This window comes from Telopea speciosissima, chromosome 11, assembly GCF_018873765.1.
Source record: "Telopea speciosissima isolate NSW1024214 ecotype Mountain lineage chromosome 11, Tspe_v1, whole genome shotgun sequence".
In the NCBI taxonomy this organism is placed as follows: domain Eukaryota; kingdom Viridiplantae; phylum Streptophyta; class Magnoliopsida; order Proteales; family Proteaceae; genus Telopea; species Telopea speciosissima.
The window spans coordinates 14,740,928-14,813,016 of record NC_057926.1 but is presented as its reverse complement, the minus strand read 5'-3'; the positions used below and the strand labels follow the sequence as shown (position 1 = coordinate 14,813,016).

General features: G+C 39.4%; 3 protein-coding genes, 1 long non-coding RNA gene and 1 other non-coding gene across 7 annotated transcripts; 2 read left to right on the top strand and 3 right to left on the bottom strand.

The window, feature by feature from the left end:
• Positions 1–32,939: 32,939 nt before the first annotated feature.
• On the bottom strand, positions 32,940–33,454 carry LOC122646661. Of its 2 annotated transcripts, none has more exons than XR_006330669.1 (3): positions 33,361–33,454; positions 33,233–33,283; positions 32,940–33,031 (listed from the first exon to the last, which is right to left on the bottom strand). It is a non-coding gene; the product is annotated as an uncharacterized LOC122646661 (long non-coding RNA). The 2 variants fall into 2 exon arrangements; XR_006330668.1 differs by having other exon boundaries at positions 32,970–33,059; positions 33,237–33,283; positions 33,361–33,450.
• Positions 33,455–36,963: 3,509 nt separating this feature from the next.
• Positions 36,964–41,429, top strand: LOC122644804. The gene is made up of 2 exons (XM_043838189.1): positions 36,964–37,058; positions 40,838–41,429. Exons 1-2 carry the CDS (start codon positions 36,964–36,966, stop codon positions 41,427–41,429), a joined length of 687 nt encoding a protein of 228 aa, XP_043694124.1.
• Positions 41,430–53,341: 11,912 nt separating this feature from the next.
• LOC122645518 (membrin-11-like) lies at positions 53,342–54,801 on the top strand. Its single transcript, XM_043838828.1, has 3 exons — positions 53,342–53,636; positions 54,278–54,398; positions 54,596–54,801. Exons 1-3 carry the CDS (start codon positions 53,455–53,457, stop codon positions 54,797–54,799), a joined length of 507 nt encoding a protein of 168 aa, XP_043694763.1. The 5' UTR covers positions 53,342–53,454; the 3' UTR covers positions 54,800–54,801.
• Positions 54,802–61,866: 7,065 nt separating this feature from the next.
• LOC122646447 (rRNA 2'-O-methyltransferase fibrillarin 2-like) lies at positions 61,867–66,206 on the bottom strand. Of its 2 annotated transcripts, XM_043840003.1 has the most exons (9): positions 66,166–66,201; positions 65,939–66,030; positions 65,732–65,908; positions 64,839–64,934; positions 64,587–64,664; positions 64,262–64,438; positions 62,454–62,522; positions 61,982–62,240; positions 61,867–61,938 (listed from the first exon to the last, which is right to left on the bottom strand). In XM_043840003.1, exons 1-8 carry the CDS (start codon positions 66,179–66,181, stop codon positions 62,064–62,066), a joined length of 882 nt encoding a protein of 293 aa, XP_043695938.1. In that variant the 5' UTR covers positions 66,182–66,201; the 3' UTR covers positions 61,867–61,938; positions 61,982–62,063. The 2 variants fall into 2 exon arrangements, with proteins under 2 accessions (XP_043695938.1, XP_043695937.1); XM_043840002.1 differs by having other exon boundaries at positions 65,732–66,030; positions 66,166–66,206.
• LOC122646964 lies at positions 63,193–63,263 on the bottom strand. Its single transcript, XR_006330763.1, has one exon. It is a non-coding gene; the product is annotated as a small nucleolar RNA snoR60 (small nucleolar RNA).
• Positions 66,207–72,089: the final 5,883 nt, after the last annotated feature.

The following is a 72,089-nucleotide window of genomic DNA, read 5'->3' as shown; positions in this document are numbered from 1 at the left end:
ATTCATATCCCTATGGACATATCTGTCATCTAGGTCAATCCACAAGAACCAAAAGTCCTCGGGTACGGTTTGCCATAACCACAAGGGGGGGGGGGGGGAAAGGCTCTACAAGGTTTCCTTGGGTGGATTTCTTACAAATCTCAAGCCTCAAAGTTCACTCATCACTTGATCAAGGTAAGATTTCTCTTCTCTTTCTCTTTTCCATTCTCTGTTTCTTCCCATTGTAAGATTTTGCTTATGTCTCTTCATCTTCTTTTTCCTTTCTTCTTGGATTTGTGATGAATCATTCCAAGTGTGTGATCATGTCTTGATTTTGTTTGCACTTTCATGGCCATGTACACCAAGCTCATGTCAAAATCGATTTAGACTAAGGTTTTTGGGTTTGAATCAAGTCCCAACAATTCACAACCCTATAGGGGTGGCTCCTTACTTGTTCATTGTATCTCTTGCTAATTTTAAAGTCTTTACAAGCATTTTAGAGATTGCTTACTATGTTTAGTTAATTTACTTGGATTGGTTCTAGGCTTTGATTGGATAAACTCTTCAATTCCTTCATGCTTTGAGAAGTTTAAATTCATTGCATGCGTCTAAACTTCACAAAATCATTTCCTTGATATATCTTCAAGTACATTTTCTTTTCATGTGATTGTTAGCAAGTTCCTTGTATTTACTCCCCTTTTTCCAATAAATGGTTCTTGTCTCTTGTTGGGGTACTTCATTCAATCACTTGCTTGTTTGACATTGGTTGGGATATAAAATAATCAAAAGCACACATTGTTTGCATCAACCTCACTCTTCACATCCACACACTAGGGATTTCATATAAACTTCATGTGTGAATTATCCTTGTCTCTTTTCCCTTTTTCCTAACACATCTCCAATGGTATCCATATCATACATTATATATATATTATATTTTTTTTCTTATCTTCATTATCATGTATAACCTTCTCTTCAACCATTTCCATATCACTTGTGCATTTTACTTCTCTAGTTCTATTTGCCAATCATATGCCATTATTTCAATTTGGCTTACCTTTGCTATTTCCTTTGGTGGTGCCTTGTATATAGGTAACTAGTCATGGTTCCCAAGAGAAAGAGGGACCTTGCCATTGTGCCTTCCATCCCCACTGCCTACAATGTGCATCGATTTACTTCAGAAAAGACTGAGGGGATTTTCCGAGAGCACCTATTTAACAGAAAGATTCTTGTGGAAAGGGATGTGACAGTGGGGGAACTACTGGCATTCAAGGTGGGTGCCAGGTTTGAGAGGTTAGAGTGGAGCAACATGTTGATTCCGCTCGAGCTTTATTACCCCACCTTGGTCAAGGAATTTTACTCTAACCTGTTACTGGTTAAGGGAGATGATGATGAGTTCAGGCTGACTTCCCTGGTGAAGGGAGTTGTCATTAGCTTTACTACAGTGGAGCTGGGAATTCTCCTCGATGTTTCATCAGAGGGTAAAAGGGTTTATTATCCTCTAGGCAGTCACCTAGACAAATGCCTGCATCCAGAGGAGAGCAGAAAGTTATTCAAGGTTCTGACAAATGACAAATATGAGGAGAATGAAGACCTCTCCAAATTTCCTCTTTCTCAGCGGGTTCTTATCGTCATTGCCAAGACCAATCTAGCTCCCTCTAAGGCACACAGCACACATCCTCCTTTGATGTCTGTAATTCTAGCTCATTCTTTGTACACTGGCCAGCATATTTGGCTACCTCATGTGGTCATGTAGCATATGGCTCGTGCAGTACTGAATCCTGCTCGTAACCACACTCTGCCCTATGGTCGGCTGCTCACTAGGATTTTCTTATTCTTTGGGGTTGATCTGAAGCGTGAACCCAAGGAATCAAGCACTGAGGGGCCTATTGGGTTCAATGTACTGCAGAAGATGAACTTGTACTATGATTGTGACAGTGCTGGAGAGCAGGTCAAGTATGGGGATGGCAGAAAGCCCAAAGATGATGATGAGGATAGTGATGATGACCTCGAGTTCATGGGTTCTGGACCATCTGCAACAGGGTCTTCAGGTGCACCAGGGGGAAGGAGTGACATCATGATGGCTCTCAGGCGGCTGAACCTGAGGGTGGTGGATGGCTTCGATGAGGTCAAGAGGCAACTCTCCACCCAGGCTTGGCGCCTTGAGGCCATAGAGCGAGGAGTGGACGACATCAATGCCTCCCTTGGTCGTGGTGGTGGCGACGGTGCAGATGACTAGCCCAGTTCTTCTCCAGCAATTCTCTGAAATTATTTTGGACCAGTTCTTTTGTTTTCTTGCCTTGGTGGATAGTTGTGGAACTATTTTTATTTTCTTTTCATTTAGTTTTCTTACATTTTCTCTTTTCTCTCTTTTGATCAGTTGGTTTGAACAATTTGGGAACTTCCTTGGAGTTTTCAATTATGGTGGACTTGTATATTCTGATCTTGGATCGATAGAATCAAGTGTTTTGAGTTGGAACAAGTGAAATCTGATATTTTGGGTTAGAAATGGCACAGTTATGCCCAAATAGGAATTTGGTACAATCATGGTTGGATTTGTATATTTTGGGTTAAGCAGGATAGAATCACAGATGTTGAATTGTGAAGTTGTGAAGGACATAGTTGCCTTCAGGAAGGATCTTGAACAAATGGGAAGCTGTATTTAGCTTTATATATATATATATATATATATATATATATGTGTGTGTGTGTGTGTGTGTGTTTTGTTGAATTCCCTTATTTAGATTATTGTTGGTAATTGTGGGTTGATTTTATTTGATTCATTATTTATCAGGGATAATCACTTATAACTACCCAATCTTTACCCAGTTAACACCCAATAAACAATTACATATTTATATTCAACAGCCTACGTTTCAAGTACTGATTTCCATGTTGCCTATTATCATCTAGGTTCTTGTTTTCATTCCAATCAGTCTTCTCCTAGGTCCACATACAACCATTTATGCTCTTGAGGTTTTTAATTTAGAACCTAATTTGTGGAGAGTAAATCAAGAGGTTACGCCAGATTGTGGTCAGTGTAGAGCATCATTGCTCTAATACCACTCTGGCACACCCCCATCCCGATGTAAGATATTTTGCCACATAGGGGGTGACTGGGACAACATACATCATCCCAATACCTACCAGGATCACAGATACAGTGTCCCGAGCCACAGTCCACCCTGTCATCACATTATGATAACAGAAAGGAACACACCCAAAATGGAATAAATCGTTCCAATCACAGAGTTAGCGGAAGCAAAAATTTAATTTAAAACATATGAAATTATAGAGCATCAGTTCTCTAATGATAACACATAGTACAATATCAATGTTTGTAACCATTCAATCTCTCTTATAATTAAACATATAGTTTATACATGACTGTGGAATGAATACAGAAATTAAATAATAAATAATTACCCCAAGGGAACCATTCTTGGGTTGACATCTACATCCAAGTCACTAACACTGGCTCCACTTGATTCGCATCCAACGGTGCTCTTCAAGAGTAGTACCTCCTACATATAAACTAAAAAGGGGTTGCGTAACGGGGTTAGCTACATTAGCTAGTGAGGGAGCAAAGGGGAATGCACATACATCATACAATTAATATCAGACAGAATGATGCATTCTAATGTTAGATTCATTTTTCACCTAGCACACAATTCTATCAGTCAAGTGTATGCTACTGTGATAACTCGAGAGACACTGAGGGTCACTTATCCTATCGCCCCAATGAAACCTCAATTATCATAAGGGGACCTATGCCGGTAGAAGCTATCATGACCACCCAATGGCAGACCCCGATAGCCATCACTACCCCTGACTTGGCCTCTCCGCCTCCACAAACATCAAGTGCTCAAACTATCCAACACATAAACCCCTGTTGGCAAGGGTCGTAGCATAAGGGAACAAGCATCCTAGCCACAGATATACTATATACAGGTCCTATTATCCCAAGAGGTATTCCGGGTGCATCAACGTCCCATTCCATCTAGTACCCGGGTACCAGTACGGCACAACACATACAGATTAGGATGGCATATATCAGATTTCATAAGTAAATAAATTGGGGTTCTGGTACCGGCACACCCAGCACCGTAGCCCGATATAATGGTGAGAATACTATCATATTTATAATAGTTCACATTTAAATAATAATGCAATGCGCATAATGCTTACAATTATATAATAGCATGCTTAAGATTATAAAAATAGATATATTCAAACCCAACAAAGTCACCCAGAACCCACTCACCTAACACGGGTGTCACTCGACGTGATTGACATGAATCTCCCCGAGCATCGGGTGCCATCCGGCGTGGTTGACATGAGTCTCACTGGTGCACCGGCCTAGACATACAAAAGAAATCATTAAAGCATGCATAGGAGGGTCCCATGCTAGGCCCCCAAGGTTAAAATCGAGTTTCAACCAAGACAGCACGAGCAGACTCACAGATAATTTCAGCAGAGGTGAGTCCATCCCTGACTCCGTTCAGGAAAAAAGGTAAAAATAGAGCAAGTGGACCCACGGACAGAACATCTTACTTGGATCCGGTCGTGCATTCATTCAACCTCTGAGACACACCTGAGAGCGAGCGGACCCATGGGTGGATGTGCTTCCTTAGTCTGCCCTGCATCCGATCGATCCCTGAGACATGCCCGAGAGTGAATTGCCCCCGAGCGGATGCAACAGACTTGAGTCCGTTCATTCATCCGTTCAGGTCATTTCACAAGGATTATACTGGGCGGACTCGCAGACGGTACCACGATTGGTGGATCCGGTTGTTCGTCTGCCGGCAGCCTCCTTTGAGATTTCGAAGGGTTTCATCTCCAGCTTGAAGCTTGGAGCTCCCTTAGCTCTCAGGGTTATGGAGGGGGTGTCCAAGTCTCCTTAGGGTCACTAGAACGTAGGCTCACCTCATGGATCCAAGATCCTACAAGGTTTGGTCTCAATTTGGTCCAAGAGTTGGGTTTCAAGGTTCAAACCAAAAGTTCACCAACCATGGCTGCAAATGTAGCACTTAGGGGCCATTTCTAGAGCTAGGTCAGCACCATTAGAGCTCCAATCAAAGTCCAAGCATCACCTTGGGTCCCAATTGGAACTTTAGGTTAGCTCAAGCTCAAGAAAATCTACAAAAGGAAATGAGAATGGAGAAGTACCAAGCTTGATGTCTTACCTTGGTGAGATCCTTCTTCCAACCATCCTCTCTATCTCTTCTCCTTCACCTTCTTCTTCTCCCTTCATCCTGACAGGAAGAGGAGGAGATGTGGGGCAGGCAGCCATTTTGGCATAGCTCCCATCTTCTTCCCTTTCCCTCCTATTTCTCTCCTACTTCCGCTTCTTCTTCTTCCTTCCTCCTTCTCCTCCTTTTCTTGTCTCTTCTCCTCCACGATTTTCTTGGGAGGGGAAGAGATAAGGGAATGATGGGATTTCCTTATCGTTTAAGGGGTAGAAGGGGCCTTAGGTTGTGTTTGGTTAGGGGTCCTTAAAATGTAGTTAACCCTTAGGCTTTAAATGGGATTTTGGGTTAGGTCTTAGGCCATGTTTGGTCCAAATCTTAGACTCTTAGGTCCATTTAATTAGTTAGGTCTTCTTTGGGTTGCATCCTAAGTCCATAGGACTTAATTGTCCACTAAGGCTTGTTTGGTTTAAGTTAGGGTAAATGAAACCCATTAATTCTTTAAGTTGGGCCTTGTGGGTCCTACTTTCATGACCCATATAGTCAATTGATGGTAATGGCAAGGGTCCACATGGTCCAAAGGTTCAATTAGGGTGTCCGGGACACGGAGTGTGGGTCCCACGGGAAAAATTACCAAAAGGGCAAGAAACAGCACGGGCGGATCCTCGAGCGGATTCAGTTCGAGTGAGTCCGTTCGTGACTCCGGTGCTGCTGTCAGGGCCCAAACTTTAAGAAAATTTACGGGGCTTTGATCCACACTTTCAGGACTTGGAGGGGTCTCTTATAATAATATTTTAAATCTGAGGCTACAGGTGTTGGCTAGTGCCACCGTGGCATTGACTTTGGTAAAAGTCTAAACTGCCCCGGGGTGTAGGTGTATATTTGGTGTGCGGGTGTAACATGAATAGTCCATTTAGGGACAAACACTTTGGGCTGGATTCTCTGCTCGTCCACAGGTGGGAGATTCGTCCCCTCACCTTCTCTTTGTTGTTTCTCTTTCTCTTCATTCTGCTTCTTCTCCCTCTCCTTCAAATTGGCGAAGATTGGAGGATTTTTCTGGGTCTCCAGAAGGGCCCCGTTGTGAGCATCTTCCTCTATAAGGTCCAAAATAGTTGACCCAGCATCATCCGTTTTATCCCCAGAATTATGTGGGGCCTTCCCCTTCTTCCTAATCAGATTATCCTTGGGGCCCTGCACCGAGGTACCTTCTGCTAATCTTCTCTTTCTAGAGCGAGAAGCGGAGGAAAATCCCAAATCCTTGCCAGAAAGTTTCACATTCCCAGTTTGGATATATGCCAGAGTCTCTAATAGATCCACTACAAAAGACATAATTGGGAAGAGAGACGAAATGAGTTAGTACGAGGCGTCAATATGGTCCAATGTGTAATGAACATAAAGTAAGAACAAATAGACCCTACCAAGCTCCAACATGTTAAAGGCTTCAATCACCTTATTTGTAACAGGATGGGTCTCCTTACTCTTCATGATCATGTCCAAGGTCTTTTCATCCTCGGAATCAAGGGGATCAGTCTCGTTTACCCTACTGGCCTTAGGATAACCCCACACATTGGGGAAACTGAGATCGGTGTAGGAAGCCCAGAAAAATCTCTGTTTCTAGGCATGGATTGAGGAGGTTGGAGTTTTAGTGATCGGAATGTTGGAAGTCCACTGACGGAGAATATAAATACCACGATGATGTTTGTGAGCACTAAGCATGTAACAATGGAGGAACAGATTCACTGACTTGGGTCTGCGCAACCCCATACATCTAAGTATGAATCCACAAATCATCCTCCAATAGTTGGGAACTAATTGGCAAGGGACCAATTCATAGTGGGTCAAAAGTTGAGAAACAAAATAAGGGAAGGGAAGGCGAAAGCCCGATGCAAAGGCGTCTACGATCACTGCAATCTCTCCAGGAAATTGAGAGTTGAGTCTATCATCAGGATTGGCAGCCCTGAGGTCGATAAAGTCAGGAATGGAGTAGACCTTTTGGTAATCAACTACCTCAGAAATCCCTATCACTGAGGGGATATCTGCGACGGGCTTCCCACTCGTGGGATCAGAGGGTGAATTGTTTCCATCATCAAGTTTCTTCTTAGAAGATTTCGATGGTTTTCTCTTATGAGAAGGACTATGAGAATGGGAAGACTTTTTCGGAATTCTCATCCTTGAAGAACTAGGGTTTGAGGAACTAGCACCAGCACCGGAATGTATCCGGGTTTGGTGAATAGGTCCCGTCGGACGATATTCCGGGAGATCTCTATCTATTGGAGGATTAGTTGGGGGATAATATAAACGTTCCCCCTCTTTCAACAGGGCTGCAACTTCGTCCTCTGTCTTGGACTTAGAAGAACTCGCCAAAGCAGACATTTTTTACAGAAAAGAAATCAATAGACAAAAGAGAAGAGAAAGGGACTTACTCGAATGAGTTTGGAAATCGCAGAAGGAGGTGGTGCTAAGTGAAAAAAAGAGTCTTTAGGTGACAGGAGATAAGCGGGAAGGGCTTGTGCACTTGAAAAGCTTGAAAAATAGTAGAGTTCCAAAAGACGATGAAGGAGAATGGAAAGGTAAAAGGGACACCCCAGATCAGTTTTGCGGATTCAAACTTGTGGTGGAGATCAAATGGCGAAAACCAAGGAAAAGAAATGATGAAAAGGTGCGTTGAATCGTTTGGAGAAAGCTTAAACGACAAGCAACTGCCTTGGAGAAGAAGAGTTCAAGTTTAAACTTTTTCAGTGCTTTTCAAAGAAAAGCGTGGATCCCCAAAATAGAAAGAAAACCAAAAGACCTTTTTGAGAAGGATGGAGAATAAGGTAACAATTGGCGGCAGAGAAATGATAACGCATTTAAGGGGTCCAAACATGATCTTGAAAGAAATAAATAATTTCGAGCATGCTTGGTGAAGGGGCATATCAATGCAACAGCCGAACATGCACATCAAGCCGATCATCGAAATCACATTTCCATTCATGACAATGATGGCATAGTCCCTAAAGTCATATTCCAAGGGAAAGCTTAAATACTCCTTATGTTCAGTCTCAGAAGCATAAGGACCGGGGGGCAAATGAAATGAACAATTTTTCATTGTCCACTCCCATGAGGACACGTGGCAAGAAGAGTACAGAAAGCAAATAGTGGATAGGGGGTCGAGGAAGATGATCCAGTGTAGCCCAATCTACGCGAGTCCAAGGACAGGAAGTCAAGATTCAGGAAGGGTATTGACTTACTGTAGCCCGACCTACGTAAACCCGGAGGTAGGAAATCAAGATTTTGGAGGGGAATTCTTGGAAAAGCAATGAAACGGCCGGGACCTATGGAAAAGCTATAAATAGGAGGTGCCGGATAAGAAAAGAGGACATTCTCTCACTAAAAAAACTCCCAAGTCTGAGACCAAACTAGATCTCACTTTTCTTCTTTCTCGCTTTCTTTCTTGTATCCTGGTTCAGATCTGAACCAGAAGAACCTGTTGAGATCTCCGGATCTCCGATTGACAAATTAAAGTGTTATCAAAGATTTCCAGCAAATTTCTTCGCATAACAATTGATAAAAGAGATTTTAGAGAGAGAGCGAGAATCTGAGCAAAGATTAGAAGATTAGAAATTGTTAGTAAGAAAGAAAAAAAATTAGGTTATGATAACAGATTTTAGGGGGAGGGGGGGGGAGAGACAGAGACAAACTTAATACTTATTGATCTCCTCTACCCAAGAAAAAACTATATATTCCCATTTTTGGTCTTTGATTGATAGAAGTGAAATTGTGTGGGCAATTTCCTTACCAAAAGTTTAAGAGGCCAACCACAGCCGGATCTAGGTTCTAGGGTATAGTAATTATAGGGATGAGAACTAGATTATTGTTATTCTTTTTTTATTTTCTATTTTTGGATTTGGAAGTCTTGAAGACCAAGTTATAAGTGAATAACAGTTGGGGTACTTAATTAACAAGATTCCAGGGGGGGATTTTGGTTAATTAGTTATTAGGGTAGTTACTAGTTACACAAGAGTTGAAATTGTTTGTTTTTGAAATAAGAACAAATGTTCCCTAATCATAGATTTGGTTTGGTGCCTACTGCCTAGTCATAGTTGACTACATTACTATTCTATCTCTTAATTATCTACATTTGTCATACAGAATCTATTATAGACATCCTTAATCTATGCAGGTTCAATGCCAAATTCGTTATAATAGATAAGATTTTGACAAATTAGAGATGCTCTTAGTTAAATTCTTACCCTCCAAATAAGCGGTTTTTTCTTGATTTCCTTAAGATCTGGGAAGTTCCTAGTCCCATTTGAAACCAGAATAAAATCTGGTTGGACTTAGAGAGTTGTAACACCTGCCCTCCTCAGGTTGGCGATTGTGCTGGGAATTTATCGGATGATGACACCTTCTCTCTGGATGATGATTTAGAGGATCGTATCGCTGCGGATTATGCGTACTGCTTGGTTGGTAAGATTATTGTTGATAAGCCATATCGCAAGCAATCAGTTTATGAAGGCCTTCTACGTGCTTGGAATTGTGTTAAAGATGTTCAGGTGCATCCATTATAGAATGATCATTTTTTATTTAAGTTTGAACATGAAATAGATATGAAGAATGTTCTTCAAGAAGGGCCGTGGACTGTAAATGGAAATTTGCTCATTCTTGAACAGTGGTGTGGGGTCCTGAATAATTCTTTTACACACTGTGACTTTTGGGTGCAATTCCTTGATGTTCCTTTTGATTTACGATCAACTGAAGTCCTATTAGGTCTTGCCAAAAAGTTTGGGACACCACTCATTTTAATGGAGGTTTGTTATCTTGTCAATGGTGTTCGAACTGTTCTTTATAGATGCAGGGTGCGTATGGATGTTCGGCGACCATTACGATCGGAGATTCACGTTAAGAGGCGTGGTGGTGTGAGGATCTCCATTCCGGTGGCATATGAACGACTTCCACATTACTGTTTCTACTGTGGATTGATCGGCCATGACTCACAAAAATGCATCCGTTTCTTTGAGGATAAATCTGCTCACCAACAGGGGCATGGCTGTTCACAAAATGATGATTGCCCTTCTGCGCCTCAGAATCAGTTTGGTGTCTCAATGCGTGGCATGCCGCTTACTGCTCGGCAAATGGAGACTGCGAAGAGGTTATGGTCGTTGGCTGGTCAGGGTGTTCCCTCCATGGCGACCCGACAGCAACCCATCGGAGAAGACGATGGTTATAACCGTCGTCCATTGTCATCTACATCACAACATCCAAATCAGCAGTTGGTTGGTTCGGTTGTACCAAGTCAGTTGGGAGTTAATTCCAGTGGATTAAATCGTGGCACTACAACTGTGAATTTTGGAACTTGAAGGTGGTTCACAAGGGCGACTCTCATCTCTGGCCCATGTTCCATGTGCTCCAATGCAAGCCGATTCTGCTTCTGGTTCTCTATCAGCAATGGATGTAACTAAGGTTCATGTTGGGAATGTTCAAAACACTGTATCGGCTGTTTCAACTGTTGAGTCTAATAAGCTCCAACGCTCATCTTCACCAGATCGCTCCTTATCTTCGGACCATGATATGGTTCCTCCCCCCGTGGTGGTTGATGTTGATCAGCGCCACGGGCAGCAATGAAATTGATGAATTGGAACTGTCAAGGAATTGGGAGGCCCTAGACAGTTTGCTATTTGTGTCAACTCTCCCATATAAATCGGCCAGATGTTGTTTTTCTCATGGAAACTAAATGTAAGCGTCCAAGACTTGGACTTATTCGGCGACGTTTACATATGGACCATCTTTATACTGTTGAATCGATTGGTTTATCGGGTGGACTTGCCCTTTATGGAGAAATCCAATTATTATTGATATTTTATCCTCCTCTGCACGTATTATTGATGTCTCAGTTACAGATGTGGCTAATTTTTCAATTTTTGTGAGCTGTGTTTATGGTGACCCCGTCAAAGCTATGAGACACCATGTTTTGAATTCTTTGATTACTATGGGAGTTAATCGATCTCAACCTTGGCTGTTATTTGGGGACTTTAATTCTCATTTAACTTGTCAGGAGAAGAGGGGAGGGCATGGGAATGATACTAGAGATATGTCTCTTTTTCAAAGTATGCTTGATGAATGTTCACTAATGGACTTGGGGTGTCATGGTCCCCAATTTACATGGTGTAACAGGCGTACGGGTAGGGCTAATGTTCAAGTTAGATTGGACCGTGCTCTTTGTAATCAGGCTTGGAGGCTGAAATTTGACAAAGTGTTTGTTATGGCTAAAACATAGATTGGGTCAGATCACTCACCACTCTTTATTAACACTGAGGGGCGACGTTTTGGGGGAAAACGGCCTTTTCGGTTTGAATCTATTTGGTTTAAGCACCCTGATTGTCCACTTGTTGCTAGTGCTGCTTGGTCCTCTTCTGTTTCAGGAACGCAGGAACGCCAGCCTCGGTCTTGGATCAGAAACTTAATGCTTGTAGGCAGGATTATATTCGGTGGAATAAGGAGGTTTTTGGATGTGTTCAAGATCGTATCCATACTCTCACTTCTGAAATCACAAGGCTACAATCTTTACCTTTAAGTGATGAAATTCATGCTAACCTTCAATCTCTCAAGTGGTCGCTTGATGAAGCCCTTGCAAATGAAGAAGAATTATGGAGGCAGAAATCAAGGATAACTTGGTTAAAGGAAGGAGATAGGAATACTAGTTTTTTCCATGCAGCCACTTTGCAAAGGAGGAATTATACTCGGATCTTACAACTTAAGATGCCGAACGGAGAATGGACTCAAAATGATCAAGAATTATATCAGCAAATCCTTGATCATTTTAATGCTACTTTTCATTAAGAGGGGATTGATTTCTCTATGCTGGAGATTGTTTTGGATTCAGTTGATACGTGTGTCTCACAAGATACAAATGAGATGCTTTGTGCAGCCCCCTCTTTAGCTGAGATGCGTGATGCACTTTTTGAGATGAGTCCTCTCAAATCACCTGGTATTGATGGCTTTCCACCTGCTTTTTTCCAGAAATATTGGGATAATATCAAAGATGATCTTTTTGTTTTTGTTTCATCTTTCTTTGCAACTGGTGTTATGTCTACTAAGTTGAGTGAAACCTTGGTGTGTCTTGTTCCAAAGACACCACATCCTGAGTTACCTGAACAATTCAGGCCTATTGCTTTGTGTACTGTTGTTTGTAAGGTTGTGACCAAAATTATGGCCACAAGGCTGAAGTCCATTTTGGATGATATTGTCTCCCCATATCAATCTGCTTTCATTCCCAATAGGGCAATTAGTGATAATGTTTTGATTGCCCATTAGCTCTTTCATTATATTTCAAAGATGAAGAAGGGTAAGAAGAAACTTATCGCTTTGAAGCTTGTTATGAAGAAAGCATATGACAGGCTGGAATGGTCTTTTATTCAGCAGATGCTCTTGAAATTGGGTTTCTCAGCTCATTGGGTTAGGATGGTTATGGCTTGTCTATCTTCTGTTTCCTATCAAATCCTTGTCAATGGGGCACCAAGGGGAACAGTCTTTCCTTCTCGGGGAATTCAACAAGGAGATCCTTTGTCACCAGCACTATTTATTCTGTGCTCTCATGCTTTAAGTTGCTTGCTTATGAAGGCTGAAACTGTAGGAAACATTAAGGGTATACGGGTTCGCAATCGAGCACCACCAATTACCCATCTTTTGTTTACTGATGGTAGTCTCCTATTTACAGAAAGTAAGTTGGATGAGATATATTCTTTGAGGGACTGTTTGGTTACTTATTGTAAGGCTTCTGGTCAGGACGTTAACTTGAAGAAATCCTGCATGACTTTCTCACCAAATACACATCCTCGTCTCAAAAGGTGGTTTTCAAGAATTTTGAAGGTGCCATATGGATCAGGACCAAAGAAGCACTTGGGGCTGCCTACTGATTTTGTTGTTTCTAAGGCCATTTTATTTCATGACCTCTCTGATAGGGTGCGACAAAGAGTAGAAGGGTGGAAATCTAAACTTCTATCACATGTTGGTAAGGAGGTTTTATTGAAGTCTATGGTCTTCTCTATGTCCAATTATGCCTGTTTGCATTTTAAACTTCCAGCCTCTTATCACAAGTCTTTGCGGCAAATGGCTTCTAATTTCTATTGGGGTGATACTAATGGGCGACCTAAAATGCATTGGATTTCTTGGGAGCGTCTGTGTCTTTCAAAGGAGAATAGTGGATTAGGCTTTTGTGATCCTTCTCGACATAACAGTGCCTTACTTGCAAAGGTGGCTTGGAGGTTGTGGTCTGATCCGAATAGCCTATTGTTCAGTTTTTTAAAGGCTATTTATTTCCCACATCATGATTTCTTGGCAGCTACTAGTGGACAGCGTCCTAGTTGGGGTTGGAGGAGTATTATGGAAGGTAAAAGGGTATTACGTGATGGGTTATGTTGGACTATTGGAAATGGTACTCAAGTAAGTATTTGGGATGATGCCTGGATTCCTACTGCTTGTGAGTATAAGATCACCTCTCCAAATCCACATTTATCTTGGCTAAGTAAGGTTTCAGACCTTATTGATCAATCCACTCATACCTGACGTTGTGATGTTTTATCGGCCTATTTTAATGAGGCTGATATTAGAGGAATACTTAATATCAACCTTTCCATCTTTGATCGACCTGATAGATTGGAGTGGGTTGCAAGTAAGAATGGTTCTTTCTCGGTACGTAGTGCCTATCATTTGCTTTCAAATAAAGATGCATCTAGGCGTTTGTCTCTTGCTACCTCATCTAGAGTACATTCCTAGAGCATTGTTCCTTCGGCTGTATGGAAGTCTATTTGGAAGTGTCAAACTTTGCCCAAGGTCTAGCGTTTCTTATGGTAGGCTTGTGCTTCTGGACTTGCCACTAGTGATGCCCTCTTGCGATGCAATGTTCATGCAAATCCTCTCTGTGTTCGATGTTGTGAGTGTGAGACTATTACTCATGTTCTCTTGGGATATTCATTTGCAAGGGTAGTGTGGTTTGGTAGCCCTTTTGGCTCAAACTATTTATTGAATGCAAATCTGGAATTATCGGACTGGTTATCTACTTGGAGAACTTTCTCCTCTTTGGGTAAGAAGGAATCCAGATCATTGGTAACTTTGTGTAGCTTTTTTTGTTGGCACATATGGTTATCTAGAAATGATGCAGTGTTTGGGCGCAAGTTATGGCAACCTAGTGAAGTCATCTCTACAGTGTGGAAGGCCTATCATGTGTACAGTGATATCCTTAATGCGGTTCAACATTGTCTGCAGTGCCTCTTGTTGTTCCCCCCTAGTAGGAAGCGCCTCACGTTGGTATGGTGAAGTGCAACTGTGATGCAAGTTTATCAGCGCCCTTGAATAAGGCTGGTGTTGGTTTTGTTTGTAGAGATCATGAAGGTATGGTGCTTAAAGCAGTCTCATGTCCAATTTCGTTTTCAGATATCTTGGTTGGCGAAACACTTGCTGTTCGGTTAGCAATGGTGGAGATGATTGCAACAAGCTATGAGAAAGTAGTGATTGAGTCTGATAATAGATGTCTGGTTGCCTATATTAAGAATGGTGGGCATGATTCACCCCTACTCATTCGGGCTCTTGTGGATGACATTATCCACCTTTGTTCATCCTTTGTTTGTTGTAATTTTGTTTGTATTCCACTGGAGATTAACAGCTTTGCTGACTCCTTGGCAAGGAGGGCTTTGTCGGTTACATGCACGACTAAATGGCCCCTATCCACTCCATGGATGAGTGAGTTGTATTCCTCACCTCCTCCATGAGCTTTTGCATGTCTATTCAATAAAGACTTGTTTACCAAAAAAAAGTTGGCCATTGTAAAAAGTAAATTACTTTTGTATAGAAACGTTACAATGCAAATTCAAACCAAATAGTAAATTTTTTTTTTTTTTTCTTAAGCCACTATAAATGGGAATCCATTAGAGCCTAGGAGGAGGGTGGACTTCAATTCAAACGTATGTGCGGGAGGGTATTGGGAGGTTATTTTTGCGTATTAAAACTCAATAGGGTTTGTGCACCCTAGGATCCGTCATTAGAGATTACTACTTTTATAGATTCACTCAAAATGGCGGAGTAAATTATAAGATTTATGAAAGAGATTAGTATTCTTCATTCTTCATACTTCATTCTTGTTCCCATTTTTTACCTTTTGTGTTTTGTTCTTTTATTGATTTGTGTTTGTGATGCAGGGTGAATTGGATTGGGAAGCGGTTAATTTGTATCGGAATCGGCTGAATCCGATTCTGATTTTTGTTGTTCTAGATTCATGCCAAGTTCCTTCTGAATCGGTGACTTATGGCCGATTCTAGTGTTATTGGGACTGATTCGAGTGGATTTGGATCTGATCTGAATCTGAATCGACATTCCATCACTAAATTACAGCGTGAAGATGCTCGCAATCATCCGGCCGGCGTATCCATGTGAACAGAGCAGATTCAAGTCGGGATATGGAGATTACTTACAGATTGAGTGACAATGGCGTAGCAATTTATAAGAGCAAAGAAGAAGAAGAAGAGATGATCATTCTTTCTATTTTTTTTTTAATGGATTTGGGTTTGTAGTCATTATTGTATACCTTTTTATAATCTCTATATTCAGTAACCAAACTATAACGTGGTGTGAGTTCGGGTTCACATGTACTGAGTCAATGGAAAGGAAGTGATTAAGAATTAACGTTTTTCTTACTAACATTGGATTGAATATTTAGATTCCAAATTCTCTGTTTCATAAGCATCAATTTATATTTCAGTCATTCACTTAAAGTTTGAGTCCCTTAAAGGGTTCTTCCTATTTTTTTTTGGTAGAAAAGGGTTCTTCCTATTTGTTTGCAAGGAAGTTCTTACATTAATCTTACCCAGGTAATTACAGGGATGAGTATTAGATTTTTTTTGTTTAGGAAGGGAGAAGGTATTGTAGATCGATCCTACGGTCCATGGGATCATAATGCTTCGAGTTCCCTGTTTTAGGGAACTCTAAGGTTATCCCTAAGGAGGGTTGCTCTAGGGCAACCTAGCTTCGGCATCCTATTTTCAATTTTAGGTTTTCCATGGTTGCCCATGGTGCCCTACTGGAACCCTATTAGGGTTTGGTATAACAAACCAATGTCCAGTCCGTCTCTTTGACATCCCATGAATTATTGGGATCCATGTCATAGAGAATAATCATCCCTATTCAATCTCATGGATAAAGGGGTCCATCCCACACCCGAATGCGCAACGGAAAATAATTGATTCGGGTTACTTTCACATCCCATGAATAATCAATATAATTAAATCGACATGAATTAACATAAAATTGCTAACCTGATGAGCCTCAAGTGTTGCTCCTCCAATAGACAATGGTTCTTCCCCTGATGAGCACTCCAAGCTAATAAATCTGAACCTCCAATGGTGCAACCAAGGTTCTTCAAGGCAATCCTAGATGCTCTTCAGTTCTTCAAGTATAAATCAAGGTTTCCAAAACCCTAACTCTCTAACAAAGTATAGAGGAAGAAGAAGCAGAAGAAGAGACCACAAGAGAGAGAGGGGAAACCAAAAACCATCCAAGAGGGGGGCAGCCAAAAACGTGGAGCAGTGCCCCCCTCCTGCATTTTTGGTTATTAAATGATACTAGGGTTTCCAAAAACCCTAGATGGGAAAAAGAAATCCCAGTGAGAGTCAGACTCTCTCTCTCATTGTTTAGCTGTCCTGTTTACACTCAAAGTGCTTCTAATTGGTGAAGAAGCAAAATCTAATAGGAAATGTTATGATTAATTAATTATTTTAATTTATGGATAATTACAATTAGTACCATATCCATTAATTAAATAAGGAACCAATTATTTTAGCAAATTTCAAATAACTCCCTACATGATAATAAATTATCATGTACAACCCCCCACTGATCAACACCATCATTATGGAATCTAGGGCATGTACACTTATACTGCCAAACCCCATTCCATAGTACATGTCCATATAAGAGTGTCTGTGTGTCTGATCGGGTCCCGCAAAACTCGATAAAACACTTTATTCAAATAACTACATATAATCTATTATTTTATGTAAAATAGGTTTTGCAAAAACCATTTCCAAAACGGCACTGGATCCAGATTTCGATCCGACCATACACAGATAACTTCAATCTTGGTGTTCCCCAATCGGGCAGTGGTGACCATATTGAGTAACTCCTTTACTCACAAAGTGTTTGCATATTCCCAGAACACCAGCTTTGACTCACTTGAGTCTCAGTCATTGATGAACCAAAGAATGCGGTCACACTTTGCCGCGACAGGGTTCCCTCAGGTAAAGGGTGTCGGTGACACATGTCTATCCCTTCCTACATCTGGCAGTAATACATGAGGGAATCAACAAAATATATTCTTCGCCAATACACACATCGATCATGTGAGTACTTGCATTCGTACCCTGACATCACATGTGTAGGCATTACCCAATGCGATGATCATATGATAAAGGTGCCCAGCCCAAACCCTAGTCGTGACTACCATTTTAAGTAAAACTTACGGACACATAATGCTCAAAAAGTTTATATCGCATGTGATAGTATTAAACCAAAACGTATAAAGGTTCAATACAAAGTAAAACAGGATTGAACCAAACCGAACCAGGTTTAATGGATACATAAATCCAACAGGTACCAGCCAGGAGACTCGAACTCAAGACCTCTTGGTGAGCATGGGCATGAAGCGCACCACAGTTCACCAACTACACTAGGCAGGTGTTGGTAGCTTAGATCCTATCTTCTTTTACCTTCTCTCTCACGTCCTCTTTTCTCTCTCCCTTAAAAACTCGTCTTACCCTCTCTCTACTTTTTATGGATTTGGATTTGTGGGCGATTGTGGTTGTTTCAACAAAATTTGAAAAACCCTTAAAATTTTGAGATTTAGAGTTGGTGAAAACACCCACTGCTCACAAGCAAATTTTCTGCTTCCATAAACAACAAACATGTCAATAAGAGGTGAGAACAAGCCTGATATCACCTAAACTTTCACATATCAAAATAGAAATTCAACACAGAAATAGTTCATTTCAATAAATATAAAATGAATCAGACATGTTTGCATGGAAACGATTTGAAGAAGATGAGTTTCAAACCCAAAACGAGGGTATAATTGTACACTACATTCTTCAGTTCCATAAGCAGAGATGCGCGTGGAATTATCAAGGGGTGCGTGTGGAATTGTCAAAAGAGCAGAGGATGCTTATGAAATTTTTGGCCGACTTAAGGGGTGCATGCGTATTTAACCCAATAGATAATACATCTTATGTAGCATGAGTTGTAAGGTATTTCTGCCAAACCTATCAAAAAAAAAAATTAGTTGTTAGGTATTACACACATTCAATACATAGGGCAAATCCTTTCGCTCCACTCAACAACAACTCGATAAGGGTTGTCTATAATGAATGAAATCAAACTCTTTCATATAGAACTTGTCCTCCAAGTTTTTAGTGAACATTCCTATTAAGTTTGTTACATGGGTTCTCCCTCTCTCGAATCTTTTAATCTTTGCTCATATACTACCGGAGCGAAATTAGGAGCTTTAAATATTTGTCCTCCCTCTTGCTGTCTCTCCATAAAGTCAACCCTGCATGCAATTTCGATTACGTTAACGTGATTTACAGAAAACAAAATCCTTCTATCTCCTACATGTGGCATTCTGGATTGAGTAGGGCTTTGAGAATGTAACCGACCTCGTCTATCGAGTCAAGTAGGGGGGCGTGGGCCTTGTATGTATTGTCGATGGTGTCATTGGGCCTTGGCAAAGGAGACGTAGGTGACCCTGATACGTTCTCACTCAAACATGTGGCACCAATGGAAGATACACGAATAGGTGCTACCCCCCACTGCTGAGAAGAAAAAGAAGCCGCAGGTGGTGCGCCAAGAATAGACTCAATGAAAGGAAAAACTTGTTCATCAAAACGAGCATGCCGGGCAATGATGAATTTGCCTGTAGAAGGATTGAAACAACGGTAAGCATAATGAGATGTACTATAACCCAAAAAAACACAAAGGAGCAGAACGAAAATCCATCTTATGACTGTTATAAGGACGGAGATAAGGAAAACAACGGCACCCAAAAACACGAAAAAATTTGTAATCAGGTACCCTATGATAAACCAACTGATATGGAGAAAGAGAATTTATGACTGAGGACGGCATTCGATTGATGAGAAAGATAGCCGTTTCAAAGGCAAAATGCCAATATAACTGAGGATCACCACTCTGTGCAAGGAGTGTAAGCCCTGTCTCAACTATGTGACGGTGACGGCGCTCAACACTCCCTTGCTGTTCATGGGTGTGGGGTGCAGATAACCGATGTGTAATACCCAATTGCTGGAAAAATTTTGGAAGGGTACGAAATTCCCCACCCCAATCAGTCTAGATAGATTTAACTTTGCGTTCAAAAATACGTTCAACCATGGATTTAAATTGCATAAAAACATTAAACCCATCAGATTTGCGCACTAGGGGGTAAAACCAGATATATTTGGAATGATCATCAATAAAAATAATATAATATCTGTGTCCATTACAAGAAGCAGTGGGAGAAGGCCCCCAAACATCACTAAAGACAAGATCTAAAGGAAATAAACTACGGCTGCCAGTAACAGGTAATGTCAATCTACTAGCTTTTCCCAACTAGCATGCAGTACACAAAGAATTCAAACGAGAAGAAACAAAGTGCAAATTATTAGAATGAAGCATAAAGCGTAAAAGGCGCTCATGCGGATGACCTAGACCACGATGCCAGAGATCAAGAGAACTAGAACCGGCAACGTGTGCAGAAGGAGAAGAAGACACAGAAAGCTCATAGAGACCTCCCTTGCTCGGTCTGGATAGCAGTATTGACTTGGTGACCTGATCCTTCACAAGAAAGTGAGACGGGTGAAACTCAAAATAGACATTATTATCCTTTGCAAATTTATGAACAGAAAGAAGCCTTTTATTAATGTCAGGAACATGAAGAATATTATGTAAAGACAAAGAACGATTGGATGGAGTAGGAATGGAAGAATGGCCAAGATGAGAGATGTGCAACCCCTTACCATCACCAACATGAAGCTGATCCGTACCATTATAATCATCGTACTGAGAGAACCCATGAAGATCAAGTGCCACGTGATGTGTAGCACCAGAATCAGGATACCAAGGGAGGGAATTATTGTTCGGTGGTGTGGGCAGCAATGGTGGGTTGGGTTGTGGGTATGGAGGGACGGTGGTGGGATAGGAATAATTGGCTGTGGGAAATTGGCCAGATGGGTGATAGGGTTGGTTCATGGGGTTGTAGTAGGGTTGTTGCTGCCTATAGAAGCATCGATCGGTGCTATGGTTTGTGCACCTACAAATAGTGCACCAGAAACGGCCATAAGAGTGGCCACCACGTCCTCTAAAACCACGACCCCGACCACCACGTCCACCGTGGTTAGCCAGGGCTGAAACAGAGTCAGAAGGTGAAGCAGTTCATTGAGCATTTTTCACAGATGGCGATGCAGGTGTAGATGGTGGAGTCTCCGAGATGGACAGCTTGCTTAAGAACAATCCATTGAGGAACTCATGGCTGAGAAGCATTGTGTGCAAATCATCATATTCAATAGGATCCGTCCGAGTAAGGAGCGAAGAAACCATTGGACGGAAGTCAAGCTTTAATCCTCTAAAAATATGCAAGTTGAACTGGGTGGGACGCAGAGGTTGTCCCGAGGCAGCAAGCTCTGCAGCAATTACTTTCGCTCGCTGTAAGAACTATGAAATTGACTCAGTCGGCTTTTGTTCCAGGTCTTGAAAGGCCATAGACAAGGACATAATACGGCTCTCTGAAGGAGCGGAGAAAGCAGTAGAAAGTGTGTTCCATATGTCTCTGCTAGTTCGTTTGCCAAGCACCAAAGAGAACACCTCATCGGAAAGAGATGCAAGGAGAAGACTTCGTATCATGGAGTCCTGCCCACGCCAGTGAGTTGCTGCGATTGGCTCGGATGGACAGGTGAGGGTGCCATCGACATGACCAAAGGGGCCTAATCCATCTAGAAACGGCTCCACTTAAGTTTGCCAATAAAGAAAATTCTTTGAAGTTAATTTGATAGAGATATAGTGATGTGCGTTGGGGAAGGAGGGAAGGCTGGGCACCTCGGTAGAGGAGGAGAGTGCCCCAACCACCGTTGAAGAGAGAGCTCCTTCCGTCATTGTAAAAGAAATTTAGAGAATAGAGAAGCTCGTTGGAGTTGAGGCTCTGATTACAATGTTAGAGTTCAAACTTTGATTTCATTGCATTAATTTGATCTCCTCTCAATAGGAGAATATGTAGAGATACAATTACATGATCACCATATATGGTAATGACTCACATAAAATATGGAAACTACACCTAGAGATATTACATTCTATGTCACATGTGGAGCCAATCCTAACTTGCCATACTTGGACGATTCTAACTTACTATTCTTGTGAAGATTTGATATCACATGTGAGACCGATTGCAACCTACTATTTTGGAGAGATTTTATATCATATGTGATATGTTCCAACTTCATGAGAGAAAGACCGGAATACCCTTAACACACCCCCTCAAGGTGGAGATTCCGACACGCGAATCTTCAGCTTGTCTCGAATAAACTTGAATCGGGCAGTACCCAAAGGCTTAGTGAACGTGTCGGCCAGCTGGTCCTTGGTAGAAATAAATTGCACTTGGAGCTGGCATTTGGCAACCCGGTCTCGCACAAAGTGGAAATCGATTTCCACATGCTTCGTGCGAGCATGGAAAACCGGGTTCACAGAGAGATAAGTAGCCCCTATGTTGTCACACCATAGGATTGGTGGACCTTTCAATGGTAACCCTAGCTCGCAGAAGAGAGATTCTAACCAAATAAGCTCAGTTGTTGCATCAGCCAGTGATTTGTGCTCCGCCTCAGTGGAGGAGCGCGCCATGGTGTGCTATTTTCTTGATGTCCGAGATAGAAGATTATTTCCAAGAAAAATAGCAAAGCCGCCAGTGGACTTACGATCAGTGCTATCCCCAGCCCAGTCTGCATCAGAGAAGGCATGTAGAGAGTGTGAGGAACACCTTTCAAACAAAAGTCCATGTGTCCGCGTATCCTTCAAATAACGCAGGATGCGCTTAACCAATTGCCAGTGCTCAACTGTGGGTGAGTGCATGTATTGACACACCTTGTTCACCGAGAAAGCCACATCAGGGCATGTCAGGGTCACATACTGAAGTGCCCCAACGATGGAGCGATACTCAGTGGGATTCGGCATGGCTGCACCCCCTGAGTCAGATGGGATCTTAATGCTGGACATGGGTGTGGACACAGATTTACAGTTATCCATTCCAGCTCTATGTAGCAAATCAGAAATATAACGCGCCTGACACAATAGCAACCCTTTTGAATGGGGCTGCACTTCAATCCCTAAGAAAAAGTGTAACAGGCCCAAATCCTTTATTGAGAACTCGGTAGAAAGCTGTTGAAGAAGAGAGCGAACTTCAGCCTGATCATTGCCTGTAATCAAAATATCATCCACATAAATTAAAATGTAGCAAACCTGGCGTCCTTGACGACGAACAAAAAGAGATGTATCTGTCTTGGACCCCACAAATCCAAGCTGAATCAAAAATTTGGTAAGACGCTGGAACCACGCTCTTGGCGCCTTCTTGAGACCATAAAGCAATCGCTCAAGCTTGCAGACATGGTTAGGCCGATTGGGATCAACAAAACCTGGAGGTTGTATCATGTACACCTCCTCTTCAAGGCGGCCATGAAGAAAGGCATTGTGGACGTCCAACTGACGTATCTGCCAACCCTGCGATACGGCTATGGAGATAACACTGCGAATGGTTGTGGGCTTGACTACTGGCTGAACTTTTCCCCATAGTCAAGCCCCTGCTGTTGATGGAACCCCTTCGCAACCAGCCTTGCCTTATAACGTTCTAAGCTCCCATCCGTCATCCTCTTGATCCGGAATACTCACTTGCACCCTATTAAATTTTGGTGGGATGTAGGGGGTACCAATTTCCATGTGCCATTCTTCAATAATGCATTAAACTCCTCGGACATTGCCGTGCGCCATTCTGCACTCTTAGAGGCCTGCGTGTAACAAGTAGGCTCAACCAAAGCATTAGAATCAGTAGTAGCAATATAAGCACCAGATCGATGAGTAACAGGGCCAGTGGAAGCATAGATGTCCTGAAGAGATCGGTATTTGGCAGGGGGGAAGACGGTGAGGCTAGTGGTGACCGGCTTGGCTGGGGAGATGAGCTCGGTGGTGATGTAGGTGGGCTGGGCTGTGGAGAACGGTTTTGTGATGGTATGAATGGGTTGGGCTGTGGAGATGGATTTGGTGATGGGGGCAGCGGTATAGGTGATGGTATGGTGTTGTGGTGTGGTAAGGGTGCACCAATGGAAGATACATGAATAAGTGCTACCCCCCACGGCTGAGAAGAAGAAGAAGCCACAGGTGGTGCGCCAAGAATAGACTAAGTGAAAGGAAAAACTTGTTCATCAAAATGAACATGCCGGGCAATGACGAATTTTCCTATAGAAGGATTGAAACAACGGTAAGCATAAGGAGATGTACTATAACCCAAAAAAACACAAGGAGCATAACGAAAATCCATCTTATGACTGTTATAAGGACGGAGATAAGGAAAACAACGGCCCCCAAAAACACAGAAAAATTTGTAATCAGGTACCCTATGATAAACCAACTGATATGGAGAAAGAGAATTTATGGCTGAGGATGGCATTCGATTGATGAGAAAGACAGCCGTTTCAAAGGCAAAATGCCAATATAACTGAGGAACACCACTCTGTGCAAGGAGTGTAAGCCCTGTCTCAACTATGTGATGGTGACGGAGCTCAACACTCCCTTGTTGTTCATGGGTGTGGGGTGCAGATAACCGATGTGTAATACCCAATTGCTGGAAAAATTTTGGAAGGGTATGAAATTCCCCACCCCAATCAGTCTAGATAGATTTAACTTTGCATTCAAAAATATGTTCAACCATGGATTTAAATTGCATAAAAACATTGAACACATCAGATTTGCGCACAAGGGGGTAAAACCAGATATATTTGGAATGATCATCAATAAAAATAATATAATATCTGTGTCCATTGCAAGAAGCAGTGGGAGAAGGCCCCAAACATCACTAAAGACAAGATCTAAAGGAAATAAACTACGGCTGCATGTGAGTAATGTCAATCTACTAGCTTTTCCCAACCGGCATGCAAGACACAAAGAATCAAACGAGAAGAAACAAAGTGCAAATTATTAGAATGAAGCATAAAGCGTAAAAGGCACTCATGCGGATGACCCAGACAACGATGCCAGAGATCAAGAGAACAAGAAACGGCAGCATGTGCAGAAGGAGAAGAAGACACAAAAAGCTCATAGAGACCTCCCCTTACTCGGTCCGGACAGCAGTATTGACTTGGTGACCTGATCCTTCACAAGAAAGTGAGACGGGTGAAACTCAAAATAGACATTATTATCCTTTGCAATTTTATGAATAGAAAGAAGCCTTTTATTAATGTCAGGAACATGAAGAATATTATGTAAAGACAAAGAACTATTGGATGGAGTAGGAATGGAAGAATGACCAAGATGAGAGATGTGCAACCTCTTACCATCACCAACATGAAGCTGATCTGTACCATTATAATCATCGTACTGAGAGAACCCGTGAAGATCAGGTGCCACCTGATGTGTAGCACCGGAATCAGGATACCAAGGGAGGGAATTATTGTTCGGTGGTGTGGGCAGCAATGGTGGGTTGGGTTGTGGGTATGGAGGGACGGTGGTGGGATAGGAATAACTGGCTATGGGAAATTGGCCAGATGGGTGATAGGGTTGGTTCATGGGGTTGTAGTAGGGTTGTTGCTGCCTATAGAAGCATCGATTAGTTGTATGGGTTTGTGCACCTACAAATAGTGCATGAGAAACGGCCATAAGAGTGGCCACCACATCCTCTAAAACCATGACCCCGACCACCATGGCCACCACGTCCACCGTGGTTAGCCGGGGCTGAAACAGAGTCAGAAGGTGAAGTAGTTCATTGAGCATTATTCGCAAATGGCGATGCAGGTGTAGATGGTGGAGTCTCCGAGATGGACAGCTTGCTTAAGAACGATCCATTGAGGAACTCATGGCTGAGAAGCATCGCGTGCAAATCATCATATTCAATAGGATCCGTCCAAGTAAGGAGAGAAGAAACCATTGGACGGAAGTCAGGCTTTAATCCTCTAAAAATATGCAAGTTGAACTGGGTGGGACGCAGAGGTTGTCCCGAGGCAGCAAGCTCTGCAGCAATTGCTTTCACTCGCTGTAAGAACTGTGAAATTGACTCAGCCGGCTTTTGTTCCAGGTCTTGAAGGGCCATAGACAAGGACATAATACGGCTCTCTGAAGGAGCGGAGAAAGCAGTAGAAAGTGTGTTCCATATGTCTCTGCTAGTTCGTTTGCCAAGCACCAAAGAGAACACCTCATCAAAAAGAGATGTAAGGAGAAGACTTCGTATCATGGAGTCCTACCGACGCTAGTGAGTTGCTGCGGTTGGCTAGGTTGGACAGGTGAGGGTGCCATCGACTTGACCAAAGGGGCCTAATCCATCTAGAAACGACTCCACTTGAGTTTGCCAATAAAGAAAATTCTTTGAAGTTAATTTGATAGAGATATAGTGATGTGTATTGGGGAAGGAGGGAAGGCTGGGCACCTCGGTATAGGAGGAGAGTGCCGCAACCACCGTAGAAGAGAGAGCTCCTTCCATCATTGAAAAAGAAATTTAGAGAATAGAGAAGCTCGTCGGAGTTGAGGCTCTGATTACCATGTTAGAGTTCAAACTTTGATTTCATTGCATTAATTTGATCTCCTCTCAATAGGAGAATATGTAGAGATACAATTACATGATCACCATATATGGTAATGACTCACATAAAATATGGAAACTACACCTAGAGATATTACATTCTATATCACATGTGGAGCCAATCCTAACTTGCCATACTTGGACAATTCTAACTTACTATTCTTGTGAAGATTTGATATCACATGTGAGACCGATTGCAACCTGCTATTTTGGAGAGATTTTATATCATATGTGATATGTTCCAACTTCATGAGAGAAAGACCGGAATACCCTTAACAATGCATATGGGAGATAGAATGAATGAGGAGGGTTTTAGAGAAATCCATGGAAGGTCGTTCGTGGAGAGAGATCGTGCAAAGAGATGGTGAGGGTTTGCAAGGGCTGTGTTTAGTTGGGGGTGCGATTGTTCAAAAGAATCCAGAATATTTCCAAAGGGGCGCTTGTGTGGAGCTGCACGTCCTTTCATATCCGCTAGATAAACTTTTGAGATAGGTATGGGTATTTTTGCCATTTTAAAAAAATTGGATAAAAAAATATAGAGTATGTACTTTTCTTTTTTGGGTAGAGAAGCACGTGTGTGTGTATATATATATATACTAGTAAATGTGCATGTGCAAAAGCACATGGGCATTTTTTAGGAGAGAGAGTGTGTTACAAGCAAAGGCAGGTCTAAGTGAAAAATCAAGTTAATTTGCCAGTGGAGCTGAGATGAATGAAATAACTACATAATTGCAACGGGAGACAAGCACATAAATACATCAATTTGTAGTGTGACATGGATTGAGCAACTTTATTAACACAAAACGTAGCACATTGTCATCTAATTTTAGCCGAAAAGGAATTACTTTTGAGTACACTACATATGGATTAAGCATCCTTACTACTTTTAAGAGGGGAAAAAAAGGATTACATGCGAGGCAAATTTTATGACCAACAGAGCTCCTTTTAAGCAAAGATCAAATTCTGAAAATAGAATCCAAACTACTCAATAAGAATCTGCTTGAATTACTATGATATACATCCAATACATCCAATCCATAATCAAAAAACAGTTCTCCTTATCAACAACCTCCATTTATCAGCTTTCTTCTTGAAACTTTGTCAGTTTCTCATTCCATATTAATCCAAACTATATAGCATACGGGATTATGGAACAGAGTAATCATTGTTTTTCGTTCTTATTTACTTCATGTGAAGTCCATCGCCACTCGTCTTCCCTCATCACATCAATGAAAACTCCACCAAGAATCTGCAAAAGATGGAATTATATCCTCCAACTCCTACTCCCAAAATCTTCCTCTTCTAAAAATAGGATTCTAGCTCAATCCCCCATCTTTAATCCCCTCGACCTTCTCAATTTTGGCTTGTGGCACCTTCTCAATCTTCTTGGGATCTACCTTTTGGACCTTCTCAACCTTTTCAATGACTTGATTCTTGATGGTTGAATGCAGAAAAGTATTGACTCAATAGCGCTAACTTGCCCATGTTGAACATACAAGTTTAATACCAATTTGAGAGTTGAAGTAGCTAACCTTGCATCCGCCCTTGGCAGCTAAATTATCATCAGCTAAAAGGTTCTCAAAGAGACCCATTGCGAACTTGACCCACAATATCCTCTTTATAGCATTATCTATACGACTCATGGGAACCACATTCTTATTGATCAAATCAGTCAGAGCATTAATAAATTCAGCGTAGTCATAGGGAACCTTAACCTGCAAAACATCCAAAAAAAAATTTAAAATTTAACTTAATGGATATAGCGAATTCAGCTCAATTTAAATAAACTTAGTCCAGCTAATTGTGATTTGCTACACGAATCCGGTTTTACAATTTCCATATATTAAAGGCACAAACAAGCAAGCATCAACTCTTATTCAAATTAATGTACTATCTTATAATCTTGTGGAAAGATTGATTAAATTTGAACACTTGTCTTCAGATACACACTTGCTTTATCCACATTAATTTGTAGAATCAGAATCAGGAATGTATTATCCTAAATACCATATGGAACACTCCACTTCTTGGAAAATGGTAAATGCAATTTATTCTAGAGGCCAACATATTCATAAGTGCATAATTAATTAAATCCTCGTAAGACTTAATAGATAAATTCTTAAAAGTTGAAAAGAATAAATGTGATATTTATCAGTCTTAGTCAGCCACTTAATTACCAATGTCTCTTTCTACTTCAAGTGATATTTCAAGAAATATGTCATGAAATTGCTTAAAACAGTCTTTACTTTGAACAAAATTTGCCCCTGAGAAATCCTTTGATCATATCACGTTTTGCATGCATTTTCACTCCATTCAAACTTGAGTAAGAGGCTATAGTTAACCATTCACTCAAAAGCAATGGATTACCAACTAACCCCAACTTCAGTCTGAAAACCATGTTCCTCCAATCTTCCTAGAGAAAAACCTAATTATTTTTCCTGTTTCTGTCATATAATTAGCACATCCCATATGACTTGCCTATTGCAATGATAAATACTTACATATACACATATTAAAGGAAATAGAAACAAATCAAAATTTTTTCTTTTATTTGTTAGGAAGGGGGGGGGTATCAGACACCACAAATAAAATTACTTAGGGATACAAACAGAAATTAATTAATGGTCGTAGTGAAGCCATTTAAACCATTTTCCCTTTTGAAAACATCTTCTTTCATAATATCTTCAATCTTTATTACTTGTTGGCAACTTTATATTCTGCACACAATTTTAGTTTCTTTGCTTTCTATAACGACAGAAGACAATTATTTCACATAAACTTAGTAACTTAACGTACCCTCAAAGCTGCTTTCCGAAGAGATGATGAGCATATATATATAAGCTTGATGATTGAACAGCAATGGATGACCTAAGCACAGAATCAAGCTTCAAGCTTCAGAATTTCTGAAATCTCAAGAATAATTTTCAACGATTACTTAGAATAGTTCATTAACTTATTCAGAGCCTGAGCAGCAGTAGCCAGTAGGTCTCTTACAATAATCCTTGTGCATGATTCAGCCATCTCTTGAAAAAACTATTTTGCTTCAGATGACAAGGAATTGAAGGCCAGGGGGATCTTCTTTTAGGACACAGCTTGGAAGATGCCAGATTCTATTCTGACCCGAAAGCGGTGGCCACGTAAAAGAATATAAGCAATCAAACCAATGTTCCACATCTCTCTTAGTGCCATATGATCTATCCAGAACTTCTGGAGCTACATAACTCAAATTCAGGAATTAGAAAAGAAGAAATCCCATATAGTAAAACTAACATTGCTTTATAAAATCTGGCAATCCAAAATCAATGGCCTTTAGTGGAGACTCTTCATCTTTCATACTAAAAAGAAAAGGAAATTCTGAAGGCAACAAATAAAGTATCAAGCTAAAGATACGTAGAAACATCATGATAGAGGGCTAACTGCAAGAAATTTTTTTTTTTTTTTAATTTATTTACTGGAGGTAGATGATATATGTCAGTTTTTAAGACCACCAGCAGAAAGTACTTGTTAGTTTGGATCATGACTTTCAACTACCACAATTATAAGATGATAAAATTTAGTGTCAAGTAGTAGAGTCTATGAAATGAGAGTCGAAACACCCACCTATGTTGGTGTAGATTTCAATCCCGATAATGGTTTGAATTGTAATAGAGATAAATTTTTAAAATTCCCCTATCTAGCTTAATGCACGTACATATATGATTCAATGTAAACTAAAGTAATTCTTTATAGTTTGGATCTTGATTCAAGGACCTTCTTCAAGGGATAAAAATAGAAATGGACGTTGGATGTGACTCAAGTAACACCATATCTTGGACATCTGGGAGAGGAAAAGGGCCGGGAGACTATCCTACCAACAACAAACACTTTTAGAAGCTATCATCTATAAGGAAATTCTTAATCCCTAGGTTGAAATGATTTGGCCAAAGAAGTCTACAAGATTGATGTTGTGATACTATTATTCATGCATGATCCATCATATAGATATCATTGAATTTTTCTCTTCTCAGGTTTCCTGCCCAGTCAGGTTCGTAGGTTCCTCTCATAGGGAGGGCAGAAATGACGACCTCACCCCACCCGGTCAGTGTGTTCGGGCAGGGGGTGAGGTCATCATTTCCGACCGCCCTATGAGAGGAACCTACGAACCTGACCGGGCAGGGAACCTGAGAGGAGTTAAGTCCGATATCACTATCATTTATGTTGAAGCCTGCCTCTCCTACATTAATTAGATTGTCTACATGCAAATCAAAACAAATGTGATTTTCATAAGCTTCTATTTGTTCATAAACAATGATAGTGAAACTATGTTGTACAGGATACACTGAGAGAATAGATCTAAAGAGGTGTAACAATGATGAATTAGGAGGAAAAATAGCAGGAGGCAGGAGCTAATTAAGAAAATATTGTAGAAGCATAAAAAGCTTCAATGATTTCTTCTATGACATAACCAGTCTAGATCACATTTGGTTGAATTGTATCCACAATTAAAAGCCACCATGAAAGAAACTCAAGTTCGGACATATTACGAACAATTATTTTGGATACGCTAAAAAGTCAAGCTAAGGGCAGTTACCTCTGGCTTGAGGTCACAGACTCACAGTGAACCACGCCTTGGAGATGACAGAACGAAACGACTCTTAGAATATGAATAACATTGGCATTTTCCTCTGAGTACTTTCCAGCCCTGAAAACATTAATGGAATACTTATTTCAGATTAGAAAGTTGTTGATTCTGAGTACAAAAGTGTAAGATCAACCTTTCAAAACCAAAAGTACCTTAAGATTATCCTCCCTTGTATAACCTGAAAAATATTGGACAATAAGAAAGCTTAAAATTAGCTGTTGACTCCAAAAATATAATGTAAGTTATTTGGTCTTTTTGGCAATCTCTAAACAAAATATATGTGGGGGAAAATTAGCAAAAAAATATAGTATAAATAATACACTTCAAAATACAAAGGAGAGAGAGGGGTTGGGGTGAAAATTGGTGAGACAGGGAAAATAGAAAACAAAACCTCTGATTAAACAAAAATAAAACCCCATAGGAAAAAAAATAAAGAATAACAGCCTAGATTCATAAAGGAGAGAAAGAGAAAGTGAGAGACAGCGTAACTCACGAATCTGTTTTTGCAATTGTAGAGAGAGCTATCTCCGAACAAAATATCCTAATTGATGCAAGTGAAAATTTATGCCCTATGCCCTTATATCAAATATCTGTAGGGGAAAAATGAGCAACAAAAATTAGTATAAAAAAAATTCACTCCAATGCAAACAAAGAGAAATTGACGAAGCGAAGGGTCTAACAATGGGTAATACCATAGTCCATTTAACGTGTTTCTAACAATGGGTAATACCACAGTCCATTCAACAATCCATTATTTGTAGGGATGTAAATGAATAGCGGAAATCCATTTCTTTATCCGTTTAGCACTATCCGAATGCGTCCGAAAGCTAAACGGATGCGGATATGGATAGGCTATAGCTATCCAAAAAGCTATATTTACATGTAAACGGATAAAATATCCGATCCATATCCGTGTCCGTATCCGTTTAGCACTATCCGAATCCATCGGAAAGCTAATCGGATGCGGATGTGGATATAGCACTATCCGAGCCAAATCCTATCCGTTTACGTCCCTATCCATTTGTCGACCAAGATATTTCCACACCTAGCTGAAGTAGTTGAAACTGTAAAAGGAAGATGGGATCCAATAAGGCAGTAAAAAAATTTTCCCTATTACTTACCAACAACTGCTTAGCTCAGTTGGTGAGCCGTGGTGCGCTTCATGCCCATGCTCACCAAGAGGTCTCGAGTTCAAGTCTCTTGGCTGGTATCTTATCCCCTCCCCGGGTCGATCCCCCCCGCCCCTTCTATCAACTATATATGTAAAGCTCCCAATTCCCCAAAAAAAAATTTTCCCTATTACAATGAAAGAAGAATAACCGAGGAAAAATTACTGAAGACAAATCAAATCCTCTCCTTGAAAAATTACTGAAGAAAAAGAAGAATACCCCCCCCCCCCCACCCAAAGAGAGGCAATAGAGGTGGAGAATAGTTAAATCTATGACCGAGGAAACTAAGAACCCATCTCACCTTAAAATAAAAGGATAAGAGCTGTTAAAATTTAAAAAAAAAACTGAATAGGATAAACAAAACAGAAAAATAGTCATAATGGATAGAAGAATAAAAGAACACTTAAACAAAAAAAAAAAAAAAAAAAAAAAAAAAACCTCGCAGCATACAATGTATACCAAAAAATTGAAAAGGAAAAAGTTGCAAGTAAAGATCATAAAATACCTGCTAAATTACATAACAAGGAAACAATAGTAAAAAAGGAAAAAATATAAAATAAAGACAAATAAAACAGTGAAGCCCTTTCTGTGGAAGGGACAGACATCAAGAAAACATTAAATTTCCATACTATATTGCAGCATACAATCTCCACCACAAGAATAATCAAAATTACTTACCTTGAGAGGAGAGACAGTATGAGGTGTGTGAGAGAGAGAGAGAGAGAGGATCTTGGCTAGAAAGATGGTAGAAGAAGGGAAGAGAGATACGTTGGATGGATGATATAGTTACCTAATGAAATAAGTTTCCCATCTTAAGAATGAGAAGAGATTTTAGGAGTGAGAATAGGAATGCCTCCAAGTACAGTCTCAATTTTCTTCCGTTCTCTTTCTTCTCTGTAATGGAAAATTTAAATAAATAAAAAAAAGTGCTGCATTGTTTAGTTTATAGTAGCTTAGCATTTTAGATCCTAAGAAACAGAACCTAAAAAAAGGGGGAAATTTTCTAAAACAAAACAGAAGACCAGCCAAGCATTATAAAGAAAAGTTCAACACAATGATAAAACTTAAACCGAAATTGTGATTAACAGTTGTAAGACAAAAAATCTAATTTTGCAAGGCACACTCTTTTTCTATTAACAGATGACCATCATCTTAGTTAGGAAGCCAACTGCCAAGAGACGTGCAACTGTAATTGAGTGGTTTTGCTCTTTCAGCTCACCTGCCTTCATGGCTGTTTTTTTGTTCTTAGAATCTTTTCACTGACCACACAGTAGAAAGAGCAAATTCTGAAAAAAAAAGGAATTCAAGGCAGTCAATAGAGATTTGAATTTGAATGCGTGTAGAACACAGGCGTGAAGCCAAAATTGCACAGATCATAAGATCAAGTATGCAAAAGAATCTGAGTCTCTTGCACATCAGAAAAAATTATTACTTACAAGCATCATGCAGAGCTCATGCAAGATGGCTGCAATCTGAGTATGATCTGTCATCAATAGGTTTAGGAGATTAGAATGCCTCCCTGGAGGATGAAGGGCTTTGACCTAGTGGAAAAACAGTTACCTTAGTTCTCTCATTGTCACCAACATAATCACATAATCTTTTACTCTTCATGAGCGCCTTCCCTGCCCACAAAAGCTGTGTGGTGTCTTCTTGCAAAAGTTCTGAGTCCAGAAATTTTACAAGTCTGAGTTACTCACAAATTAAATTGCAAACAAATGATTTATGGGAAAAAAAAAATGGAATTACAAACAAATTTTTATTCAATTATGAAGGCACACCCAAACAAACAAATTTGTTGTTCCATCTACCCTGTTTTTTAACTCAAAAACAAAGTCAATGTGTAGCATGCAAAAATTAACTATTTAAAAATGGAATAAAAATGTTCAAAAAAAGTGTTACTTCCCCTGTTAATCAAGAAAATAGCAAGTCTCTTCACTAAATTCTGCCAATAGCTTTCTCTTTCCTTCCTGGTAACAAAACATATATATGGAGGGCTGTATAATGCATGACTTGAACTCAAGGTCTTTAACTGCTATTGAATTGGGAGTTCATTCCGGTTCAAGGATCATTTGCATGAAATCATACAAAATAGAAGATTCCATAAATGCCCATGAAATTGGAATAATAGAAGTAGACAAGAATTGGGCAGATCAAAAAAGATAGAAGTGGTACAAATGTAACAGGAAAGAAGGTTGTAAAAATTTAGATGTTAATGATAAAGCTTGGATAATTGAGGTGGAAGAGACACACACACAAGATGAAGAACACTCAGTTTAACGTGGTTCGGTCTGTGTTGTGACCTACATCCACCAAGAACTCTCACTGCTTCCTTGCATTTCATGGAGAATTATTCTCTATATGTAATACAAGCTACCAACTCCCAATCCCAAGGATCTCGATCAAGGATCCTCTACAATAGGAAACCAATTACAATCAACAACATCCCTTCCCCATATATACAATGAAATCAATTAAGATCAATTACATATAATCTTACTATCTATACGACAGCAATGGATATTATCCGCTAACAACCCCCCTCAAATTGGTGCTGGGAGGATCACACAGCATCAATTTGCTGACTAGGAACTCATGACGAGCTTGAGTCATGGGTTTGGTAAAAAAATCCGCCAATTGCAAGAAGGAAGAAATATGTGGCAGACTGAGAGTGCCACGCTGAACTTCGTCCCGAATGGAATGACAAGCAACCTCGATGTGTTTCGTGCGCTCATGGAATACAGGATTGGTAGCGATTTGAATTGCACTAGTATTATCCGCGTACAATGCAGTCGGGCCGGTGGGAGGAAACCCAATTTCAGAAAGCAAACCAAATAACCACTGTATTTCAGAGCAAGCCGAAGACATGGCCCTTTATTCAGCCTCCGTGGAGGACATTGACACAAGATCTTGTTTCTTACATCGCCAGGATATTAACAACGACCCAAAAAACACACACCAGCTTGTGGTGGAGCGACGAGTGTTAAGACACCCGGCCCAATCTGCATCGGCATACGCCCACAGGTCGGTTTTGGAAACCATAGGATAAAGGAGCCCACGATCAGCTGTACCCAATAAGTAGCGAAGTATCCGAAAAACTGCATGCAAGTGAGGCTGCCGTGGGTCTGCCATGAATTGACTAACAATATTGACCGCTTGCCCAATGTCAGGGCGGGTTGTGGTGAGTTAAATGAGGCTACCCACAAGACGCCGGTAGAGAGTAGGATCCGAAACTGGATCCCCATCATCCTTTTTGTACTTAACATTCAACTTCAACGGAGTAGACACAGCCCTAGCAGTATCCATACGGCCAAGAGCAATTAGATCTCTAGCATATTTTTGCTGATTTATGAATATTCCTTGAGAAGACCGATGAACCTCAAGTCCAAGAAAATATGTTACGTCCCCCAAATCTTTCATGTGGAACGAACTCCGTAGAGTGTCCTTTATGCTAGAAATTCCCTGTTTATCGTCACCCAAGATGAGAATATCATCAACATACACCAATAGGAGAGTGAGACCTGCGGGGGAGTGCTTGAGGAAGAGAGAGTGGTCATAGTTACTTTGAGAATACCCGACCTTAATGAGAGTAGTGCGAAACTTTTCAAACCAGGCCCTTGGTGCTCGGAAGGAGCAGCCATAGGGGCAGGCCGAAGACTGGGCTGTGAATTTGGTACGTTCGTGAGAGGGAAGATGGACATAGTAGAGGCACCCAAAAGTTCTGAGATGGTCATACTGAGGCTTAGAACGGTAGAGACGGTAATAAGGAGTTTCATTGGCTAGAGTTTCAGAAACTTGGCGGTTAATGAGATAAACCGCGGTCTGAACGGGTTCAGGCCAAAAAATAGGAGGGACATTGGATTCCAAGCACAAGGTCCGAACAGTCTCAAGAACATGCCAGTTTTTACGTTCGGTAACCCCATTTTGCTGAGGGGTATCGGGGCAAGAATGTTGGGAAATAATCCCTCTGTCGCGCAACTGAGATTGAAAAGGAGTAAACATATATTCCCCCCCCCTAAGTCGGAGCGAAGGATTTTTAATTTAGCACCAAATTGGGTCTCAATCATAGCTAGAAATTCTAGCAGCTTGGTATAAACTTCAGATTTAGCATGCAAAAAATACACCCAAGTAAAGCGGCTAAAGTCATCTACAAATAGGAGAAAATATTTGTAGCCCTGTCGAGAAATCACCGGGGCCATACCCCAAACATCAGTATGCAGAAGTTCAAACATGGCAGTGGATTTAGAGGTATGTAAAGGAAATGGTAAAACTTTGCTTTTGCCCATCAAACAACTAGAACAAGATAAAACAGCATCTTGGCTTGTGAAACGATTCTTCTTCGGAAAGGAATCCGAATTTAACATAAAAAGTAATTTTTTGACATTGGGATGCCCCAACCGACAGTGCCAAAGAGTACACAAATTTTGTTTATTTTTTGAAAAAGAAGCTAAGCCGAAATAGGTAGAGGCGAGACACTGTCCATGGTAAACAGCCGGCCATTTTTACGCCCCGTCCCGATCAGCTTCCCAGTGCCCTGATCCTGTATCACACAACCAACAAGAGAAAAGGAAACAGAGCAATTGTTATCCACCAATTGACCAACAGAAAGTAAATTATTTGAAAGAGAGGGTACCAGTAAAACATTTTGAAGATCCATGGATGGTTCAAGAGAGATATGCCCTATACCAGAAGCAGGAACAGTATGGCCACTGGCCGTGTGAATAGAAGGACACTGGTCAGATGGTGTAAACTTCGTGAAATGCTGTGGAGACCAGATCATATGGTTGGATGCACCCGAGTCTAATATCCAAGTATGAGGCCTAGAGTGAGGATTACCTGTAAACACCATGGCGGTGAAGGCCGAAGAAATAGAAGTTTGAATCATCTGTTGAATGGCATCTAGAGCAAGAGAAGCTGTAGTAGGAGCCGTAGGCATGACTGAATCAGCTGAAGGTGAAGCCGTCTCAAAGGTTGTGGCTTGATAAGCCTTGACAGGATTACGAGGAGGACGAGTTGGGCAGTCAGAGATATTGTGGCCTGGTTTCTTACAATAGCGGCACATTTTCTGGCATTTAGTTGCATAATGCCCAAATTCTTTGCAAGAATAGCATTGGATTTTGCTCAGATCTCTATTCTGAGATTTCTATGAGTCCTTGGTGGCCAAGAATGCCACATCAGTCGTGGGTACCTCCGTGTGCTACGGATCAAGCATGGAATGAGAGCGAAGATGCTTCTCCTTGCGAAGGAGTTCCTGAAGACAGGTATCCAGGTCTGGCGATGGCACACGGTTGAGCAGGCTGGCCCAAACAGATTCAAACTCTGGGCGGGGTTTCATGAGAAACTGATTTCGCTGGGACACGGCATGAATGGCCTGAATATCAGGGAGGGAGGTCGACGCAACCCCATTGTAAACGATGGAGGAATACTCCATCCACATATTCAGAAAATCAGAATAGTATTCTTGAATAGGCTTGCCACCCTGTACAAATGCAGCCAACACCTATTCAAGATGAAACCTGCGTGCCTCATTAGATTGCTTATACACGCGAGCCAAATACTCCCATATCTCTTTGCAAGTGGGATAAGAGTGGAGATTGATGGCAATGAAGGGCTCAATCGAATTGATCAGCCATGAGATAACCTTGGCATTATTGGTCAGCCAAGTCTTGTAGTTCTTGTCCTCAATGGGAGAAGGTTTGGGATCGGTTCCATCTATGAGACCCCATAAACCCTGTCCTTGAATACGATTTCGAAGCTGGAACTCCCACAGAAAATAGTTCGAGCCATTGAATCGAACATGCACAATGCTCACCTTGTGCTCCATCGAAAAAAGAAACAAACAGTAGGACGATACTGTAAAAAAAAAAAGAGAAACAAACTGCAGCAGAATGGGAAGGAGGAAGAAAATTAACACCTGAGCCTTGGCTTAGATGTTAATGATAAAGCTTGGATAATTGAGGTGGAAGAGACACACACACAAGATGAAGAACACTCAGTTTAACGTGGTTCGGTCTGTGTTGTGACCTACATCCACCAAGAACTCTCACTGCTTCCTTGCATTTCATGGAGAATTATTCTCTATATGTAATACAAGCTACCAACTCCCAATCCCAAGGATCTCGATCAAGGATCCTCTATAATAGGAAATCAATTACAATCAACAACATCCCTTCCCCATATATACAATGAAATCAATTAAGATCAATTACATATAATCTTACTATCTATACAACAACAATGGATATTATCCGCTAACAGTTAATAACTTTTAGCTTTCTTTCTTTTGCCATGTTTCCTCCAAACTCGATGAACTTAATGGCATGTCAGGAAGAAAAGGTCATCAACTAAGTTGAAACTTATGCCAACCATCAAGGTTATAGAAAGGGAGGAAAAAAGAAAGAAGCGAAGAAACTAATTCCTCCAATGAACAAATATAATTAAAAGTATACTCTATAATCCTTTCTTTTGATAGGTAAATGTGAATTGCATACTAAAATCAGGGAATGCACTACATGCAGGAGTATTGATAGTAAATGTGAATGAATTGCATACTAAAATAAGGGATCGCAAAAATAAAGATAGGCTAGTTGTTGTCATGATAGTATACCCCTCCCTACCATTGCTACCATTTGAAAAATAAAGCATAAAATGGTTTTGACTTTTGACCTGTGGAGGAACCCGAGAGTAACTGATGCAATTGGGTTAAATCAAAGATTGTAAGATTTGGGCTAAATTAATTATTTGGGTTGATCAGTTGGTGGGAATTAAGTTTCAAAGACCGGTTCGGTTCACTCTCAAGTTTAGGGATATGCTGGCCCAACCCATGGTGGTTTAGGGTTTAGGGTCAGGACAGTATTATTATATATACTTAATTCTTGGTCCCCTCAGCATTTATTCGTTCTTCTCCACTTACCACTAAAGTTAGCGAGCAAACAAAGAGGCTTGAAATACTGTGGAAGATCCAGGATCAGGGAGCAGAAATCCATTGGGAACTGCATCGAATCGTCTCCAATATACCACGGTGCAAGGTACGCTTTCATTCAGCATTGATTGTTTGATTCGTATTCTAGTTCTTGTATGGGACACTACTAGGGATTATGTGAAAACCCCTATTTAGATTTTACACTTGGTATCAAAGAAATCCATTCAGAGATGGAATCGATTAAAATATGTTTGTTAAATTGATTTGAGTTTTATTATTAAAAAATTCTGGGCAACCGGGTGCAAGTGCACGCTTACGGTGAAGCTTTCAACTGTGTAGGTGCTTGTTGTCCAAGCACTCTTGCCGCTACTGCATATTGTTTGTTGTTTTAAAAAAATAAAAAATAAATAAAAAAAGGGTTGCATCTATGGATTGAGTTGCCCTTCAATCGTGAAGGTAGGTTTTCCCACTACAAGTGTTTAAATGGCTGTAGTTGGAGCGGATGTAAACATCCGTTTGATTGTTTAGCATTAAAAAAAAAAAAAAAAAGGAAAGGGCTGTGGCTATGGATTGAGTTGCCCTTCAATCGTGAAGGGAGGTTTTCCCACTACAAGTGTTTAAATGGCTATAGTTGGAGAGGATGTAAACATCCGTTTGATTGTTTAGCATTAAAAAAAAAAAAAAAACCCAAAACCAAAGGTAGATTTTGCAAGGGTTTTTAAGATTTTATCCGTGCTTGACGCTTGTGGATGGTTGCCGCCGTATCACCATTCTTCGTTGGGATTTTTGGCCACCATCACGTTGTTGTGGCCGCAGTTTGCGGCTTTTTTCCTTGCGGCAAAACCCTAAAAGGGTTAAGTTCTTTTTGGTTTTTAGTTTTACATTTCCATGGAATACGGTTGTGCTTTGCGTGGTTTTGGGGAAGATGAGGGAATACTCCCTCATATTCCCTAATCCACTAACCAAAAAAAAACCAAACAAAAGGCAAAAAGTAAATAAATTAAAAAGGGGGTCAAACGGTTATAAGAGTTTAGTTTTAATCAGGTCAAACCAAACCAAGTGAACCAAACCCAAAGGCAACCAAACCGGTTCGAGCTGAGACCGGTTTGAGTTATCAGGTTGACTCAAAACCCGATCCATGACCTGGATACTTTTGACCCGGCAGGTTGCCAGTAACCCGGCGGGAGATCCACCAGAATCCGGTTGCCTACGACAAATATTCCGATGGGTGATCGACGTTCAATGAGAAAGAAGAAAGAAAAAAAAAAAAAAAAAAAGGGGTTTGGTTTGATTTATTTATTATTTCAGATTCTGCTATTTCTGTTTCTGTTATGAAACAAAATGAATTTTAGAACTGTTTCTATTTCAAAACATATTACTGTTTTTGTTTTCTGTTTCGAGACAGGTTTTTGTTCCAGAACAGAATATGTGTTCCAGAACTGTTTTGAGACTATTCTAACATGGTTTTTGTTTTTGTTTTTGCTCCGACCTGTTCTGGAAAAATTTTAACTGTTCTAATCTTGTAAATGTGCAATATTATGCCGCATTTGATTTTTAATATCTAAGAAACACATTGACATGTATGTTCTCATGCATATATATACATACAAATCTCCAATAGGAAAAAACATGATAGGCTTGAGTGGAATCTACCAAAGTGGTACATTTGATTCGATTGTGTCTTTCCCTAACAGTAAAGATGGTATTTTTCCAAAGGTAATGTCATCAAGTATAGGCATATGCACATGTAAAAGAAGAGATACTGGATTAGGGATTCTTTTGGCTAAAGGTGATTGAATTTTCAAAAGTTGGTGTTCTTTTCACAGTAAAGATGGTATTTTCCCAAAGGTGATGTCATCAAATTTGTAGTGTTTAACACCTATAAAAGAAGGAACATGACTTCTGGGTTCTTTTGCCCAAAGGTAATTGAATTTTCAAAAGATGATGTTATCTTCACAGTCAATAAAAAAAAAGAGGACCAGTATATTCCTATTCCAAAGGATAGGGATACAGTTGATATTATAACTCTTATTAATAACACATTATTGTTATTGCTTGTTTTGAATTTTGATTCATGTTTTAAACTAGCATGCACTTTGTTGATTATTGTCCTTGTAGGATGGCTATTCCTTCAAGTTATTTGTCCTCTATCCCAATTCTCACTGGGGATAACTATCAAAAATGGGTGGAAGATTTGGAACTGCATTTGGGTCTCCTAGACTTAGACTTGGAACTCAGGGAGCCTAAACCTAGCCCTCTCACTGATAGTAGTACCACTGAGGAAAAGGCCAAGTTTGAGAAATGGGATAATGCAAACAGAAAGTGCATATTAGTTGTGAAAAAGACAGTTCCTGAGACTATACGTGAGAATGTAGAAGTCAAAGACACTGTCGTTGAGTTCCTGAATGCTATAAAGGCTAGGTTTGAACTTAACACAAAGGCTGAATCAAGTGACTTGATGAGTAAACTGATGAATCCTCATTATGATGGAGGCAGCGTTAGAGAATACATCTTGGACTTAGCTACTATTGCTGCCAAGCTAAGGGATCTTGACATCAAAATAAGTGATGATCTTGTTGTGCATATTACATTGCATACCCTTCTTGGTCCATACAAGGTTCTCCAATCTACTTATACTGCACTAAGAGACAAGTGGAGCTTGGATGAGTTTATCTCCATTTGCACCCAAGAGGAGAGAAAGCTAAAATAGAACAAAATTGAGAGTGCAAATGCAACTTTTCATAAGGGATCTAATGGCGGACCAATTAGGAGGGACAAGAAGTTTATCAAGAAAGGGAGGTTCAATCCTTATGGCAAGACAAGGGGCACTCAATAGTCCAAGGCATTTCAGAATGCTCAAGGTTTCACAAATAAGGACACAGGCAATATAGAGTGTGTTTGGTGCCACAAGAAGGGACATTACAAGAAGGACTGTTTCATTTACAAGGGATGGTTACAGAAGAAGAAGAATTCTGGTTTTGATCAGTCACTTGTTTGTTTTGAATCTTTTGCTATTGATGCTCCTATGAATTCTTGGTGGATTGATTCTGCATCCTCAATACATGTCACTCATTCCTTGCAGGGGCTAATAAGTAAGAGGGTGCCAAGCAAAGATGAGGTGCACGTATTCATTGGCAAATGGAGAGTGAGTAGAAGTTGAAGCCATTGGAGTAGTTAGGATTTATTTGAGTTCAGACTCTTTTATTGATTTAAACAATACAGTTTATGTTCCCTCCATGAGGAAAATTCTGATTTCGGTTTCTACTCTTACCAGAGATGGTTATTCATTTAATTTCAATAAAGATGGTTTTACATTATCTCATGGCTCTAGTATTATTGGTAATGGATGCTTAGTTGATGGGCTTTATAAATTGAATCATGAGTCTTCGTGGGAGATGAATGTTGGCACCAAGTGCCCTATTATTAATGAAAAATCTTACACCTTGTGGCACAAACGGTTGGGGCATATCTCCAAGGAGAGGATAGATAGACTTGTGAAGGAAGACATCTTGACTGAACTTGATTCATATGACATGCGTGTATGTGTGAATTGTATAAAGGGAAAAATGGTAAAGTCTAGAAAAAAAGAAGGCAGTCCGAAGTAAGGAATTGTTGGAGCTCATTCACACAGACATTTGTGGGCCTTTCCCTACACCTACCCTTGGAGGTCATCGATACTTTATTACCTTTATTGATGACTTTTCTCGTTATGGGTATGTGTATATTATTTCTGAAAAATCTAATGCCCTAGATGTTTTCATAATCTTTAAAGCTGAAGTGGAGAATTTTCTTTCTAAGAAAATCAAGGTTGTCAGGTCTGATAGAGGTGGTGAGTACTATGGGAAGCATGGTGATATAGATTAATACCTAAGACCATTTGCCAAATATCTATAGGAGCATAGAATATCTCGTCAATATTCTATGCCTGGGACACCACAACAAAATGGTGTTGCAAAAAGGAGAAATCGTACCTTAAAAGATATCGTGCGGAGTATGATCAGTAATAGTGGTCTACCAGAATCTTTATGGGGTGAGGCACTTAAGACTGCCACTTATATTCTTAACCGAGTACCAAGCAAATTGGTTTTCAAAATCCCTTATGAGCTTTAGACTGGCAGGAAGCCCAGCCTTAGACACTTGTATGTTTGGGGTTGTAGGGCGGAAGCAAAATTGTACAACCCAAACGAAAAGGTATTTGATCCCAAAACTATCAGTTGTTATTTTGTGGGATACCCTGAGAGGTCAAAAGGCTTCAGGTTTTATTGTCCTCACTCAGGCACCCGACTAGTTGAGACTAATGTTGCTAAATTCATTGAAGATGATGTCGAAACTTCTGAGGCATGCAATCTTGTGTTTGAGAAAGAGAGGGTTGAGATTCCAGTTGAGACAGTTCGTTCTACTGAGCTACCCTTGATGACTGGAGATAATTTACTAGAGCCAGTTGTTGAGGCCAATGGTGATGATGTGATTGTTGACACAGTTTTGCCAAATGTTCCTGCGGTTGAGGTTGAGGCAGCATTACCATCAGAAAGACCTGTAAGACCGGTTAGGGCTCGAAGGCCAGCCATATTCAGACATTATTTATCTGAATGAATGTGATTTTGATATAGGAGAAGAAAAGGATCCAATTAGTTTTGAGCAAGCCATTAGCAGCAAGAATTCTTCTAAGTGGATAGAAGCTATGGAGGATGAATTGTTATCCATGAATAACAATGGTGTCTGCGAGTTGGTTGAAATACCAAAGGGCTATAAAGCCATAGGCTGCAAATGGATTTACAAAACCAAGAAAGATTCTAAGGGCAATGTTGATCGCTACAAGGCAAGACTGGTGGCAAAAGGGTTTACACAGAAGGAAGGAGTTGACTTCAAGGAGAACTTCTCTCCAGTGTCATCAAATGATTCCATTAGGATTATCATGACACTTGTGGCATACTATAACTTGGAGCTAAATCAGATGGACGTTAAAACAACTTTCCTAAATGAAAATTTGGATGAGGATGTCTATATGCTTCAACCAGAAGGTTTTGAATGTAAGGGGAAAGAGAGCATGGTTTGCAAGCTCAAGAAGTTGATATATGATTTAAAGCAGACTTCAAGGCAGTGGTACTTAAAATTCGATGATGTTGTTACATCTTTGGGCTTTGCTGAGAATGCCATGGATCACTGTATTTATCAGAAGGTCAGTGGGAGTAGATCCATATTTCTGGTGCTCTATGTTGATGATATTCTCCTAACTAACAGTGGCATGGATTTGCTTCTCAAAACGAAGTATTTTCTGTCTGAGAAATTTAAGATGAAGGACATGGGCGAAAGTAAATTTGTCATTGGCATTGATATTGTTCGTGACAGAAAGCGAGAACTTTTGGGATTATCTCAAAGAGCATACATTGATCGAGTTCTCAACAGGTTCAATATGTCCAAGTGTTCAGCTGGGGATGTGCCTATCAGCAAAGACAACAAGTTGAATAAGGAGCAATGTCCCAAAAATGAAGTTGAAAAAGGTTTTATAACAAGCATTCCCTATGCTTCAGCAGTAGGGAGTTTGATGTATGCACAGGTTTGTACTCGTCCCGACATAGTATTTGCTGTAGGTGTGTTGGGTAGATTTCAATCCAATGTCGGCTTGGGTCATTGGATAGTGTCAAGAAGGTCATGCGGTATTTACAAAGGACCAAAGACTCTATGCTTGTATACCACAGGTGTGATCAGCTTGAGGTAGTGGGATTCAGATTCAGACTATGGTGGGTGTATTGATGATCTAAAGTCTACTTCAAGTTACATTTTTATGTTGGCAGGGGATGCCATTTCTTGGAGGAGCTCAGAGCAAACTATTTTGGCTTATGTTTGTTGGGCTTTATGAGGCTACTAAACAAGCTTTGTGGTTGAGGAGTTTCATCTCTGAGTTGAAGATCATGGATTCCATATCAAGACCTTTGATGATATATTGTGATAACAGCACTGCTGTTTTCTACTCAAAGAATAACAAGAAGTCTAGCAGTTCTAAGCATATTGAGATCAAGTATCTTCTGGTGAGGGAGAAAATTAGAGAAAAATAAATTTCAGTTGAGCACATGAAGACTGACAGCATGTTGGCAGATCCTCTTACTAAGGCCTTGCCAGTGGGACTGTTCAAAGGCCATGTCTCGAACATGGGTATTACTAAGTCATTCGATATGCTTGGTTAGTGGGAGTTTTGCTTCTTGTTGGTTATTCTTTTATGTTTGATATTTTATTTCATTTATTTGAGCATAGTTTGATGGATGTTGGTTGTATTCATTATTTGACATCTGCATTTATTTTATGCAAAGTAATTCCATCATATATTTGTTTGTTGGTACTTATGGTATTATTTGCCACAGTTCATAGGCAATTTTACCATAGTTTATAGGCAGTATTTACCACAGTTTATAGGCGGTTTTATCACAGTTAGATATTAACCCTAGATTATAGGCGATTGCCAAAGTATAGGTTAATATCAAAGTTAAGGACCTGCATGGAATGACATTTGTCAAGATATAGTGCATCTTGACATGTTAATATCTCACAGGATTCACGTTGATAAATTCATTTATGTTTGTAATGACAGAAAGTTGTATGCCATATGTTGAGGTGTATTTTCTGCTGTTGTTCGACATGAGTGGGTTTTTCAACTGGATCAAAGTAAGAGTGATTATAGTAATGAGATTCCATGACCACACCAATTGAAAGACATCCTCATAATTAATGTAGCCCAAATGGGAGATTGTAAGATTTGGGCTAAATTAATTATTTAGGTTGATCAGTTGGTGGGAATTAAGTTACACAGATCGGTTCGGTTCACTCTCAAGTTTAGGGATATGCTAGCCCAACCCATGGTGGTTTAGGGTTTAGGGTCAGGACAGTATTATTATATATACTTAATTCTGGGTCCCCATAGCATTCATTTGTTCTTCTCCACTTACCACTAAAGTTAGAGAGCAAACAAAGAGGATTGAAGTGCTGTGGAAGATCCAGGATCAGGGAGCAGAAATCCATGGAGAACTGCATCAAATCATCTCTAATATACCATGGTGCAAGATACGCTTCCATTCGGCGTTGATTGTTTGATTCGTATTCTAGTTCTTGTATGGGACACCACTAGGGATTATGTGAAAACCCCTATTTAGATTTTACAGAGAAACCCATTGCTTTGTTCAACATGACTTGTTTTTCTATTGTCTAAATGTGGTCTCTCAAGATATGAGATGATACAAGTCTACCATGGAGAGCCTGGTCTTGAGAATAAAAAGCAAAATTCTTCAAAGCGTGAAGAGTTACTTCAATCTACAGTTGTAGATCAAGCGTGTAAATAAATAACCTAAGGGTAGGCAAAAGTGAAACCTTTGATGCATAGGCTTTGGCTTCTGATAAAGCTCTCATCAAAGGAACTGCTTCAATCGAGTAGCTGCCCGGGCAAATTTACTACTTTTTGATGGAGAAGAATATACATAAGAAAGGAAGAACATCGGATAGACTAACCTTTGCCGTCACCAAGTTGAATACGCCAAGCCCAGATTCCTCTAGTTGGTATAATTTTTTTGGAAACTATATTGGATTTGTATTCGACAAATGGGAGATAATAGTCAGAGCCAACAAAGAGCAGAAAGAGTACAGAATTGGGATAACCTAACAATGGGTAACACCAGAGTCCTCTCGCAAGTCGCAATAGATAGATGAGGGTTTCATATCACAAAAGAGGGGATTGAAGAATGGAAGAGATGATACTTCCAAAATCCTTCCTCGCTACAGCCACTGGAAACTCCTTCCGTCAGAATAACTTTAAGCAATTTGGGAAGAATATGTGAGAGAAAGAGGGCTAAGGGAGGGATGTGAGAGATAAACCTGAAAAGAAAACGTGGTTTGTATTCTCAGCTCTTGATCTCCGAAGAGCACTACCGATGATGGATGTGTTGCCTTGTTCATCTAATCCAAGGTTTCTCTTCATGTAGGAGAAGACGTTTCATTAACCCTCAAGAGTGGGAGGATTTTAATGGGGAAATATTTTAGTAAGAAAGGGTAGAATAGAGAAAGATAAGAGATTTTATTGGGACAGGGTACCAGTAGAGAAAATATAAAAAAAAAAATAGTAAGGAGGAAGAGAAGATAATAATGAGTATTAAAGGGTTTAAATTAAAAATAGAGGGTAAATAGTCAAGTGAAAAAGTAGCCATGAAGCAGGAGTTCATGCACTTATATAATAGTATGATATATATATTTACTACTAGTAAAGTTGCACGTGCAAATGCAAGTGTTCGCTTTTTTTCATGTATGAATCACTCAAATGAACACCCAACATTTTAGATGTTTTACTTAAATAATAAAATTGGTTATATAAACAAACATTACAGTAATCCAGTTTTTTCTTTTATTTCTTTAAAATTTTTTTTTATTTTATAATATATACATTTTTAATTGTGTCTTAGTAAAGATATTGAGCAGTATTTAACCTATAATTCTAGCTTAAAATCAATTGTATCATCTAGATCTAGCAATAACACTTTAGAAATGTTGTTCATAATCTTTAGTATTTTTTTCTGTCAATTCAAAAGCACCGTCAATAATGGTTAAATTATTATATTAACTTTCTCTATAATCCATACAAGATTTACATGTTATAATTTGAAGCCAAGTAATTTACTTCATTCTCATTAAAGTTTACAAATTTATTACAAAACAATAGATTAACTCTCTCCAAATTAAAACACAAAATTGAGTAGGGAACCAAATGGTCCATTAATTCTCCAACACAAAACTAAGTATGGAAACGAATGGTCCCTTAATTGTTTATAAAATAATAATGGTGGGGTTTATCATGGATAATATTGTAATATATATATTTTTTAAGATAAGATGTTATTAATGGCAAAAGAATTGAATTTAGCTTTAAAATCATGAGAAAACTAAGTAGTGAAACGAATGGTACCTTAATTTTTATAAAAGAAGAATTAATGCAACATTGAGGGGGGTTTATCATTGATAATATTGTAATATTTTTTTAATTTTTTTTTAAGATAAGATGTTATTAATGGAGGAAGAATTGAATTTAGCTGAAAATTATAACAATTAATTGACGGGGGTTTATCGATTGTTCAAGGAATAATGGATAATATTGTAAATTTTTTTTTTTTGGTAATGATATGAACAATTTCTCAGTATTCAATCCTGTGAGGACACGTGGAAAGAAGGAATCAAGAAAGGAATGATAAACAGAAGAAAGGGGTAAACGATCTACTACAACAAAGGTTAGGTGAGCCTAAGAGTAGGGAATCAAGATTTTGGAAGAGGCATTCTAGGAAATGCACTATGGAGACTGGAAAAAGGGAGAAGGCTATAAATAGGAGGAAAGGGGACAGCAAAAGGGGACCAGAATGAAAAATTCTCCCGCTCCTCCAAAGTATTCAGATCTGTTTTCCCTCTCTCTCTCTCACTCTCACACCTCCATGAATGTCTAGATCTTGTTTCTCTCATTCATCTTTGTGTATTCCAATTTTGATTCGAACGAATTAAGTTGATTGAGATCTCTGGATCATCGATCCTTTAATTGAAGTGTTGTGAAAGGATTCCTGCAATTTACTTTGCACAACATTTTTGGCGCCGTCTGTGGGAAGAGAAGTTCGATCTATGAAGATCCACAATGACAAATACTCGAAATCAATCGAAAGCTGTGAAGGTAACCAATGCAGCTATCACAATAGCAATCACACAAGATCCACCAATTGAGAAAGTTTGTGAGGAACGAGAGGATGATGTAATCTCGGAGGAGAACAACTTGGAGAAAGGAAACTCACAGAGAAGGACCACCGGAGATCCACCACATTATGTTACAGTGGAACAGTTCGAGGCGATGCAAGTAAGATGGAAAGATCAGATGGAAGAAATGATGAATTTGCAGCACACAATCTTACAAGGTATTCCTCAAAAGATGCCTCAACCGAAGCAAGAACTAGAACTGATCGTGTCTCCCAAACACAGCGAGAATCATAGTAATGCAAATTATGTATGTGAAAACGCAAAAGACGTAAAAGAAGGTAACAAAAAATTTGGATCGCAAATGACGAAGGGAGAGCAGGCTCTGAATGAGAGGGTAATAGAGCTGCAGGAACAAATGCAAGAAGTTTTGAAGAAAGGTTCTAGATCGGGTCAGGAAATACAGTTCATGACAGATCTGGCCTTCGTAGATGAGGTCAGATTGGAGCGATTACCAAAAGGTTTCAAAATGCCTCCAATAGAGTAGTATGACGGGAAGGCAGATCCAGAAGATCACCTGGAAACTTTCAAATCTCTAATGTTCCTGCAAGGAGCCTCTAACACAATCATGTGCAGAACGTTTCCATCAACATTGAAAGGATCAGCGAGGCAATGGTTCTCGCACCTTAAGCCACGATCCCTTTCTAATTTTGTAGATCTGGGAAGAGCTTTCTTGACCAACGTTATGAGCAGTAGGATCCATAAAAAGACTGTGGCAAACCTATTGGCCATCAGACAACAAACTGGAAAGTCAATCAAGGAATTCCTCACTAGATTCAACAAGGAGGCTTTGGAAGTGTGAGATCTAGATACAATGGTGAAGTTCCAAGCTCTCAGCAGTGGAATCAAAGATTGGAAGCTGAAAGAATCTCTGATCATGGAAGAACCAATAGACATGTGTGATCTCTATTCACGTTGTGAGAAACACATCAACTTGGCGGAGGTTCTCGCTACAGAGCAAGAAAGAGAGTCGAGAGACAAGCCGAAAGGTCAAGAAAGAAAGGAGCAGCCAGTTAGCGGAAACAAATCAATGGAGAATAGAGAGCAAAGAGAGGGGAAGAGTAAAAGAGATGATCGAGCATAGGTTTTGAGGAGCGGTGTGAAGGTGGAACCAGCATACACACCGCTCACGTAAAGGCGAGCATATATATTAAATGAAGTTAAGAATCGGTTGACGCTGCATTGGCCAACTAAGATGGTGAAGCCTGCCAGTGAACACAATACAAACAAGTATTGCATGTTTCATCAAGATCATGGACACGACACTGAAGAGTGTAGACAGTTGAAAGATGAGATAGAAGCTTTGATCCAAAGAGGTCGATTGAACAAATTTGTGAAAAGAGAGGGAGGCAGCAGCAAGCAGGAGAGCCTAGAGCAAAAGGTGGAAGGCAAAGGAAAATTATCTATTCGAGGAGAAGAGAGTCCAGGCATCCGAACACGACATTTAGAGAATCAACCACTTAGGGAAATTACGACAATCTTTGGAGGCCCTGAGTTAGGAGGAGAATCCTCGAATTTAAGGAAAATTCATGCATGGACTGTACGTTTGACAGAAGCAGCGAGCAAGAAAAGAAAAGCCGAGCATCAAATAACTTTTTCAGATGAGGATCTAGTGGACATCTAGTCTCCGCATGATGATGCAATGGTGATAAAGATGATCATCGCCAATTGCTCGGTGGCTCGCATCTTGGTGGATAACGGGAGTTCAGTAAACTCCTATACTTTGATGCATTCCTGAAGATGCAACTAACTCCGGAGATGCTGAAAAGGATAGATTCACCCCTATATGGATTCAATGGAGCTCCAATGCAGGTTGAAGAGTCCATTGAACTTTTGGTCAGAGTAGAAATGGAGCCCCAAATATCCACAGTCATGATGAGTTTTCTGGTGGTAAAGGTTATCTCTACTTACAATGGAATCCTCGACAGACCAGGTCTGAATGCCTTGCAGGCCATAGTTTCCACCCCACATCTTGTGATGAAATTTTCAACGGAGAATGGTGTAGGGGAATGTAGGGGAAGCCAGAAGGCGTCACATAAATGCTACGAAACATGCTTGAGAGTTAAGGGGAAAGAGCCACGGACGTTCAATGTTACATTGGAAGAAGCTCGGGAGAGTACCAACCAAGAAAGGTCGAAGCCTAGAGAGGAATTGGTTTCGATCGAGATTCATGAAGGCGATCTGAGCAAGATAGTGCAGAACGGAGCGAGGTTATCTAGTAAGCCAAGGGAGAGAATGGTGAGTTTCTTGAGGGCGAATGCAGATGTGTTTGCGTAGTCGGCCACAGATATGTCTAGGTTAGACAAGGACCTGGCAGAGCATAAGCTGAATGTTTACCCCAATGCCAAGCCGGTATTTCAGAAGAGGACTTTTGCTCCGGAGCGACAAACGAAGATGGTAGAAGAAGCAGACAAATTACTGGAGGCAGGATTCATTGAGGAAGCGATATACCTAGAATGGCTTTCCAACATTGTAATGGTGCCTAAACCTAACGGTAAATGGCGCATGTGCACCGATTTTACGGATTTGAATAAAGCATGCCCCAAAGACTACTATCCTTTGCCTCGCATTGATCTGTTGATAAACGCCACAGTAGGCCATGAAATGTTAAGTTTCACGGATGCCTATTCAAGATATAATCAGATTAAAATGCATAAGTCAGATATCTTGAAAACATCCTTTATGGTCGGAAGAGATAACTACTGTTATAAGAGAATGCCATTTGGATTGAAAAATGCTGGAGCCACATATCAGCATCTAGTGAATCATATTTTTCAAGAACAAATTGGCTATAACATGGAAGTTTATGTGGATGATATGCTGGTAAAGAGCATCAAGGCATCCGATCATGTTTCCAATCTCCGAAAATCCTTTCATGTTTTGAGAAAAACTAAAATGATGTTCAATCCTGCGAAATGTGCTTTTTGGGTAACAGCTAGAAAATTCTTGGGCTTTATGGTCTCAATGAGGGGCATAGAGGAAAATCCAGCCAAGATAAAAGCCATACTGGATATGCCACCACCAGGGAGAGTAAAAGAGGTATAGGAGTTAACAGGAAAAGTGCCAGCCTTGGGAAGGTTCATTTCAACGTCTAGTGATCGATGCTTACCATTTTTCAAAACCCTCAAGAACTGATCAAAGGAAAGGTAGACCAAAGGGGGCCAAGTTGTCTTTTGAGTGGACAGAAGAGTGCCAAAAGGCATTTACTAATCTGAAAAGGTATCTGACCAACCCACCCTTGCTAGCAAAGCCAGAACTGGGAGATGTACTTCAACTTTATTTGGCAATTACCACGATGGAGGTAAGCGCAGTCCTGGTGAAAGGCGAAGGTCGGATTCAGAGGCCAATGTATTATGTGAGTAAGGTACTGGTGGATGCGGAGACAAAAGGTATAGTAATATTGAGAAATATGCCTTTGCATTGGTAATGGCGGCAAGGAAGCTGAGACCCTATTTTCAGGCTTACGCAGTTGAGAATCATGAGTAACTCTCTCCTGAGAGAGGAGACATATATGAGTCCTAAACCCATATCTAGGTGGTGAATCCTTAACATAGAATACCTCAATCAAAAATCCCTGTCACCCCCCATGGGCACAAGACTAAGGTGTGGAAATCCACCCCCTAGAACCTATAGTAGGGTGCACTTGCATCCCATTAGTAGGTTACATCAGATTGAACTTTGCTAGGAGTGAATCTACGATGCTACTAGTTTTTGGATTCCAAACCTTCTTATCTTTAGATTTGGGAACAGGGAGACTTGGCCCCACTTATGAGGAGTTTAAGGCATGTTTTCTCTCTCCTCATCGAGTGGGACCATCCGTCCTTCTATAAAGGAAGATACACTTAAGACATCATGTGGTTCTTTAGGTGTTGAAAACATGGACAACACACTTCCTTATTATAGTTCGTATTGATACTTTGGCAGTGGTTTGATCTTTCATCAGGCGGTGGGAAGGTAGCAAGGCTTCTCATGTCTATCGTGAAGACGCCTTCTTATTTTGTGTCATTGCTCGATTCTTACTTCATTCAGGTAGAAAGGGTACACTTCTCGTCATCATTGATGAAAAGTAGTTGAAGCATAGGTTTTATTTGTTCAATGTCTTACGCTCAAAGACACAAAAGTCTAGTTACAATGAATTTCTAACCATATGTGGTTACACATAAATTCATACTCAACCATATGCCAGGAGGGTAGGTTACACTAGCACCTCTATGTGTATCTCTCTCCTCCTCACATGAAATGATACTATTTAGCCGCACCTCATTGGTTCACTCTTCTATCCAATTTTCCTATGTCGTTGCTTTTATATACATATGAGAAAAAAGTCATGACGCCAATGTGCAGATTCTTGTGAATGTCCTCTTACATCTTGCCCATGGACCTCACACTTCTCTCCTCGTTAAACACTTCTCTACTAAACTATTTGATTACCCAACCCTCTCCTTAGTAGGAAACTACACTCTGGTATTGTAGCGATCCCTCTCCCATAATGCAGAAAATCATGCTATTTAGGGGAAGTAGTTTTCTGTCCGGGGGTATGGCCTACGCCAGCACTCCCATGTGTCTATCTCTTTCCTCCTCCAAAACAAGGTGCAGAGATGTCTTTTCATATGGGGAGGAGAGAGATAGACTCATGGGAGTGTTGGCATAGGCCACACTCCCGGACAGAGTTCTTTTTCCCGTTAGATTTTAAGGCTGTTTTTTATTGTAGAAAAAGTGTAAAGAGTGAGAAATTCACAGATTCACCACTTTTCTCATACTTTCCTACTATTTGGTGGTAATCGCTTCAAAGGAGAAAGTTTCCGTTCACCACGCGCTGAAGGAACCGCAATAAAAATAGTATTTGTCTTAAGGTATGTTTGTATCGTACTTCCCTCATCTTTTCTCTCTCCCTATGGCACCATTTAACCATGTAAGGAGGAGGAACGTTGTCGGAAATCTACCAGAGCTCCAAGAGATTGTTATTGAGGATGAGAGATGGATTGGAGAGGCTCGAACGCTTGGAATTCTCGTCATCGTCGAATGGCCTCGATTCTCCCGAACTCTCTTTCTCTATCAAGAAAGACATCGCTCAGATCCAATCTCTCTGCGTTGAGATGGATCGTCTCTGGAGATCCGTCGCTTCCAAACCTCAACATGATCTCTGGAAGCAGTAACAATTCCTATAAACCTAATTTCTCTTTTACCTCTGCTACCCGATCTATTTGATCCCTTATTTTGAGTACCAAACAGACAAATGTGTAATTCGATCTCGACTTGGGGCATCTCATGATCTCATTTGTATGAAAGAAATGATTCCTTTGTGGGTTTTTTAATGGAAACTTGTGAAATTGCGATGGTTGTTTTAGTGGGAACTCGTGATTGGGTGATTCAGTCTTTCTATCCAAACAGAACAATTTGACGAAGAAAATCATAATTAATTAAGCTTCATTTCATTTGTTAGTTTGCAATCTCTTGGATTTTCAATTAGTTGTCATTAAATGCTTGGACACTCGGGCAGATTGGAGGGGAGCTCTGCTCAATTTTCTGGTGGCATAATTTATATGAATGTTGAGAACTGGCATAACTGTAGAAACTGAATGTGAAAACCAGGATTATGAGTTTATTCCAATTATGGCTCTTGAATCATTCTATGGATTTTGGTAGTTGAAGAAGGGTCATTCACCTGTAATGGTTAATAATATGTTATTCAGAGTTTCGAATGGATAATTTGGATTTATTTTGTCATTTACAAAATTGTTTCCAATGATTGACAAAGTCATTTTTCTTATAAGCCATCTTTTTGATATACAGAAAAGTGGAACAGGTGGCTGAAGAAGCTGACTCATTGAAGGAAAGCCTTGATAAGCATTTACCGCGCCATCAGAAAAGGTTGCAGGAGGTTAACGAGAGGGCGCAACTACTTGAGAGAGCCGTTAGTAATCTTTATCTTTTGGACTGTATTCAACTTTTGAAAGTCTTTGCACTGTATTCAACTTTTAAAAGTACCATTGCCAACATATCTTGTATAAATAAATTATTACTGCTTCTGGTCGAACTTAACCATCTTATGTATTTGTCCCCCACCCGCCCCACCCCTCTTTTTTTTTTTTTTTTTTTTTTTTTTGGTAGAATGGGGACTCTGCTTTTGTATTGAGAATCTTTGATGACGAAACACAAGCAATGCAATCAGCCCGTAACTCATCCAAGATTCTTGAAGAAGCTTATTCTACTGGAGTGGCCATTCTCTCCAAATATGCAGAGCAAAAGGACAGCTTGAAGGTAATGCAATGCCTCATGTGTATCGTACTCTCTGTACTTCTTCCTTTAATTTGATTTTCTAGATAAAAAGCACATCGCTGAAATGAAAATTTTGCTGAGTCCTTAGGTCAATCTGCTTTCATTTACTTTATGCATTGTGTTTTGGTTCCTCAGTTTTTTTTTCTGTTAATTAGATATACAGTTTCATCCAGCCCTTGAATCTGACTCATTTTGTAGGGCTTGATTTAATCAGTCTAAAGTGAGGTTCAACTTGAATTTCATACTGATCTAACTTCTTGATTGTGATTAATTATAATTCTCTTAGTTTCTGAATTTCAGATTCAGATTTGAATCTTTTCTAATCACTCTTAACCTGACCATTAGATCATTACCATCTTTTGAAGGACATCTCTATTATTTATTTGTGATTATTTGTCAGAGTTTAATCTACTTCTGAGAAGGTTTACTTTTTGGGGTTTGGGTTTGGGTTTGTTTGGGATCTTGCAAGGGAGGTGTTTAGTGACTTTAGTCTGGACCTAGTGTTCATCTAACTACCCCCCACCAAGAACCTGACTCATACTTAGCCCGCCCATGGTTCTTCAACTGGTCTTTTAGGCCATGCCATACCAAGCCCATGATCTGGGTGTTACCTGCTTCACTGAAAACCAGAATTGTGGGGGTTATATGTTTTTTATTAAACTTGGAAACAGACTCTCTAGCAAAGCAAGGGGTTAAGCTGCGTACATTTTCCCCTCCCAGAACCTGCAGTGGCAAGAGTGTTGTGCACTGGGACACTCTTTTTACTTAGATTGTAAGTTGTCTTTCCTTTGTTTTCTTATTGTACAAGTCTCCTACATCATGCATGGGACTCCTTATTTAAGTACTAATTCTGTTAAGGTGCTACGAGCACCTATTTATTGCAAGGGTATTGTATCCATACCCCACAATTTAGATGAATAAAAGAAGCTTGGTTTTTTACCATTGTTGCTGTGAGATGCAGTTGAGAGGTGTGAAGCCTGTATGGTTAGTGAGAAACTGATCCAGGCCACAGGTTAGAGACCTTGGTCATATCCCCCTTTTACCTTCCCCTTTGTCTTTTATCTTTCCTCCTCTTAGTTTCCTTTAGTTAACTTTGCAACAAGGTTCCAACAGTGAAGTATCAAGGCATCAATCTACCCTGCTGTTGCAATTGTTTTATTACTTGAAGGGGGGGGGAACTCCATTGATTCACCCACAACCGCTGTGATTGAAGACTTCTCCAACTCTGTGGCACTGCTTGTTTGGTCTTCAATTGCAGCAAACTTGAAGTCCATATAACTCCAGTTTTGGCCGGCAGTGTCATCCCAAACTTTGAGTGTGTAATAATCTCCTGGGTCTGTTCCTTCGATAATACTCTCAGCCATATTTCATGGCTGGTTTGTGTTGTGGGTCTGTACGTTACTATTTACTCTCTAGTTTCTATTTCATGCTTTAGGCTGTTGAGCTACTTCCAGCCATCCACCTTGGCTGATTTTCCAAAATCATAAAGAACATACCAACCCCTTCCCTCCTTGTGAACTGTGTGGATCCAACTGAGGCTTCCATCAGCTGGTACTTCTGGCTTATTGTTTTAGTAACTAGTTTCTATTTTGGAGCTGGAACTTGTAACCTATGTTTTGATCATTAGTTGGTTGAGATGATTTAAAGGTGTCCTATTGTAACCGAGATTTGCTGTTGATACCAATTTGGGGGTATTCTACTCAGGGTTTGAGAGATGCTTATTACTAAATTTGACAGCAAGCTGCCATATACTTTAGACCTGTTGCAAGTGTCAATCCAACCATTCAATCGTGATCATCTTTGGAGGGTATAATACTGTTGTGTCCTTATTGTTGACCGGTTCTTAGGTATGATCCAACCACTAAGATTATGGTTATTAAAGCCCCTTTACTGTTGTATATCAGTACCTAGTAGTCCTACTTGTGGATTGGGGTTTGTTTACTGTTTAGTGAGCATAGCCCTATCCAGGATATATACAACAAATCAGCCTTATTCCAACTAAATGGGGTCAGCTACATGGATCATTGCCTTCCAATCAGCTCTATTCAAGGTCATACTTGATACAAGGCCTAAGCTATGTATGCCTTTCCTCATCACTTCTCCTAAGGTAATTTTAGGTCTGACCTTGGCTCTTTTAGTTCCTTCATTCTGAATCAAATCACTCCTCCGTAGTGGAGCATCCAAAGACCTCTGTTGAATATGGCCATGCCACCTCAAACGACTTTCTTGTATCTTATCATGCATCGGAGCTATTCCCAAATCAGCTCTAATATGACTCATCTATTTCAACATCCTCATCTCCGCTACACTTAGTTTATCTATATGATGCTTCTTAACTGCCCAACATTCCACATCATATATTACAGTCGGTTGTATGACTATCCTATTAAATTTTGCTTTAAGTTTTAAAGGAATACGCCGATCACACAACACTCTGGACGCACCTCTCCACTTCATCCATCCTATTTTAATTCTTTGTGATACATCATCCTCTTTATCACCTTCTTTATGTATGATTGAGTGCAGATATCTAAAATAATTACTTAATCTCCCTCTCATCAATTTTCACCACCTCATTATCCGTCCTAGTGTAACCAAAGTTACACACCATATACTCCATCTTCGTTCCATAGTTGCCAAGGTGTCGCCTTGATTTTGGACCCTCTCCAACATCTTGGGTCGCCTAGATGCCGTGACAACTATGCTTCGTTTTGCTTATATTAAAACTTTTTTATTCCAAGGTTGATTTTCATGACTCCAACTTGGTGTTAATCTTGTTTTTGTCTCATCCACCAAAACAATATCATCAGCAAAAAACATATACCAAAGATCTTGAATGTCTCTGGTTAAATCATCATTGATAAGTGCAAACAAATAAGGGCTTAAAGCTGATCATTGATGTAAACCAATTGTATTGGGAATTCACTACATTGGCCCCCACAGTTTTTACACTATCATCGCACCATCATACATATCTTTAATTATGTCCACATATTTACTTGAAACACTTCTCTCTAATACTTGCCAAAATAAGTCTCTAGGGACTCTGTCATAAGCTTTTTCTAGGTCAATAACAACCATAGGGATATCATTCTTGGAATCTCTATATTTTTCCATGAGTCTCCTAAGTAAATAGATTCTATCGTAGATCTTCTCATCAAATTGGTTCTCTATCTAGTAGTTTCTTGTCTCAGGTGGGTTTCAACTACCTTATTCCATAATTTCATAGTATGACTCATTAGCTTTATGCTTCTATAGTTATTGCAGCTTTGAATATCACCTTTATTTTTGTAAATCAGGACCAAGATGCATCTTTTCTATTCATCTGGCATTTTTCTTGTGCTCATAATCTTATTAAATAGCTTGGTTAGCCAAGATAAACCATAGATTCCTAAGCTCTTTCACATTTCTATTGAGACCTTATCTAGGCCTTGTGCCTTGCCTGCTTTCATCCTCCTCAAAGCTTCTTTTACTTCAGATATCCTAATTTTTCGTATATTTACTACATGTTGTGTCTTGATGGGTAATCTAGTCTTTTGAAACACTATCAGTTGAAGTACTTTCATTAGTAGGCTGTAAAAATAACCTTCTCATCTCTTCTTAATGGCTTCATCTCTTATTAGTATTTTACCATTTTTGCTTTTAATACATCTAACATGGTCGAGATCTCTACTCTTTCTTTCCCTCACTTTAACTATCTTATAGATAGTTTTTTCTCCTTCCTTAGTGCTCAGATTATTATAAAGATCTTCATATTTCTTCGCCTTTGCTTTTCCCACAATCTTCTTAGCTTCATTTCTGACAAATTTATACCTTTGTAGATCCTCTACATCCTTAGTCATTTGTCATGTCTTAAAACTAGCTTTCTTAGTCTTAATGGTTGCTTGAACCTCATCATCCCACCACCAAATCCTCTAGAGGAATGCCGTTTTCCTACATAACCCAACTCAAGGCTTATTTACAATAAAGTAAGCCTTTTAGGTGACTTATCTACATCAAACATGCATAGCCTAGGCATCGTATCATGTATAACTTCGAATTGAACTGATTGGAGAGCAAGAATCCATGTAGCTGACCTCATTTAGTTGGGGGATAAGGTTATGTTGTTGTATTAGTCAGATGGAACTGGCAGTATCTACTTAATTTTGTATGTTGGAGCATTTGGATGAATTCAAGTGAATCTTTGTAGGACAAAGAAGACTGCTATTCTACTAAGGTTTCTAATTTGAGATTGTCAGATTGGCTATGACCTAATGATTATCCATGTAGAGAGCTGTGGGAGAATTCAGGATTGACTTGTGTGTAATGCACATTACCATATAGTTTGTAAGCCACATTGTTTAGTTTTTTTTTGTTTTGTCTACCCATTCTGATGAAATTAGTTGCCTGCATCTTTTGGAAAAGGGACTGGAAAAAAAATCTGGATTCCATTATTTGGTCTTGGCTAGGAGGTTACTCAGAAAGGGTTCAAGTTGTCCATTACAGTTTTTTAATATTTGGTTGAACACTTGGAATATAATGATTGATGAGGGTACAAGATATTGAGGAAAATTCATGTTTCTCTCTGACAATGTGTTATTTCGCTGTATTCTTGACAATGAATAGAAAATGAATTGCTGGCCACAATTTCCATTATCGGAGCTTTATTTTTCTTTGTCATTGTTGTAATAAATTGATGAACTAAAAGAGTCGGGCAGACCTAAAATGACCTTAGGAAAAGTGGTGAGGAAAGCTATGCAGTATGACTATGACCTTGAATGTAATTTTGATTTGAAGGCAGAGATCCATGTAGCCGACCCCATTTAATTGGGGATAAGGCTGAGTAGTTGTTGTATTGTTGCAAGAAATTGATACTAATAGAACTTTTATCTTTTCTCCTTCAATCTTCATTACGCATATCTTACTTTTTCTATTATTTTACAGGGAAAGCTAGCTAGCTTAAGAGGATTAGAATCTGTGAACTAATTGGGAATCCTCTCTGAGAGCATTCTGAACGTTCCAAAATAATTGCTTAATTGTGGGCAGAACATGTACAACGAATCTGAAACATTATGCAAAACTGGTTAGCAGATTAAATAAGGAGCGTCAGTCACCTATTGTCTGTCAAAATTGAACACCCATCACTGGTTTTTGGATGGATGCGCAATCAAACCCTCAAACGGTTGCTTTCTTGAGCATGATGTAACCCCCTAATGGCCTAATTGGGGGTACACAATTACTAGACCGTTGCTATGGGTCTTGAGCCATAAGACTCAAAGACTCCAGTTTTTTCTTTTTTCTAGTTGTCATCTGGACCAGTGGAGACTTGAGAAACTTATTCCCAATTACGTTATGCTTTCAAGTGCCAATTGCTACAGCCTACCAGGGACGAGCAAATGGGAAAAGAAAATGCTAACCTTGGACCATGTGAGCCTCATAATCCCCCATCTATGGGTTCATGTTTTTTTTTTTGGGAAAATAACACTACCTAGTCAAGTGGTTCACGTGGCTCCTACGCGGTTACGCCTAGACACAGAAATGCACGAAAGTATCGTACTGCCCCTATGGAAAGACAGAAATCCTGCTCAAGACAATACTTGCATGTGCACTTCCATTGGCCAACGTGCATGCAGGCTCTAGAGGCTTAGACAATAATCTCTTTCCCTTCTTTTTTAATAGGTTTGTGAGTACCTGCCGACTCCTTTTATGTGAGTTTATTATTATTTTGGCTTGAACTTTTTGCACGGCTTGTTAAGATAAGCTTATCTACATTGACTAAAACATATGTCATCTGGTTGCCAAGTAAGAATCTCAATTTTTGCAGATATTTTTGTTCATTTCATGCTAATCACATACATTGAATTTCAGTGCAGAAGTATTATGGTATGTGGCACAGTTAATAGATCAACTTTTCTAGTGAAAAGAATGACAAGGAAACTAGTCATTTCGCACGGCGCTGGGCGCAATCATGGACATTTTAACGGAGTCAACATACCTATGCAACGCCTTGGACAATACTTGACCAAGGCAAGCCTAAACCATTCAAGCCATCCTGATGATCACCCAATATGATTTCACAACAATCGACGGAACATTGATTGTCAAGGTTCACTCGACCTCCTTGTGATTCTTCATTGCTAACCATACCAAGCCAATCGTCATGACTATGCCCAAGGTGTAGTAACAGTTCCACTCAAATGGAAAAATGAATACCAAAGGTTGCCAATCCTACAGCATAATCATCCATGTAGTGCCACCACTGTCACCCAATGTTAGCAAATAGTTAGCACCACACAGACACGTCCAAATAAGGCCAAAGCTAAACCAAACCCAGGATAAGCACACTCGCATGCTAAACATGAGATAACCCATTCGTGCAAGCTCATGTGCCACTATCGCATAGGATGTACTAATAGCATCACAATCTCAAACCTCTGCTTACACAACAGAGCACCACGACAACGCCTTCCGCTAGCCCGTGGTCTGCGTCACGACACAAGTGACTCACTCTAAGCATCGCCATGTTTTACTCTGAGCCCCATTCCAAACCAACCTCGAGCTACCATGCACGCTCATGCGTGGCCACCAATGTACCACACCATGCCAAGCAAGATGACAGTAACGGTGCACTCCACACGACCAGGTACTGTTCTTTCACCTTAAAAATAATAATCTCATCTAATGCAATTATGCAAACAGTAATTTTTAAGGGCAAACCTACACTTCATTAGGCATAGTCAAGTGTTATCCTTCTAAGTACCACATGGCAGTACATGGGTGGGTTCACATCAACATGTTAACATAGCAAATCATTTAAGCAATCTAAATCCCTTGTAATTCTTCCAGCCAAAACCCAGAGATCAAAGGACAAACGAAAGGAAATTTCCTCACAGGGCCTGCAAGAAAGGTCTGCACAGGAATTAGTTTGCTACCTCTGCAATGGAGAGTGATTTCCTGGAAGAGCTCCTGGAGATTCCAATCTCTTGGACAATCCAATCCACATTAGTTTAACACAGCTGCGACCTTTATGATTCAATTTGGGTCTTAGATTTGACATATGATCCATCCAAATCATTCTCTATTTCAAACTTGCAAAATCACCCTTCCACAGCATCAAAACTTAATCAACAAGTAAAAACACAGTTTCTTCAATTATGACTCTCTGACATTCCAATTTTAAATACTCCTGATTCAAACTAATAAAACATCCCTTCCCTAGATATATTTTACCAGTTCCATCCATAATTAGATCCTACAACCAGTCAAAATATGGCAAAGGAAAATACTCTACCAAAATTACAAGTGGTCACCAGTCTGAATTCTATGATGCAACTTTCTGTTTCTTAGGCATTCGGTATCCACCAACCACACATGCATGATCTCGCTCGAATGGCTCAAGTGTAACCTGCTCAGATGGTTTGAACTGATTCTCCTGCAGTTTCTTCACTTCTTGAGCAAACACCGCTTCAGCAGGAACAGTAGAATCTATGCAGTTTGCCTGAAAACATTCAAAATATGATTTTATGATGAATATATTTTACCCAAAACAAAAATTATGGATGCATTAGCAGAAACGTCACATCTGATTTCAGATGACTTCACCCAAGTCAAAGCAAAAGCATCCAACAACTAATCCATTTAGCAAAAATAGAAGCATAATAAGTCTATGAATTAATGAAAAATACTCAAAAAATTATTTCAACGAACAAACCTTAATTGATATAATAAAATGTCCTCCATTTTTCAGGAAATATGAAGCATTCAGAGACAAAATCCTTGCCTGCCAAAAAAAAATTTTAAATAGATGCCATCAGATAAACTCAAGCAGTATAAGACTTTCAAATCTGACAGGTCCAATTGGTTGCTCATAATTGTCTATCTCCAAGATGCCAGGTTTCTATATGATGGGAATGGAAATGAATCCTAATACAAGCTGAAACAAAGTATAAATACCTGCACAATCAAGAAAAGCAACAAACAGACTATGTCCCATGCAATCAAACAGGAATTAGAAGGCTGGTATTGGGTGACAAAATTAGCTCCCCCCAACAATATAAGAACTGTGGTTAGCATGCAAAGGAATAAGGGAAGAGGAAATATGGTGGCAGTCACATGCTTCAATGTTCTCCACTGCAACAATAACAGGAGTACATGGAAGCACTATAATTGAACCATTGAAGTGAAAAACAGGCTGGCATTTGATCTTTATCCTAGATTACTCATTATTTACAAATAAAAAGAGGTTAATCAACAATTGATTACTGATCAAAAACAGAACTTCTAATAGTTTTTTTTCCTTTTGATCAAAGTACAAATACAACAAAAAGAGGAGTAATAATAGGAGAGAACCATGACTCCCTTCTGATTTGCTATTCAAGCTTTAACATTTACAAGCCTATAACAAATACAAAAAAAAATTAAAACAAAATTTGTAATTTATAATAGGTATTTGCATCAGAAACTCAGGATTACATCACACACATGGTCTTGAAGGGGAATCCGAGTAACTCATCATCTGCTAGCTCTCAAAAAAACTGAGTGAAATAAAATGCATGTAAATTATTTTAAAGAAATAACAATCAATGGGATCTCAAAGCATTAACTATTTAGTTCTGATGTATTCCACAAGAAACGGAACACAGAAGATGCACCATCAAGATCCCCAGCGCAAGAAAAACCTTTGAAGATTAAAAAAATTTTAATAAAAAAAGATATGAAATCATTTTCAAAATGAACTACAAAGTCTATAACCCACATCACTGAACTTCATGTATCCACCTCACCATATGATTAAGAATGTTAACAAAGTTCAGAAGGAAATAAGAACTCCAAATTTGACGCAAATATTTAACATAGAAAAATAAATAACAAGTAATCATTCGAATAAAGAAAGGGTGTACCCAGTGCATGAGTCTCCCGCCACTGCGGGATCTGGGGGGGGGGGGTCATAATGTACGCAGCCTTACCCCTGCTTTCACAGAGAGGCTGTTTCCAGAGGTAACCATTCTAATAGATAGTATGAAAAATTAAACATATCTAAAATAAAAATAAATAAAATAAATACAAAGATATGGTAATAATAAGCTAGGAAAAAAGAGGAGGAAAGTATTACATAATGATAAGCAATATCCAAGAGGAGACAAAATCAACCAGAGGTACTGTGACCCAGATGAGTCCAGAGTCAACAGGAAATAATAGAACAGGGAGAAGAGAGAACAAAACCCAGACAGAGCAAGAAGCAAGGCCATATCCTTTACTACCTATGGTTTTAAAATCTATAGATGATATCCATTACTGTAACATAATAAGAAATAAAGAAAACAAAATAGAACTAAAAGAGAATAAAATTGGATGAATATGCAAACAGCAGCATAAATAACCAACAGAAAACAGGGAATATGTTGCTCCAGCAACATTGCCAACCAGACAATATTGTACAGAACATTCTAAAATGTTCACTCTTCTTAATAAAAAGTATTGACAAGCCCGACTTTCGCATCCAATAGGATCAAAACATACCTGATCAGGTTGAGCAACATCAGAGAATATCACATCTACCATGCCTACCAACATACGGTACTTTGCAGGATGTCTAGCATCTTCAATGATGGGTATAACGTTTGTGCGCTTCTTAGCCATGTTAACTAAGTCCCTCCCACTTCTATGCGAAAATTCCACCGCATAGACCACCCCAGTCTATAATGCATGAAATGAGAACAAATTGCAATGGGGGGGAGGGGGTTGGAGGGAGAAAACATTACACACATTAAGAGCAGTTACTCACCAACAATCATAATTTCACAAATAAAAGAACTTAACAATGGTAATCACAAGATTCACTTACAGGTCCAACGATATCAGACACATGAGAAACTGTGGTCCCTGAAGCAGCTCCAAGGTAGAGAACACGAGCTCCAGGAACCTTTTATAAGAAAATATAAAAAACAATGAAAAGCAAACCCTTCACGAGGAGAAGCTGAAACAGTGAATAAAATGAACCCAAAAATAAAAATTGAGAGACAACAAAAAGAACAAAGGAGTGAGGTTCCAAATTGCACTCAGAGAAACCAAGTAAGCACTAAGCAATTGCACTCACAATCCAGATATTATCGACACCACCAAGAATGGCAGCAGCCAGCTTCGAGCGGAAGGGGTTCCAAATCCTATATTCAACTTTTGTTCCATCTTCGTTCTAGAAACCCAAGCAAAGAATAAGAGAAGTTAATCAAGCACGTCCAACCAAGACAAATCTAGACCACATATACATGTGATGCATTTGTACTGTTAAAAGGGGATGGAGACAAAAATCAAACAGCAGCAACATGACTAAGAGCCATAAATCATAAATTCATACTTGTAACAAATCTGGATTAACAAAATAGATAAAAGAACTTTAATAAGTTCACAGAAGGTTACAGAGCTTTTATTTATTAGGCTCCCTTTGGTACCCAGAAATCTCACTTTTTTCCATTACTTTCCACCACAAAATTCTATGTTTGTGGATAACAAAACATAACCATACTCAGAAGCGGGAAAAAAAGGAAGAGGATTCAAAAATAGTGAACTGCAACTAACTAAATCAAATGACACACAAAGCTGTTTTCCGTCACTCCCAAAAGCTACCTGAAGTAAATCTGTAGGTAACTAAATAACCTCATACATGGAAATCTCATGTAACAAAGATGATAGAACCAAGGAGCATTATGAAAGCTAACTTTTAGTAGTAGATATGGATGATGCTGCAAGGCTGAAACTTTAGCTTTTTAGAGCACTTGATCGAACAAAAGCCCTACAATAGACCCTATAATTGTAAATACAAATCTTTGAAACACCCAAGAGGATAAAATCTAATAACCAGCCAATATTATTGCCATGAAAGACACCCTTAAGGATTTATATATGAACTGCATATGGAACACCTCAATCATTATCTTCTTTTACCCCAATTAAAAAAAAAATATTGAGAACAGGTTAGACATATAAAATCACCTGCACAGAAATCCTCTTCTCATTGTAGACTGCTTCCCCAGGAACCATGTTTTTAGTGACGAGAGCATCTTCTTTCCCCTTGGCAATGAACACTCCTTCGTGTCTGTGGGGCTCGACAACCACCCTACTACCCCCTTTCATTCCACCACCACGACCGCCACGGCCACCGCCGCGCCCGCCGCCACGGCCTCTCCCACCACCACGGCCTCTTCCACCGCCATCTCCACCTCTTCCACCGCCTCCTCTTCCTCTTCCCCGTCCTCCATCACTTCGTCCCCTGAATCCACCCCCACCTCGGCCTGCAAGTCAGTAGAAATGATGAGATTCACAGCACTACTACTGCTTAAAATGCAGGAAGTTGAAAATCTGGACATTAACTTCCTCGATTAATCTGGTCACTCAATAAAAGCGATTGAATGTAATAGGTAGTTTACCCCTTGGCGGTCTCATCGCTGTATCTTCGAGTGGATGAGCAGGAAGACGACGAGGGGACTAAAAATAGGAATAGTTTGCACCTTTTAGAATGATGTCGATGAAGGCTTATATCCTTGATCTGTTTTGAGGGTTTTAGAGGAAGTTTAGGGCAGAGTTGCTAACCTAGGTCTACATAAAATAAAGGGTAAATTATGCATACACCCTTATATATTTGCTTAAATACAAATTGATCCAAAGTTTCAAAAAAGTGAACAAGTACATCCCTCAAGTTTCAAAACCATTCTAAACTAACTGACCGTTAGCCATTCAATGTTATCTGCTGACGTAGCATAGAAAGTGGATTTGAAATGTCCATTTTACCCTTTCATATCAAAATAAAAAAACTTAACCCTAGCCAAGTTCTTGTAATATGATCGTTGGGCAAGCTTCTATCTTCTTGGGTGAGCTTCTGCGCTGTGCAACATCCGGCTACACTTACTTCTCCAGCGACACCTGCAAACTCCAGAGGGTAAGATTTTACTGCTCATTTTTCCTTCTAACTTCTCAATCACTCCTACTCGAACTTGACCTCCCCGTCTGTGTGACCCTCTTCTCACTCAATCCAACTCATTTCCCCAACACCATTTTTGCTCCACTTAGGTAACACCATTTCAAATTTTTGCCCCAATCTGGAATTACGAAATTGTGAATTAAGGCATAACAGAAATGGTCTACACATGTTTTTGGATTTTTGGGTCCTCTGGCAAGGATGCTAATGGGGTTTAGTTTATTGTGAATTTATCCTAAATGCAGTATTTTTTATATGATTTATTACCAAATCTTAGTGGTGGAATGGGTATTATGATATGAAATAGAGATGTGTTGTGAACCCTTTGTTTATTTCCTCTTTTTGAGTTATGGTTTTTGTCAAATATAGTAACTGATAAAGCTATATTGTGTATATTGCATATACAAAATGTTTGTAACAAGCATTAATAACACCAACAATGGTAATTCACAATTTCTAAATTGAAATTGTAAGTGTGCTAAACGGGCAGCAGTGAGGATCTCAGAGTTTGAGCGTAATAAGAACAAGCTCTACTACAGTTGCACATACGGCCCCCAAAGTTTGTAACTACTTCTACTGGTGTGAACCCATTGATCAGTCAATGAGATTATCTTCAGGTTCTGATGGAAGTGATAAGATACCTGATCAGTCAAGAGGACTATCTCCAATGATAGGTGGAAGTGAAATAAGAACTGAAATGAAACAGTTGAAAGAAGAAGTTCAAAATATGAAACTTTTGTTAGTTGTAGTAATAACATTATTGGTTGAACTTGTTGTTATGGTTGTAAAAAAATGATAAAAGCACCTAAGGGTCTATGTTTGTATTTTGACAATTATGACTAATGAAATGGTCTAGGAATGTGTTGAAGCATTGAGTACAAGAGTATACTTTGCATTAACAATATTCCACATTCAATATCTCTTCAAACTGATAACCTGCATAAAACAGAAGCTATCAACATGTCCACAACATCCTTGTAAGTTGCATAAAACCTAAAAATCCACCTGACAAACACATCCTGCTCATCAAACTGTTATAATGTATAAGACATACCAACTCAAACAGGGTTCCTATGTTACAACACACATTCAAAGAAACTCAAATTGTTATATCAGACATCCCAACTTCAAATGTTCCATCCAAACAAACTTCAAACTATTACATCCATCCCAAACCTAGAACTATTACATCCAAACAAAGACAACATTATTTCTTCTGAGCATCTCTCCTAGCTTGCATCTTTGTTGCCCTTGAAGCCTTTCTTGCTAGTTGCTTTGATTGCACGCATTCAACATTGCCAACTTGGGTTGTGGAAGCAGTCTATGATCGGATAGTCCTCTAAGAAGGGTTGATATCAATTTTGCTGTCTCGTATACTTTGCTTCCTTTACACAAACAATCAAGAACCATTACTAACATTCCCTAATATTAAAACTCATTATCAAAAATTTAGAATATAATACCTTCACACTGGTTGAAGATGATGTCCTCTGAAAAGGGTTGATATTAGCTTAACTGTCTCGTGCACTCTATGTCCTCTACACACACAATGAAAGAAATATGAATATACTAAATAATAAAACTCATTATAGAAAGTTTAGGATATAAGACCTTCTTACTAGACTGTGCCCTTGAGGATGATCCTATTTTTGCATTAACTGGATTCCTTTAACAAGTCCTCTTGTTATGGTCTTCTCCCTTGCACTTGTCACAACTAACTGTGGAGGATCTCTTCTTGTACTGTGCAGGATCTGGCTCATTAGGTTCTCTTTTCCTATTTTTTCGAGGTCTACCTTGTAACTTCTTAAGTGGTGGAGGTTGCACCAAATCATTTTGGTCCAAATCTTCATAATCTAGCAGTTGTGGTACAGGATGTATCATATTTGCATATGTTATCTGGTATTTCTCTTTTGTATAGTAAGGGTCACAGAGGTCTTCCAGTTTGTCTCTAGTGTATATAACACACATTACTACATGCTTACAAGGAATTCCAGTGGCTTCCCAAACCTTACAATCACATCTTCTATTTGCTATGTTAACCACAAATCTACCATCCATATCCTCAACTTCAAACTCATCAATTGTTGCTTGAATGGTTGTACAACCTCTAGCATCTCTCTGTACCTTATCCTACCTCTTTGTGGTCCTAGGTGTGATCATCCCCTCAAGATTGGTACTCCTTATATACCTCATATATAATCTGTTCATCAGCATGATTCTTATTATGTCAATCAATAACACAATGAATTTACCCTTATAAGGTCATATCCAGCTGTTGAATGAAAGACATATTATTAGTGATATGCTCACTTTTAGATTTGATACCAAAGGCATGTTTAGGTCATGTGCTTGGGGGATTTCTCATTAACCAATCATGTGTTTCATTGTTGATCTTCTTTATAGCATTCATTGCCTTCCTAAATGCTCTTGCAGTAGTAGCTCTCGAGGTAATCCAAAACTTCAATTTTAGGTCATCTCCAGGATATTTACTCTTAAAGTTGTTGTAGAGATGTCTATAACAATGTTTATGATTAGCATAAGGAAATATCTCTGTAATAGTATTTGAAAGACCATGCACAATCATATATTTTTGTACATTACCTTACAGATCAAAACAATCCTCAAAAGGGTGATTTTTTTAAATAAATTAGAATGCTAAGTGAAAGTAAATACCTTCTGTTTGTCTGACATGAAGGTGATTGGGAAATTATCTGCTTCTGTGCCTAGAGCTTCATATAAACAATCCAAAAAAAACTTTCAACTGCCTTTGCTTTCAATCTCTATTATTTGAAGGTAACAGGAAATAATCCATTATTTTCATCAATGAATGTTGCAGACAGAAGTACTCCACCAAACATACCTTTCAAATGACATCCATCCAATCCTAGAAAAGGGCATGTAGCATTTTAGAAACCCAACCTTACAAGAATGCAAACATATAAATACTCTCTTAAAGGTTATTGGTTCTTGCAAAGTAGTTCTTGTTTGATATTGCATCTTGAAAGTAGTACCAGGATTTGATGCTAAAAGTAACTCACAATATCTAACCACCAATGAATATGACTTAGAATGCTTACCTTCATTCAATTTCTTAGTAATCCTCCTTGCTATTTACAATTTTCAACCCTATGCTGAGATAAAAAAAAATAAAAAAAATTTTTCTTCAAAAGGCCATAATTTCATTTGACATATTTGGATCTGCTCTAAACTCAAAAGCAAGTGTCCCTGTAATTCATGAGAATGTGACCCCAGAGTTTTTCTTCACAGGTTTATATGTGTGCATTTGATTATATAATTTTATCATAAATGTACCTCCCTTATCCACAAGTGAAGCATGAACCTTCCATGTACAATTCAAACTTTCACACACGGTAGTCACCCTGGTCCTCTCATTCTTCTTCCTTATTAGATTGAATCCCTCTTGTACAGAGTAAGATTGCATATGATCTCTGCAAATGTCTATATTGACAAATACCATTCTACGTTTCATCTTCAATTTCCTAGACTCATCTATATACTATTGTTGTTGTGTAAATTCTTTATGGTATTCATTCGAGTTGTAATCGAATATGTCATCATTATCCTCATCACTGAACTCTTTTTCTTCTTCACTATAGCCACAATCATTGTCCATCCATAACTGTTATCTTTATCCCCACCTTCATTAACATGCTTTTTTCAATCCTCATCATCTAATTCATCTAACTTATCTGACTCATCAGATATTTCAATAGCTTCATCACTAGGCATAACATTACTGCTACTTGCAGTTGCACTATTACTCCCATGTACTGTACCACCATCCCTCATAATTGTTTGTTTTGACACTCTTGTTTTAGTACCAGTCTGACTACCAAATGCTTCAACACCAACATTAATTGAAGAACCCATACCTTGACCTTCAACTCTTAACCCCCTTGATACAGGTTTTCTACAATCTAAATTACTAGGTAAGTTATTAATAGTGTAAGTATCTGTGTCTTCCAACATACTTACTTCAACATTATAAACCTTTACATTGATCACTGCAAATCTTTATGCAACTCAAGTATTTCCATGACTTTACCATCAGAAATCACCACCAATTCATCACCCCTACCTGGTGGTATATATTTCATTGAAAAACTGAGAGTTCTTCCTGCATCAATGGCTCAATACTACAATGTATGCATCTTCAACCATGTCAATATAAGAATACTCATTAGCATCAATCGCCATAGATTGATCATTCAAGTGTCACTGGAAACAAATCTCATATATAGTCATTCTATATCAGTCTCTACATCATGTTCAATAACTTGATTCCAATAAATTGCAAAAAGGATATAAAGTAAGATCAAATAGTATATCAGATAAAAATTATACAATTTATGCCCTAAAAATAATTGATGTTATTGAGAGACTGTTAAGTAATAGCAGAGAACTAATTGAGCAGTATAATTGGTCGCATAGAGCCTAGTAGACCCATGTGTACATTTTAAAGTCTTTTAAGTCAATTAGAAATTGACCTCATAGCAAAGCAAACCATGAAAAAAAAATACACGACTATTAGTGTTACTGATTACTTAGGAAAAAATATCATAGAAACATCACAAAAGTGGGAAGAAATCAGAGGATTTATGTTGTTGATGCTATCTTTTGTAAATTACTGCTTTTGGCCTATTTGTGTTGCTGATGCTAACATAGAGAGCTGATTTTGTAACTTCCAAGTTGCAAGAAAATAGTCTAGACCACAGTCAAGCTGCACTCAAATTTACTGGTATGTGAGATTATCATTCTTATGTGGGTTTGGTTGGTGAAACAATCTATCAACTTTGATGAAGAACATTGTGCTCTGGCCTAGCCCAGAGATTCAGTAATGACAATTGTGCTCTGGCCTAGCCCGATTCAAGACCTAGCTCATTTTGGTTCAAAGTTGGGTTGTATTTGGCTCAACTGACACTATTGTGCATGGCTTGTCACACTTGACTGTAGTGAGCATATTGCTAACAATCAAAATTTCATGAACAAAGCTTTTGAAGGACTTAAGTTTTTTTATGGGTGTTTGAAAGTGGTAATGGTGTATATGATATAAAGAAACTGCAATAAATAATCCAACCTAATAATTTTGTTTGTACTTTTTGTTCTTAATCCAAGTTCCCAAACATTTCAACATAAGAGTAATGAGTACTAGAAAGAATAAAATAAGAGAGTTATATTTAATTAATCCATACATTTCTGTTTAAAATAATACTATAGCCACTTGTGTTGTTGATGATATTGTGGGTTTTTTATGCTGTAATTGTTGTTAAAGATCAGTTAGCTGATGCTAGATATGTTCTCCCAAACAGTTGGCATCTGGGCCTACATACAATGGAATTATGGAACAAAATTTGA

Coding starts and splice junctions, on each gene's coding strand:
- LOC122645518 (XM_043838828.1), top strand. CDS start 53,455: ATGAGAGATGGATTGGAGAGGCTCGAACGCTTGGAATTCTCGTCATCG. Junction 53,637..54,277: donor CAACATGATCTCTGGAAGCA/GTAACAATTCCT, acceptor TTTGATATACAG/AAAAGTGGAACAGGTGGCTG. Junction 54,399..54,595: donor CGCAACTACTTGAGAGAGCC/GTTAGTAATCTT, acceptor TTTTTTTGGTAG/AATGGGGACTCTGCTTTTGT.
- LOC122644804 (XM_043838189.1), top strand. CDS start 36,964: ATGCCACATCAGTCGTGGGTACCTCCGTGTGCTACGGATCAAGCATGG. Junction 37,059..40,837: donor GAAGGAGTTCCTGAAGACAG/GTATCCAGGTCT, acceptor TTGTCCTTGTAG/GATGGCTATTCCTTCAAGTT.
- LOC122646447 (XM_043840002.1), bottom strand. Junction 64,935..65,731: donor AGAAGAGGATTTCTGTGCAG/GTGATTTTATAT, acceptor TTGGGTTTCTAG/AACGAAGATGGAACAAAAGT. Junction 64,439..64,586: donor TGTCTGATATCGTTGGACCT/GTAAGTGAATCT, acceptor CATGCATTATAG/ACTGGGGTGGTCTATGCGGT.